At 44.4% G+C, this 64764-nt stretch overlaps 3 protein-coding genes across 7 annotated transcripts; 1 reads left to right on the top strand and 2 right to left on the bottom strand.

Annotated features, from left to right (window-relative positions):
* Positions 1-16717: 16717 nt before the first annotated feature.
* Positions 16718-31531, top strand: LOC129161917 (uncharacterized). Of its 5 annotated transcripts, XM_070550086.1 has the most exons (9): positions 21185-21202; positions 21275-21327; positions 21495-21647; positions 26821-26872; positions 27209-27282; positions 27453-27664; positions 27736-27883; positions 29818-29927; positions 30888-31531. In XM_070550086.1, exons 5-9 carry the CDS (start codon positions 27243-27245, stop codon positions 31191-31193), a joined length of 816 nt encoding a protein of 271 aa, XP_070406187.1. In that variant the 5' UTR covers positions 21185-21202; positions 21275-21327; positions 21495-21647; positions 26821-26872; positions 27209-27242; the 3' UTR covers positions 31194-31531. The 5 variants fall into 5 exon arrangements, with proteins under 5 accessions (XP_070406188.1, XP_070406189.1, XP_070406186.1 ...); XM_070550087.1 differs by lacking the exons at positions 21185-21202; positions 21275-21327; positions 21495-21647 and adding an exon at positions 16718-16790; XM_070550088.1 differs by lacking the exons at positions 21185-21202; positions 21275-21327; positions 21495-21647 and adding an exon at positions 16718-16790 and having other exon boundaries at positions 26821-26877.
* Positions 31532-36938: 5407 nt separating this feature from the next.
* Positions 36939-40073, bottom strand: LOC129161918 (uncharacterized). The gene is made up of 3 exons (XM_054738446.2): positions 39843-40073; positions 37992-38518; positions 36939-37309 (listed from the first exon to the last, which is right to left on the bottom strand). The coding sequence occupies exons 1-2, from the start codon at positions 39892-39894 to the stop codon at positions 37992-37994; spliced, it is 579 nt and encodes a 192-aa protein (XP_054594421.1). The 5' UTR covers positions 39895-40073; the 3' UTR covers positions 36939-37309.
* Positions 40074-45577: 5504 nt separating this feature from the next.
* LOC129161931 (uncharacterized) lies at positions 45578-55682 on the bottom strand. The gene is made up of 5 exons (XM_054738450.2): positions 55584-55682; positions 50785-51620; positions 48895-49062; positions 47977-48072; positions 45578-46384 (listed from the first exon to the last, which is right to left on the bottom strand). The coding sequence occupies exons 2-5, from the start codon at positions 51244-51246 to the stop codon at positions 46052-46054; spliced, it is 1059 nt and encodes a 352-aa protein (XP_054594425.2). The 5' UTR covers positions 51247-51620; positions 55584-55682; the 3' UTR covers positions 45578-46051.
* Positions 55683-64764: the final 9082 nt, after the last annotated feature.

The following is a 64764-nucleotide window of genomic DNA, read 5'->3' as shown; positions in this document are numbered from 1 at the left end:
AGCGACGATGATGATATTTACAGGCAGTGCTGCAAACTATATGTGCAAGCAAACACCATTGCACGGACATTCAGCTGTTGTTCCAAACCTGTTAAAGTGGCATTATTTAAAGCATACTGCACACCACTCTATACTGCATATCTGTGGTCATTCTATAAAAAGTCTAGCTTGCACAGGTTACAAGTGGCATACAATGATGCAACGAGAATCCTCCTCAAAATTCCCAGGGGAGGCAATGCTAGTCAAACGTGTGTTTCTGTGAGCGTGCGCACATTTAAGGCACTTCTAAGAAATTTAATGTTCAAGTTTATGAGACGGCTGCAAGAGTCTTCCAATAGTATTATAGTCGCACTCTCAAATCCCACTGTGAGCTGCTCTCGTTATATGTCTAGGCTGAGAATGCACTGGTTAAAATGTTTGGGTGGATTTATCTCAACTAGTTAGTTTTGTTGTCCCTTACCTCCACTGCAGTTATATCCTGTGATTTTATATAGGCTTTTATTGGTATCAATGTTAATTGGTATCCTTTCTTTTCTTGTGTTTTTCTTGTATCTTTTTCTTTTATCTGTATGTTTCTTTTAAAATGGACTTTAAGTCTGGCAATAAACATATTATAAATCAGCTGCGTTCATGATTTAAAACATGCAGGAGATGTGCTGGAAGCAGACTGCAGCTCCAGGTATGTCAGCTCAATATTTGTTTAAGTCCCAACAGAGCCAACTGCCAGTCTGGAGTTGAAAGTAGAACATTCTGGCCAAAGGGGTGCGATGTGTGCTGGGTGGCTGTTCATTAACCCTCTAAAATAGGAGTATTCGATTCCGGTCCTGGAGGGCCGGTATCCAGCAGGTTTTAGTGGTTTCTCTGCTCCAATATGTTTGATTCAGTGGTTTAATCACCTGTGCAGCAGTTCAGGCTCTGCAGAAACTTAACCCCGTAAATTTCCAGCGCAATGGGGTTTTGTCCCTCGGGCGGGACGCTGGAATGCTAAGGAGTTAATCGCCTGCTGGTTGAAATCAGGTGTGTCGAAACGGAGTTAAAACTAAAACGTGCTTGATACCGGCCCTCCAGGCTGGGAACTTCATACCACTGCTGTTAACGGCCATTTTAGCACACACTGGCTCAAGAAAATTTTAAAATATAAAAATTTCATATCATGGCTTTAAAATGTGTGTAGGACTCCGACATAGGGTTCAGACGTTTTGCTGCAACTGTAAACACAATTTTCTGTAATTATTGAATATGAAGTTGATTAAAATACAGCTAATCACGACGTACTAGCGGCATGAGCTGCCCTGTAAGACATCTTTTTAGTGACGTATGACAAACAGCTCTTCACTGTTTAGAGGAATTTAGATTTTTATGATGATTTATGACAAAATTCCTTAAAATGAATAACTGAACCTAGTTTATCTTTATGTAGATGGTAAAGTGTAGTGAAACAGCGTTAGTCTCAGTCGGCATAAGCAGCAGGGCCCTGCAGGGAATCGAACCCCGTCTCATTACTGAGAGTTCCGTTACCAGAGCCTTTTGCTTTGGGCGACCGGAGACGGTAAAGCAAAACCTGCATCAACAAAGCATTTAATGTTGGAACATAAATTCTGTCTTGAAGCAGGAAAAAAGAAACCGTCAGACTAAAAAATTATTTCTAATTAAATTCATTTTAGTATTTTATAAACGTTTTACAGATTTAGAGCCTCCTTTGACTTTTATGCTTTTCGTTTACTTCTCGTTCTTTGACGTTTATCCGTTTTTTAGCCGCGGTCAAAAGCATCGTATTTTTGTTCTGCGGTGAATCTTAAAGTTATGTTGAATGTAAATAATCTGAGTCTTCATTGCTTTAATTCATTCACTGCCAATGACGACTAAAGTTGTCATTGGCATTTTTTTTTACTGTTTGAGCATCGGAACGAGTCGCCGCGCTGAGAGAACAAACATCTCAGCCCTGAAGTCGATCTTCATCCGCATATGTCACAGATCACATGATCAGGAAGCAACACATCCATGTGTTTGGAGATGGTTTTGGGCCGTTCCTGTAAAAAAAAGTGAGGCACGAACCGGAAAAGCGTCTGCCGATCACAATTCGACAACGGATTATGAAAGAACGGATAACGCTCGAAACACGCAGCTTCTTCCTGATGTAAGAGGTGAGTCTCCTCTTTGTTTTGGTGTTTTTGGCGTCGACATCATGCTAGCGCGCAACGTTCTGTGACTCTTAAAAAAAACAGTAAAAACGGTGAGAAACGCTGGCAGCGAAGGCCGTTAGTGATCAGGAAACGGCTGGCAGTGAATGAGTTAATCATTTACATGTTTAGACTATATTTTATTAGCCTTTAATATTTTAGTATTTATTGATTAACTTTTGTAAAGAGCTATTTTTAAACGCGTGCACATTTAAACACTAAAACCTTTGTTTGCTCCGTCTGTGTCAGAGCTCTGCTGTTCAGCTCCTTCCTGGTTCCTGCAGGACCACAAAGCCCAGAGAAGCTCAGTCCAGCAGGACGTGAGGACACAAACAGACACGGAGAGCTCCTCCTAAACCTGGAATCAAACTTTTCTACAGATTATTTAGAACAGTTTCTTGTGACAGAACAGTTAGTGAAACAGAAAGGACATGATGAAGATGATGTTATCGTCCTTGTCTTTCATACGGATCAAAGATCACCCCAGCTTATGCTCATGTCACCAAGTAGACGTCCCATTTCTCACTAAGACCTGCTCTATCTGCTCTACCAGATTATCAGGAGCATCACTGTAGTTGTAGTTTTGCCTCCATCTTCCTGCCCTCCTTGGTCTCTTGTTTATCTTCTACCACCTCTCACCATCCATCTCAGGTGGGATCTTGGTTGCTCCAATGGCCTCTTGTGTTCCAGGCTTACATCTTTTAGTGAACGTTAGAATATCATGTACTAATATATATGCATGTGTGTGTGTGTGTATGATGCTAAACCAGACTGCCTGCTCCATCAGATGAAAAGGAAATCCCCTCAGGACCCAAATAAAATAGAAGATTTAGCAACCAGACACAGAAGCCCAGGTGAAACCGTCCACATCAGCATCTCCAGTTCTACCAGCTCTAAAAACACACTTCTTAAATAATAAAACACTAAACTCAGCCAACGGATGAAGACGTCCTGGTGCCAGATGCTACCTAAGACATCACCAGTTCAGCTGACTTGATAAAACACTTGGTGACTAAAACAAACATCTGGTGACCTGGTAAAAAACAGTCCTGGTGCAACAAGCTACCTGAGACAAACCTTTCCAGTCGACCAGCTCAAGAAAGAAAGAAAGAAATAAATGATCTTCAGTGGTGCTGCACTGGAACAAAAAAATATCTCTAGTCCGAGTCGGAGTCGTCCCATCTTGGTCTCTTCGGTGGGATGTACGGGAAGCGCTCTCCAGTCCTCTTCTGGATGGATCCAAGGACCGAGGTAGAAGGAGTGGGTTCTTCTACATCCTGGACCTCTTCAGCGCTCCCGTGGGCAGGCCTGGGATCTTCTGGAAGCTCTTCCGGCGGGGCCGGAGGAGCTACCGCCAGCCAGAAGTCTTCTGGTGGTGGAAACTGCTGGTCTTCATCGCTATCCAGAACTGAGCTACCATAACCAGAGTCCACACTAGAAGCCATAAAATCTTCTAAAGCTGACCAATCTGAGCTACTGTCAGTCTCCTCCGACTCCTCATCTCTACGCAGACCCTCAAAAAAAGCAAACTCTACCTCCAACTCCTCATCACTACTCAGACCCTCAATAACAAACTCTACCACTTGTGCAGGAGCCTGTCTAAGATCCACAAACACCACATCATCATCAGGAATGTGAAGGGCTGGGTACCTACCTTCATCTTCATCGAGAATCCGGATGACGTCCTCAGGGACCCCTGCAGTCACGGGACGCTCCACGATGAAGATGCCTGTGAGGACATAACAAGACACATTAAATCCACTTGTGTCATAAAACAGTTATGAAAAAGCTACAATGACTTGTTTACAATACAAGAGATGTGTGTCTGCATCTGCATGTGTGCACAAGACACACTTTACTAATCTGGTTGTTTTTGGGGTTTAACAGGTTAAAACCGAGTTCTGCTTTTACTCAAAAAGTTTCCATTTTTAATTTATGTGATTGTTTATTATTTATGTTTCATGTTTATAGCTGATGTATTTCTAAAAGGATGTAATGTTTTACAGCTTGTAGACACAACACTGCTCAAATAAAGTTGTTTTAAAATGGGCTCTATAAAAATAAACAGAAGACTCATTAAACTGGTGAAAACTGTTTAAAATAGATTCAAACGGACAGAAATGCATTTATAAACCTGAGAACCAACTCAGAGAACACATCAAACTTTCTACTTGGATAAAACAGATGAAGTCCTTAAAGATCAAAGGTCTCTAGTTCACTCAGATTAATGGAAACAACTCATGTTCACCGATGCTAACAGGCCGAAGCTAAAGCTAGCTGTATGTTCTAGCATGTTCTACGTCATGACGTTTCATACCTGGTTCGTCCGTTGCTATGGTCACGAAAAAAATTTTCAATGTAAAATTGAACTAAATGGATTTGCTGAAACCAAATTGGTGGTTTTCTTTTAACGGTCCTCTCTAGTATGATATAGTCATCCCACCGACCTGCTGGGACTCTCAAGATGCTGAGGCTGTGTGATGAGGTTGAGTCACAGGTCGGTGCTAATGTGAGAAACCTTTTGTCTCTATGCTGCTAAAAGAACCACATATTCAGCTTTTATTTTGCTTGCCCAGCTGACAAAAACCAACAAGCGCTCCTCGCGCTCACTCACCTCGCGGCTGTCCATCCTCTTTTATATCAATAATACAAAAGAAACCGACATGCCAGAACAAAACTAGTAAAAATATTTGATGTGTTCAAACTGTTCCAGGGGAATTTGAGCGTCACTTGTCCACAGAAAACATGTTTCACCTCCATAAAACACCAAATCTCCTCTCGTCTTCTTCCGCTATCCGTGTCCGGGTCGCGAGGGCAGCATCCCAACTAGGGAGCTCCACACCGTCCTCTCTCCGGCCACCTCCACCAGCTCCTCCGGCAGGACCCCAAGGCGTTCCTGGGCCAGTTCGGATATGTACTTTCTCCATCGTGTCCTGGGCCGTCCAGGGGGCCTCCTGCCAGCAGGACATGCCCAAAACACCTCACCAGGGAGGCGTTCAGGAGGCCTTCTAACAAGATGCCCAAACCACCTCAACTGACTCCTCGATATGGAGGAGCAGCGGCTCTATTCCGAGTCTCTACCGAATGTCCGAGCTCCGCACCCTATCCCTAAGGCTGACCCAGCCACCCCGCGGAGAAAACTCATTTCAGACGCTTGTATCCGCGATCGTGTCCTTTCGGTCATTACACAAAGCTCATGACCACAGGGGAGGACTGGGCGGTAGATTGACTGGTAAACCGAGAGCCTTGCTTTCCGGCTCAGCTCCTTCTTCCCCACAACTGACCGGTTCAGCGGCCGCATCACTGCAGACGCTGCCCCAATCCGCCTGTCGATCTCGCACCCTCATCTCTGCTTTATGCGGACGATGTGGTCCTCCCAGCTTCATCAGGCTCCGACCTACAGCTCTTGCTGGGGAGGTTGCAGCCGAGTGTGAAGAGGCTGGGATGAGGATCAGCACCTCCAAGTCTGAGACCACGGTTCTCAATCGGAAAAGAGCGTTTGTCAACTCCAGGTCGGTGGAGAGGTCCTGCCTCAAGTGGAGGAGATCTCGGGGTCTTGTTCACGAGTAAAACACCAAATGTGATTTTAAAACACACATTCGGTCTCTCAAATACACAAATTTAACATTATAATAATGTTTCAGTAGTTTGTCCTTTAGGAAACATGAAATAAGTCAGATGGAGAATTTAACGGATGTTAGCTTACCGTGCTCCTCCCTGAAGACCAACATCGCTCTGGTAGGTTGGTTCTCGGGTCTTCTTCAGCTAGCCACAAACTTCTTCAGCGATTTCTGCTCTGCAGAGGTTCTCCAAGCTCGTCCAAGGGCTACTTTTGAAGCAAATCTCCAGAGACTCTCTCGACCAAGTGCTGCCTGCTCTAGCGCAAGTTCGAAAGAAAGACTTTTAAAAATTCGATGAGCTTTTATAGTCGAGCAACGTTCTAATTCTATGACGTATACACGCACATGCGTGCAACAGATTCCTAACCCGTCTCTTTGCAGCAGGTGCACCCGAGAGGTCTCTCAGCCCTCTGGTGGACAGAAGCTATTACTGAAGCAGTTTTCGAACTGTCACTTAGCTAATTATGTAATAGCAGTGAGGACTTTTAGTGCCGTTGTGCTTTTGTAATCTCCAGTTTGAATACATCAGATGTTTTGTATTCAAACAAAAACATGTTGTTTTCGTGACCATAGCAACGGACGAACCAGGTATGAAACATCATGACGTAGAACATGCTAGAACGTACAGCTAGCTTTAGCTTCAGCCTGTTAGCATCGGTGAACATGAGTTGTTTCCATTAATCTGAGTGAACTAGAGACCTTTGATCTTTAAGGACTTCATCTGTTTTATCCAAGTAGAAAGTTTGATGTGTTCTCTGAGTTGGTTCTCAGGTTTATAAATGCATTTCTGTCCGTTTGAATCTATTTTAAACACTTTTCACCAGTTTAATGAGTCTTCTGTTTATTTTTATAGAGCCCATTTTAAAACAACTTTATTTGAGCAGTGTTGTGTCTACAAGCTGTAAAACATTACATCTTTTTAGAAATACATCAGCTATAAACATGAAACATAAATAATAAACAATCACATAAATTAAAAATGGAAACTTTTTGAGTAAAAGCAGAACTCGGTTTTAACCTGTTAAACCCCAAAAACAACCAGATTAGTAAAGTGAGTCTTGTGCACACATGCAGATGAAGACACACATCTCTTGTATTGTAAACAAGTCATTGTAGCTTTTTCATAACTGTTTTATGACACAAGTGGATTTAATGTGTCTTGTTTTGTCCTCACCGGCATCTTCATCGTGGAGCATCCCGTGACTGCAGCGGCCCCTGAGGTCATCCGGATTCTCGATGAAGATGAAGGTAGGTACCCAGCCCTTCACATTCCTGATGATGATGTGGTGTTTGTAGGTCATGGTCAGGCTCCTCCAGTAGAGGCAGAGTTTGCTATTGAGGGTCTGAGTAGTGATGAGGAGTTGGAGGAGACTGACAGTAGCTCAGATTGGTCAGCTTTAGAAGGTTTTATGGCTTCTAGTGTGGACTCTGGTTATGGTAGCTCAGTTCTGGATAGCGATGAAGACCAGCAGTTTCCACCACCAGAAGACTTCTGGCTGGCGGTAGCTCCTCCGGCCCCACCGGAAGAGCTTCCAGAAGATCCCAGGCCTGCCCACGGGAGCGCTGAAGAGGTCCAGGATGTAGAAGAACCCAGTCCTTCTACCTCAGTCCTTGGATCCAGCCAGAAGAGGACTGGAGAGCGCTTCCCGTACATCCCACCGAAGAGACCAAGATGGGACGACTCGGAGGACTCTGACTCGGACTAGACATATCTTTTTCTTCCAGTGCAGCGCCACTGAAGATCATTTCTTTCTTTCTTGAACTGGTCGACTGGAAAGGTTTGTCTCAGGTAGCTTGTTGCACCAGGACTGTTTTTTACCAGGTCACCAGATGTTTGTTTTAGTCACCAAGTGTTTTATCAAGTCAGCTGAACTGGTGATGTCTTAGGTAGCATCTGGCACCAGGACGTCTTCATCCCTTGGCTGAGTTTAGTGTTTTATTATTTAAGAAGTGTGTTTTTAGAGCTGGTAGAACTGGAGATGCTGATGTGGACGGTTTCACCTGGGCTTCTGTGTCTGGTTGCTAAATCTTCTATTTTATTTGGGTTCTGAGAGGATTTCCTTTTCATCTGATGGAGCAGGCAGTCTAGTTTAGCATCATACACACACACACACACACACACACACACACATGCATATATATTAGTACATGATATTCTAACGTTCACTAAAAGATGTAAGCCTGGAACACAAGAGGCCATCGGAGCAAACAAGATCCCACCTGAGATGGATGGTGAGAGGTGGTAGAAGATAAACAAGAGACCAAGGAGGGCAGGAAGATGGAGGCAAAACTACAACTACAGTGATGCTCCTGATAATCTGGTAGAGCAGATAGAGCAGGTCTTAGTGAGAAATGGGACGTTTACTTGGTGACATGAGCATAAGCTGGGGTGATCTTTGATCCGTATGAAAGACAAGGACGATAACATCATCTTCATCAGGTCCTTTCTGTTTCACTAACTGTTCTGTCACAAGAAACTGTTCTAAATAATCTGTAGAAAAGTTTGATTCCAGGTTTAGGAGGAGCTCTCCGTGTCTGTTTGTGTCCTCACGTCCTGCTGGACTTAGCTTCTCTGGGCTTTGTGGTCCTGCAGGAACCAGGAAGGAGCTGAACAGCAGAGCTCTGACACAGACGGAGCAAACAAAGGTTTTAGTGTTTAAATGTGCACGCGTTTAAAAATAGCTCTTTACAAAAGTTAAACAATAAATACTAAAATATTAAAGGCTAATAAAATATAGTCTAAACATGTAAATGATTAAAGCAATAAAGACTCAGATTATTTACATTCAACATAACTTTAAGATTCACCGCAGAACAAAAATACGATGCTTTTGACCGCGACTAAAGAACGGATAAACATCGTAAAAGAACGAGAAGTTAACTAAAAGCATAAAAGTCAAAGGAGGCTCTAAATCTGTAAAACGTTTATAAAATACTAAAATGAATTTAATTAGAAATAATTTTTTAGTCTGACGGTTTCTTTTTTCCTGCTTCAAGACAGAATTTATGTTCCAACATTAAATGCTTTGTTGATGCAGGTTTTGCTTTACCGTCTCCGGTCGCCCAAAGCAAAAGGCTCTGGTAACGGAACTCTCAGTAATGAGACGGGGTTCGATTCCCTGCAGGGCCCTGCTGCTTATGCCGACTGAGACTAACGCTGTTTCACTACACTTTACCATCTACATAAAGATAAACTAGGTTCAGTTATTCATTTTAAGGAATTTTGTCATAAATCATCATAAAAATCTAAATTCTTCTAAACAGTGAAGAGCTGTTTGTCATACGTCACTAAAAAGATGTCTTACAGGGCAGCTCATGCCGCTAGTACGTCGTGATTAGCTGTATTTTAATCAACTTCAAATTCAATAATTACAGAAAATTGTGTTTACAGTTGCAGCAAAACGTCTGAACCCTATGTCGGAGTCCTACACACATTTTAAAGCCATGATATGAAATTTTTATATTTTAAAATTTTCTTGAGCCAGTGTGTGCTAAAATGGCCGTTAACAGCAGTGGTATGAAGTTCCCAGCCTGGAGGGCCGGTATCAAGCACGTTTTAGTTTTAACTCCGTTTTGACACACCTGATTTCAACCAGCAGGCGATTAACTCCTTAGCATTCCAGCGTCCCGCCCGAGGGACAAAACCCCATTGCGCTGGAAATTTATGGGGTTAAGCTTCTGCAGAGCCTGAACTGCTGCACAGGTGATTAAACCACTGAATCAAACATATTGGACCAGAGAAACCACTAAAACCTGCTGGATAGCGGCCCTCCAGGACCGGAATCAAATACTCCTGTTTTAGAGGGTTAATGAACAGCCACCCAGCACACATCGCACCCCTTTGGCCAGAATGTTCTACTTTCAACTCCAGACTGGCAGTTGGCTCTGTTGGGACTTAAACAAATATTGAGCTGACATACCTGGAGCTGCAGTCTGCTTCCAGCACATCTCCTGCATGTTTTAAATCATGAACGCAGCTGATTTATAATATGTTTATTGCCAGACTTAAAGTCCATTTTAAAAGAAACATACAGATAAAAGAAAAAGATACAAGAAAAACACAAGAAAAGAAAGGATACCAATTAACATTGATACCAATAAAAGCCTATATAAAATCACAGGATATAACTGCAGTGGAGGTAAGGGACAACAAAACTAACTAGTTGAGATAAATCCACCCAAACATTTTAACCAGTGCATTCTCAGCCTAGACATATAACGAGAGCAGCTCACAGTGGGATTTGAGAGTGCGACTATAATACTATTGGAAGACTCTTGCAGCCGTCTCATAAACTTGAACATTAAATTTCTTAGAAGTGCCTTAAATGAGACAAAGAACGGTTCGAAGGATCTTTCATGGCGGTGAAAACGAAGAGTCGGAGTACCCGGCCCGGAGGGTTACCGGGGTCCCACCCTGGAGCCAGGCCTGGGGTTGGGGCCCGTGAGCGAGCGCCTGGTGGCCGGGCTTTCGCCCATGGGGCCCGGCCGGGCCCAGCCCGAACCGGATACATGGGCTCGTCCAACTGTGGACCCACCACCCGCAGGAGGAACATGAAGGGTCCGGTGCAATGTGAATCGGGTGGCAGACCAAGGCGGGAGCCTTGGCGGTCCAATCCCCGGACAAGGAAACTAGTTTTTGGGACATGGAACGTCACCTCGCTGGCGGGGAGGGAGCCGGAGCTTGTGGCAGAGGTTGAGCGGTACCGGCTAGATATAGTCGGACTCACCTCGACACATTGCATTGGCTCTGGAACCCGAGACCTGGAGAGGGGTTGGACACTCTACTTTGCTGGAGTTGCTCCGGGTGAGAGGCGGAGGGCTGGGGTTGGCTTTTTGTTAGCCCCGAGACTCTCTGCCTGTGTGTTGGGGTTTACCCCGGGGGACAAGAGGGTAGCTTCCTTGCGCCTTCGGGTCGGGGAACGGGTCCTGACTGTTGTTTGTGCGTATGGGCCAAATATCAGTTCAGAGTACCCACCCTTTTTGGAGTCCCTGGGACGAGTGCTAGATAGTTCTCCATCAGGGGACTCCATTGTCCTGCTGGGGGACTTCAATGCTCACGTGGGCAATGACAGCTTGACCTGGAGGGGTGTGATTGGGAGGAACGGCCCACCTGATCAGAATTCGAGCGGTGTTTTGTTATTGGACTTCTGTGCAAGCCGCAGTTTGGCCATAACGAACACCATGTTCGAACATAAGGATGCCCACCGGTACACTTGGTACCAGGGCAGCCTAGGTCACAGGTCGATGATAGATTTTGTAGTCGTATCATCTGACCTGCGACCGTATGTTTTGGACACCCGAGTGAAGAGAGGGGCGGAGCTGTCAACTGATCACCACCTGGTGGTGAGTTGGATCAGATGGCAAGGGAACATGCCGCGTAGACCTGGCAGACCCAAACGCATAGTGAGGGTCTGCTGGGAACGCCTGGCAGAAGAACCTGTCAAGACGGTCTTCAACTCCCACCTCCGGCAGAGCTTTGACCACGTCCCGAGAGCAGTGGGGGACATTGAGTCCGAGTGGGCCTTGTTCCACTCTGCGATTGTCGAGGCGGCTGTTGCTAGCTGTGGTCGTAAGGTGGCCGGTGCCAGTCGTGGTGGCAACCCCCGTACCCGCTGGTGGACACCAGAGGTTCGGGGAGCCGTCAGGCTGAAGAAGGAGGCCTACAGGGCGTGGCTGGTCTGTGGGTCTCCGGAGGCAGCAGACAGGTACCGGATAGCCAAGCGGGGTGCAGCAGTGGCAGTTGCCGAGGCAAAATCTCGGGCGTGGGAGGAGTTTGGTGAGGCCATGGAGAAAGACTATCGATCGGCTCCAAAGAGGTTCTGGCAAACTGTCCGGCGCCTCAGGAGAGGAAGGCAGCAACTCGCTCACACTGTTTACAGTGGGGATGGGGAGCTGCTGACGTCAACTGAGGCTATAGTCGGACGGTGGAAGGAATACTTTGAGGAGCTCCTCAATCCCACCAATGCGCATTCCGAGGAGGAACCAGAGCTGGGAGGCCTGGGGATGGACTGTCCGATCTCGGGGGCAGAAGTTGCTGAGGTAGTCAAACAACTACACAGCGGCGGAGCCCCGGGGGCGGATGAGGTTCGTCCTGGGTATCTCAAGGCTATGGATGTTGTAGGGCTGTCATGGTTGACACGTCTCTACAACATTGCGTGGTAATCGGGGGCAGTTCCTAGGGAGTGGCAGACCGGGGTGGTGGTCCCCATCTTTAAGAAGGGTGACCTGAGGGTGTGTTCCAACTATAGGGGGATCACACTCCTCAGCCTCCCTGGAAAGGTCTACTCCAAGGTACTGGAGAGGAGGGTCCGATCGATAGTTGAATCTCAGATAGAGGAGGAGCAATGTGGTTTTCGTCCTGGCCGTGGAACTGTGGACCAGCTCTATACCCTTGCAAGGGTGATGGAGGGGGCATGGGAGTTTGCCCAACCAATCCACATGTGCTTTGTGGATTTGGAGAAGGCTTATGACCGTGTCCCCAGGGGCACCCTGTGGGGGACGCTCCAGGAGTATGGGGTGGGTGGCTTTCTGTTAAGGGCCATTCAGTCCCTTTACCAGAGGAGCGTGAGTTTGGTCCGCATAGCCGGTAGTAAGTCGGACCTGTTCCCAGTGAGGGTTGGACTCCGCCAGGGCTGCCCTTTGTCACCGGTTCTGTTCATCATATTTATGGACAGAATTTCTAGGCGCAGCCGTGGTGTGGAGTGTGTCGAGTTTGGTGGCAGGAGAATCTCGTCTCTGCTTTTTGCGGATGATGTGGTCCTCCTAGCTTCATCCAGCTCTGACCTTCAGCTCTTGCTGGGTAGGTTCGCGGCCGAATGTGAAGCGGCTGGGATGAGGATCAGCACCTCCAAATCTGAGACCATGGTTCTCGACCGGAAAAGGGTGGCTTGCCACCTCCGGGTCGGGGGAGAGGTCCTACCTCAAGTGGAGGAGTTTAAGTATCTCGGGGTCTTGTTCACGAGTGAGGGTAGGAGGGATCGGGAGATCGACAGGCGGATTGGTTCGGCGTCTGCAGTGATGCGGACGCTGAGCCGATCTGTCGTGGGGAAGAGGGAGCTGAGCCAGAAAGCCAGGCTCTCGATTTACCGGTCGATCTACGTCCCAATCCTCACCTATGGTCATGAGCTTTGGGTAATGACCGAAAGAACGAGATCGCGGATACAAGCGGCCGAAATGAGTTTCCTCCGTAGGGTGGCCGGGCTCAGCCTTAGAGATAGGGTGAGGAGCTCGGACATTCGGGAGGGACTCGGAGTAGAACCGCTGCTCCTCCGGATCGAAAGGAGCCAGTTGAGGTGGTTTGGGCATCTGGTCAGGATGCCTCCTGGACGCCTCCCTGGGGAGGTGTTTCGGGCATGTCCTGCCGGCAGAAGGCCCCCGGGTCGACCCAGGACACGTTGGAGAAGTTACATCTCCAATCTGGTCCGGGAACGCCTTGGGGTCCTGCCGGAGGAGCTGGTGGACAAGGCCGGGGAGAGGACGGCCTGGAGCTCCCTAGTTGGGATGCTGCCCCCGCGACCCGGACCCGGATAAGCGGAGGAAGACGAGACGAGACGAGAGACGTGCCTTAAATGTGCACACGCTCACAGAAACACACGTTTGACTAGCACTGCCTCCCCTGGGAATTTTGAGGAGGATTCTCGTTGCATCATTGTATGCCACTTGTAACCTGTGCAAGCTAGACTTTTTATAGAATGACCACAGATATGCAGTATAGAGTGGTGTGCAGTATGCTTTAAATAATGCCACTTTAACAGGTGTGGAACAACAGCTGAATGTGCGTGCAATGGTGTTTGCTTGCACATATAGCTTGCAGCACTGCCTGTAAATATCATCATCGTCGCTCATATTGGCTGTGATAAAGTGTCCAAGATATTTTATCTGTTCACAGACTGCAAGACTGTTGCTGGACAACTTAAACAAAGGAAAATTATGCCTTTTATCCTGGGTGGTTCTGTAGATTAGAACAACACTTTTGCTCGAGTTATATTTTAAATCATATTCCATTCCATACCCAGTAGTAACATCTAGGAGCTGCTGCTGCTGATTTGTTCAATTTAGTGATGAATCACTCATGTAGACACTGAGGGTGGTTTCCCAGGAGCACTACTCAGCCTAAAACAGCTCTGTACAGCGTGGTTTGAGTCAGCCCATCTGAAAGCAGTTTTGTTCCCACGCCAGCTCCATGAAGCCCCTAGCCAATCAGCGGCCAGAATCACGATACCGGCCCAACTCAGCCTTGCCAGGTACCTCAATTGAGCAGGGACTAAAAATAGGGGAGAAAATACTAGGGTTGTCACGGTAACCGGTATAGCGGTAAAACCCGGTAAAAAAGTTGACAATAAAAATAACCGTCCAGTTTTAAAAAAACTAAATTATCTCGGTGGGTTTACCGTGGCCGCGGTTTCAGCGCGGTGACCCTTACCAGCCACCGTCGCTTCAGCTGAAGTTTCCGCGGCGCGCACACGCACTGTTTAGTTTGCAACGGCACCAAAACTTTGAAGCTGAAATAATGGCCGAAGGAGGAGACGGCAGCGCCCAGGACATCCATCAGCCCTCAAAGAAGACTAAATCGGAAGTATGGGCATATTTTGGATTTCTGAAAAACGCTGAGGGACAGTTAATAGAAGACTGCTATCCCGTTTGCAGAACGTGCAGGAAACAAGTGTCTGCAAAAGGCAGCAACACTTCGAATCTAAAGGCACATCTGCGTGACCATCACCCACGTCTCTACAGCCAGTGCAAGGTAAGTTAACATTAGCATTTTAGCTTAAATGCATGACGTGAGGACTTTTGGTTGAGGGAGAATGCAACGAGTCACTAAATACTGCAGCCGCAGCGTCCTCTGCCAGCATTTAAACCGTGTCACGGACACCCTGTTGCTGGATGAAGCATCTTATTTGTTGATGATGAAGAGAAATATACAATTAGTTCCTTGTCATTGATTTGTTTACTTATTCAATGCCATTTATACTTGAACATTTGGATTTGATTACATAGTGTAGTAGTTATTTTAGTAATTTGTTTAAAGTGGCTATTTATTTTAAATACATATTTTTTTAAGGTTGACTTGTACAGTGCTCAAGTCAAGTGTGGACTGGAGTTTTAGATTTTCATTTTGATAATGAAGAAAACAAGTATATGAGAAAACAAGTGGTGTTTCTTTGATTTGTTTACATATTGTTTATGTTTTGAATGTTTGGATTTGTATAATTTAAACCTGCACTGACTACTGTAACATGTTCCAGAAAAATAAGCTATTTGTTCCTTTACTTGTGAAAAGTTGCACTTTTGCTAAGGCTTTGTGTTATTTTAGGTTTAATAAACACTGTTAAACCTTTTCAGAACTATTTCAGTTTGTGTAGAACAGGACTATCAATGCTTTCTGAACATATGCAACACCATTTAAAAAATACCGCGATAATACCGAAAACCGTGATAATTTTGGTCACAATAACCGTGAGGTTAAATTTTCATACCGTGACAACCCTAGAAAATACCAAAGCGTGCCCTTGGAAACCGTGGTCGGGCTGAACTGCATCGGTCCGAGTTGCCCTGAGTAGTGTTCCTGGAAAAGCACCTTAACCCCGGCTTTCCACAGGAGCCGTCAGCAGCACGTTACTGCAGCAGCACGTCATAGCTGCTGATAGGAGCCGCTGTGGTCAACAGAACCTTTTCCACTGGAGCCGTCAGCAGCCGTCAGCAGTGCGAGTCAGCCGCGTCTCAGGAGCAGCATGTCGCAGCCTTTACGCACCGGTTCTATTTTCTACGTGCGATGCCTCTGAAACGGGTCAAGTTCAACATTTTTGGGGAAGGAAAGACAGGAAATCGGACGCGGAAATGGAGCGAAGCTCCCGAGATTTTCAGAATAAAGAAACGTACTGCCTTCCGGTTCCTTTACTTTTAAAAATAGTTACTAACTGTGCGGCCCCGTGAGAAGTTATCACCTAGCTAGCGGTCTCCTTTGTTTTTCAGGTCCATATTGGCAATTATAAAACGGACAGAACATAAAACACAAACCTTTTGGAGCCATGTTGTAGTTTTCTCCTGCTTGTTGTTGTGTTTACTGACGAAGTCACTCGTGTGACTTCGCGCTCTGTCGGTGACAGCTGCTCCCCTGCTGCTTAGCGTCTCGTGGGAAGGGCCAGGCAGCAGTTTACGTGAGCAAGACGTGCTGCTGCAGTAACGTGTTGCTGATGGCTCCTGTGGAAACCCGGGGGTTAGGCTGCAGAACCAGGCATATCAGCTTTACTAACTCCAACAGACCTGACCGGCAATCTGAAGTTGCAAGTGTGGTATTCTGGCCACAGAGCGGTGAGGGTCTGAGTGACATTTCATTCACCATGTAAAGGGTCATTTTGGCACATGCTGGCTCAAGAAAATGAGTTCAAAATACGAAAAAGTTTTAAAGTATCACTTTAAGTTATCTTGGTGTCATGGTCTGGGGTGAGTCCTCCTCTCTCTGCTAAACCTTCTCTGAGCTTCTCCTGCAGGTGGGCGTGTCAAGGAGTGGACCAGCTGCAGCCCATCTGCTCATCAGTTGGCCAGGGACATATAAGCTGCTGGGAGACATCTTTATTCGCTGGATGATTAACTCAACTTCGGTATCTACGACTCCCGAGCCTGATTACTGAGTAATCCGAATAGATATCGTCCAAGTCGTACTTCTAGCCAGATTGCTGGTTCCTGTGTGTTTTTCCAAGCTTGCCTGATTTTTGTAAGCTGCCTCTTCTCCAGATTTCCACCACCACCTTTCACACCGTCCTGCAACCTACCGGACCAGTCCCGCTGTCTCCCAGCCGCTCCCTGGCTGTCCGCTCCATACTGACCTTACCTTACCGGATCCTGCTCCCTATTCCGTGCTCAGCTCCTCCAGTCCTCCAGCAACCTGGAAACCCAGTCTCCTATGATCCAGCGTGTGTCTCTGTCTCCCACTCCTCACGGACTACCCCCCCAGAACAACTCTTCTCTGGTTTCCCCTGGATCACAAACTGTAAGTCTCGACCTGTACCTCATTTGTCCGGATCCTCAACATCCACTAACTCTTCCCCCGTCTCTAGATAACCCCCCGGAGCCCCAGCTGGATTTTCCTGCTGCGCTTTTAGTTCACGTTTTATAAACTTTCTTTTTTATACCATACTCAGACTCTGTGAATGATTCTGCATGTGGTGGGTCAGACACCTTCCCCCCTAACATGACACTTGGTTGGACAAGTTTTTGTTTATATTTATACATTGTTTTCATTTTGTTCTCAATTCTCTCAACTACTTAGCTTTAGTAGGAGGATGTTTTATCTCAACAAGCTTTATTCTGTAAGTGAATAAATATATGGGTGCATATAGGACACACCCAAAGTCTTTTCTGGATTTGAATCATTTGGATGTGATACACTGATTTAACTATAACGCTGTTGGCAGACAAAGCAGAAATGTGATCAGTAATTCTCAGTTTTTACTGTGATAAAAGCTGAGCCAATCAGGGGATGGGTGGGCGTGTCTAGCAGCAACTTTAACGAGCCCCCAATGAAACGACTCATTCTGAAAGGTACTGAAAATGTCAAAGAGCTGGTGAGATTGCATTTTCCTGTTTTGTATAGACCACAAAATTGTTCTAACTTTAAAAATATAGTCGCAACACGTCCCCTTTAACATGTGCTTTTGTAGCAGGAAGTCCTTTACAGTTCTCCAATCAGCCCCAAGACAAAATGCACATTGCCGTACATGAAGCATTAAAAAGGCAAAGCGAGGTATAATTTATACATTTATTCTAATCACAACTGTACAGGAATGTATCGTCACAGCAGAAACGCAACCTAAACCTGACCGTGGAACAACAGCCGTCACAACACATCCAGAACTCCAACAGAAATGTACAGGCTCAGATCATTTCAACTCAACATTTAGATTCCTCTTGATTATCATCATAGTTATTATTATTCACATAGAACTATCTGTCTTTCAAATAGATCTTTGTTTTAAAGAGCATAAAAATACAAGTGGACTTTTCACTAGGATGAAAACTGGTGGCTGATCCACCGCCTTGGCTTATATGAAGGGAAAACACTGAAAAATGGGGGCGTCGGGAGGAGTGAAGCCAACTTATTACAGCTTACCAGATTTTTTTGTTATTTTATGTATTTATATTAGCTCATACAAGGCTTTGCAGTAGTTACAGAAGGTTGCAGACATTTGGGGGTTAACTTTTAGGGTTAAATCACTCGGACATCACTGACACAAAGGGGCGTTGACAAAGAAATCATGAAGCTGTTAAACAACAGGAATAGATAAATACGAAGGCACGGAGATTTGCAGAATAAACACCAAATTTAGAAATAATGGTGATAAAAGAGGAAGACGAGAAGGAGGTTAAGTTGATTAAAGGCAATTTTACTAACCAAACACTAGAGGGCGCTTTAGGAGCGCCTGTTTTAATGTTGATTGGATGGGCTATATAAAGCCTTGAAATGTGAAGAAATATATTTTTGAAATCACTGTTGTGCCCAGTAGCGGTTTTAGGCACGGGCAGACAGGACAGTTGCCCGGGGCGGCATTTTTTCATGACACAAAAGGGGCGCACAAGCGCTGAGTAAAAAATAAAAAAAGAAATCTGCGCCGCACCGAGGTGTTCTATTATCTGTCATATCACAGTGTCTGGATTGGAAACGGCAAGTTGGCGCCCCCTGCAGCTGCAGGCGCTCCTGCTGACTGAGAATGTTCACGTGTACCGTGCGTGTATGAAGAAGAGGAAGGGGAGGGGTGCGGCGGGGGAATTCACCTCTGGGTCTTTCCCAAATGAAATGAGCAGGTAGAGGCTGAATCAACTGTAACATGGCTATAGTCAATCACATCTTGATGTTCTTCTATTTAACGCACATTTCATTCATAATATCATAAACACAGGCCTATCATTCTTTCAGGTTTTTCTGAATTGTGTGAAATGACCAAATAAAAAAGGAAAAACAATGATTTTGTGGTCACATAAAGTGATAAAGATAAAGGTATGTACGCTCTCATGATGCATGTTTTCAATTTTTTTGAACCAGTTAACTGGGGTTTTAACGGTTAAATTCGGTCAACTATTTGCTAACAGAGCTAATAGGGCTGAAATATTGAAACGAATATTCAAATGGTTTGAAAAAATTCCTTGAATCGTTTTTTACTGATTCAAACTAGGATTTGTTAAATGCTTGCTGTGGCCTGTGGCCTGCCTGAACAACAACAAACACATGTTGATCATGTTCACATAATAATAAATAAAACAACTCTACAAGCAAACAAAGCTACTTCTGTCTCTGCTTCTCCGTCTCCTATCTCTTCCTCTCTGTGTCAGATTTTTAGTTACTCCTCTGCCTCCTTTAGCGATAATGGTACGTGTAATAAATGTAGCATTTTTGTAGCTTTGGAGGCGAGGGTGTCGGAATTGGAGTCCCGGCTCTGCGCTGTTGAAAAGCCCGTAAACAGCCGTAGCTACTTAGCTAGCGCGGGGCTAACTAGCTCAGAACTATCCCGTAGCGACCCTCCAGCAGAACCCAAGCAGCCGGGACCTCAGGCCGGCTGGGTGACGGTACGCAGGAAGCATAGAACTCAGCCTGTGGGCCACCACCAACCCGTCCACGTTTCTAATAGATTTTCCCCGCTCAGTGACGCACCCACTGACAAGCCGACTCTGATCATTGGCAGCTCCATAGTCAGAAACGTGGCATTAGAGACTCCAGCAACCATAGTTAAATGTTTACCTGGGGCCAGAGCGGGCGACATTAAATCTTATCTGAAACTGCTGACTAAGGATATGCGTAAATACAGTAAGATTGTTATCCACGCTGGCGGTAACGACACCCGGCTACGCCAATCGGAGGTCAGTAAAATTAATGTTGCTTCGGTGTGCAAGTTTGCCAAAGCAATGTCGGACTTCGTAATTTTCTCCGGCCCCCTGCCTGATCGGACCAGTGACGTCATGTTTAGCCGCACGCTGTCCTTCAACCGCTGGCTGTCTAGGTGGTGTCCTGAAAACAACGTGGGCTACATTGATAATTGGAAAACTTTTTGGGGAAAACCTGGTCTGATGCGGGGAGACGGCATCCATCCCTCTTTCGATGGAGCAGCTCTTCTTTCTAGGAACATGGCCAGTTTTATTAGTCCTCCATGACTACCCAGGGTCCAGACCAGGAAGCAGAGTCGTAGTTTAACCCACCCCTCTGCAGCTTCTGTACTGTTACCCACCCACTACCCCATAGAGACAGTGTCCTGCCCACGGCCAAAATCACACAGATTGAATATCAGGCTTAATAAAGCAAATCATGGAAATCTCATAAATATTAGAACAAATTCAACCGAGCAGAAAACTAGAAAAATTAAATGTGGGTTGTTGAACATTAGATCCATTTTTTCTAAGACTTTGTTAGTTAATGACTTGATTTGTGATAATCAGATCTCTTTGCTCTCTCTCACAGAATCCTGGCTGCAGCAAGAGGACTATGTTAGCTTAAACGAGTTGACTCCTTCAAATTATTTAAATCATCATATTGCTCGAAGTACAGGGCGAGGAGGAGGGGTAGCAACCAGTTTTCATTCGGACTTATTAATCAGTCCCTTACCAATTAATAGCTACAGTTCGTTCGAACATCTTATTCTTAGTTTTCCTAATCCAGATTGCAAAACTGTAAAACCACTCTTGTTTGTAGTTTTATATCGTCCACCAGGCCCTTACTCTGAGTTTTTGGATCAGATCTCTGATTTTTTATCTGATTTGGTGCTACATACTGATAAGGTCATTGTAGTGGGGTGTAACAGACGCTGTCTATTTTGGTGGCCACAAGGTGGCCTCATCGCTACATCTTGCTCTCCTGGCTCTAACGGAGCCAGGTGCAGCTCATTTCAATCAGTGCGCTCCCTGTTAAAAGGCAGCTCCTTCTGACATTCGAGGAGGGAAGCTTAGAAGAGGCCTGGTGTTAGAGCGAGTGTTCCTCTTTTTCCTTCCTAGAAAACCTGACGTTAAAGTCTCGTTTGATACCTATGTGGTTAGATTATCCTTCCTCGAAATATCAAGCTTGGTTGTGTTTCACTAGCATACTCGTAAAAGAGTTCAGCTCACCCTTTTGGTGGAGTTTTTGGTGTTCCTCCAAATTCCTTCCTTTTACCCGGTTTAGTCCCGGCGCTTTGTGTTTAGTTGTTTATTGTTATTTACCCACGTGTTGGATGACCTCTTTGTTTATTAATCTTAGTGTTGTTTGCCCAGTGTAACCGGGTCACCTTAGTTCCCGGAAGTAATTCTGGTTGTACGTGTCATGCCGCTGACACAGGAGAGGACAGGTGTGTAGTTAGAGGGCTGCTATAATTAGGGCAGCTGGGGTCTAGCCGCAAAAGTCGAAAGCCTCGCTTTGGGTGCAGACGTGGGTGTAGCTAAGTGGTGAGTGATCTGGCTTTGCTTTAGTTTAAAGGTTTTTTCCTTAATCGGTTTCTCTTTATGAAATGTGAGCAGGACTGAGGGGTGAACAACCGGGAATTTACATTGGCAAGCGGTCGGCCGATGAGGTACTGGTTTACAACATTCATAGCATTTTTTGTGCTTCGTTAGAATAGGACTAACAATGCGTGTTTTGTTCACAGATCTTAGCCTGCTACTGTTTTTCCAGTTCTTTTTATTAAACCTTTTCCAGCTCTTTTATTAAACCCTTTTTCCGGTTCTATTTTATCAATAGTCGTCTTCTCTAGAGGGGAAAGGAAGGAACACTTTTATGAGACTGGTGGTTAACATTGAGGACAGTGCTGTCTCTGGGAGGGTGTCACGACGTGCTGCGGAGTGGAGCGGAGATAAGGCGAGGATCCAGACCGGGGAGGAAGCAGGCAGACAGGTAGAAAAAAACTTCACAGGTTTATTAGGACGCACGCTGACAATGAAACAATGACTCCGCACAGGACACAAAACAGACAGGGTTTAAATACAGGAGGACCGGGAGCTAAGGTGATTGGGAAACAAGAGGCAGGTGGGGGTAATTAACGAGACGGAGCTGAACTAAACAGGGAGACAGGACAGGGTGTGACAGTACCCCCCCACCCCCCCACCCCCCCCACCCCACCCCCCCTCAAAGGGCGGATCCCAGACACCCACAGGAACAAGGAGCAGGGCGGGAGGAGGGGGACCCGGAGGGAGGGCCCAGAGGAACCGAGGGACCGATGGAGAGGCGGCAGGGAACAGCAGAGTCCGGGGGCCTGCGGCAAATGAGGAGGCGACGGGCGCTTGGAGGCCGGCGCCTGCGGCAGAAGAGGAGGCGACGGGCCCATGGAGGCCGGTGCCTGCGGCAGATGAGGAGGCAACGGGCCCCTGGAGGCCGGCGCCTGCGGCAGAAGAGGAGGCGACGGGCCCTTGGAGGCTGGTGCCTGCGGCAGAAGAGGAGGCGATGGGCCCTTGGAGGCCGGCGCCAGCGGCAGAGGAGGAGACGAGGACGGACCCTTGAGGGTCTGCGTCCATGATAGAGGAGCTCTGCAGGCTGGGCCGGTGACAAAGTCTCTGCAGGCTGGGCCGGTGACAAAGTCTCTGCAGGCTGGGCCGGAGCGGCCCTCAAAACCACCATCGGAACCGGAAACCGTGGAGACGCCCGGCTGGACGGAGTGTCGACCTCTTGAGTGCAGAGAGCATCCCCAGATGAGGCGACTTCAGACGAGGCGACATCGTCAGACAAGGCGACTTCAGACGAGGCGACGTCGTCAGACGAGCCGACTTCAGACGAGGCGACGTCGTCAGACGAGCCGACTTCAGAGACGGCGACGTCATCAGACGAGCCGACTTCAGAGGCGACGACGTCATCAGACGAGCCGACTTCAGAAGAGGAGGCGATGTCATCAGAGGAGGAGGCCACGTCATCAGACGGGCCGACTTCGGAGGAGGAGGCCACATCAGACGAGCCGACTTCAGAGGCGACGTCATCAGACGAGCCGACTTCAGAGGCGACGTCATCAGACGAGCCGACTTCAGAGGAGGAGGCAACGTCATCAGACGAGCCGACTTCAGAGGAGGAGGCGACATCATCAGAGGAGCCGACTTCAGAGGAGGAGGCGACGTCATCAGAGGAGGAGGCCACGTCATCAGACGAGCCGACTTCAGAGGAGGAGGCGACGTCATCAGAGGAGGAGGCCACGTCATCAGACGAGCCGACTTCAGAGGCGACGTCATCAGACGAGCCGACTTCAGAGGAGGAGGCAACGTCATCAGACGAGCCAACTTCAGAGGAGGAGGCGACGTCATCAGAGGAGCCGACTTCAGAGGAGGAGGCGACGTCATCAGAGGAGGAGGCCACGTCATCAGACGAGCCGACTTCAGAGGAGGAGGCCACGTCATCAGAGGAGGAGGCCACGTCATCAGAGGAGGAGGCCACGTCATCAGACAGGCCGACTTCGGAGGACACGCCTTCGGACACGTCGACTTCAGAGGAGGCGCCTTCGGACACGTCGACTTCAGAACAGGCGCCTTCGGACACGTCGACTTCAGAACAGGAACGGGCGTCGACTTCAGAACAGGAACGGGCGTCGACTTCCCTTGACTTCTTGTCCGAGGGCGTCGGCTTCGGGTCCGGGGGCGTCGACTTCTGGTCCTTCGGTTTTCGGACGGTCGACCTCTGGACCGGAACCGGAACCGTCTACTTCGGGCCCGGAGGAGTCAGCTTCTGGTCCCTCGACTTCTGAACCGCCGAGTTTTGGTCCGGATCCGGTACCGTCTGCTTTTGGGTCGGTAGCAGGGCCGCTGCTAGGAGAGCTTGGAGCGATGAGGAGAGGCGGGAGGTCAGCTTGTCCAACTCTAGCTCCCTGAGGCTGAGCGCCCAACGGAGCTGGGCCAGCTCAGTCCGCTGACCAGCGAGATCTGCTGGGTGAATCCCGCGCTCGCTCCTCTGGCCCAGAGACGAGGAGGATAGAGCATCCAGGTGAGACTCCTGGCGGCTGAGGAGCTCGCGGAACCGGTCGAGCTCCGCCCGTTGTTCTATCAGCCGGGCTGCGATTGCTGCTCCTTCCTCTGCAACCGACGGAGGCTCCGGTTCGGCAGGAGACGGGACTGGTGGTCTGGCCGGGGGCGTGTCCGAACTGCCACGCCGGGCTCGGCCAGCGGCGGGCTCGAAGCTCCGTCCAGAAGCGCAGGGCTGCGGTGGATTCCAGGGCGTCTCTCCCCACGCCGTGGACCGACTCCGGGGGTACAGATCGCCAGCCTCGTGCCCCCATAGCTGGAGCGATCTGGCAGCGGCTCCCAGTCCAAACATGCCTCCGGTTCCGGGAGGACAGGGAGGAACGCCGCGGCCGAAGGTCGGCGATGCCGGCGGCGGCAACGAGGCGGAGCTGGGCCTGGAGACGGAGAAGCCGGCTGGTGGGTCGGGGTAAGCCACTGGAGCAGATTCTCCCAAGGCAGAATCTCCCGGCTGGATCCATCAACGGGTTCGGGTGGAGTCATTCTGTCACGACGTACTGCGGAGTGGAGCGGAGATAAGGCGAGGATCCAGACCGGGGAGGAAGCAGGCCGGCAGACGGGTAGAATTAACTTCACAGGTTTATTAGGACGCACGCTGACAATGAAACAATGACTCCACACAGGACACAAAACAGACAGGTATGGCGTCAGAGGCGTGCCACAACACGTGCACGCGGATTGGGTCCACATCGCGCGTGTGAACGGGACTCGCGAGTGAAAATATACATAGCGAGAGGTCATTTGTGCACTGAGAGGGAGCAAACTGTGTCTGTGAGCGCACAAGGATGTGCACAAGTGACAAACCTGCGTGCGCGCGTTGCCAACGAGCACACGGCAGAGGAAAACGTGCGCGCGCGGCAGCCTCTCTGCGCGCTCGGCAGCCTCTCTGCGTGCTCGGTTTCTGACTCTGCTCGCTCGGCTGTAAGGGGTTTTGGCACTCTGGAGGCGTGGCCTGTGGCAGATCTTCTCTGTCCTCTGATTGGTTAGTTTACCCCGCACTTTACCCTCTACCTATCTATATAAAGAAATCTGATATTCAGTAGTTGTTGTCATAGCTCAGCTGGTAGAGCTGGTGACTCTCCCCCCAGAGGATCCAGGTTCGAGTATGGGCAAGGCAAATAGAGTAGATGTTGTGTAATTTTTTCCTAATTCCTGTGATATTATTTTACAGTTGTGACCGTTCAACTGTCATTAAACGTCCGAATGTTTGCTGGGCAGTGTTTTAAAAAGTGCACATAAGCTAGATGATTTTAACCATATAAAATTAATATTTTTTGTGATACTGGAAAAATACATACTGAAATAAAACTACTGATTGAAAACTTTATGACTGTGGTTGTATAATATATGACTCACTAATACACTGCAAAGGCCCTTAGAGTGGGGCTTCCAGAGAGAAAGAGAGAGAATTTGTATTCTGTCAAAGTAGTAATATTACTTCAGCCACTCTTGAGAGGAGACTCCAGGTAAAAATAGACTTGTGGGTGTAGGTATGTTCAAGTTTAAAAAGTTCTTGCCTCATTAATGTATTGTTTATTTTTTTCAGCATTTAATTGACAAATTATCCTTTCAAATAATTAATTGATGAGTTACATAATTGTCCATTTAGAATTGTTGAATGGACTGAGTCAAGTTTGGTGCACTTTATATATTTCAAAACATGTTTTTTTATTTATTTTAATGATTCATATAAATAATTTAAATGTTAATTTAATGAAATATTTCTATTTTTTCATTACCTCACCCTTGTTTTGACAAAAACGGGACCTTGCTGGATAATATCATGGAGAAACTATTTGTTCACAGTACTTGGCTCAGTGAGGATCTGTATAGCAAAGGAGGAGATACTCCGAAATCTGTCTGCAGATTGTTACAACCCAGACTGGAAGTGGTGGGCTGTAATAAGAAAGGAGACCAAACAGAGGAGTGGGGGGTTCAACAACTGATTTATTTAACCAAAGTAAGGATTTACTAAAGCAAGTTAGTGAACAGAAAATGGCCATCTCAAGGTTTTACTCGGATGTCCCTCAGCAGGGTGCAGCACTGTTGAAGGTCATCTGAATGAAAGCTTGATATGCAGCTTCTTTATGAAAGTGTGTAAATATACAGTGTGGTTGCCGTACATATGTTGAGGTTCTCAGACATCAGGCGTCTTTGCCCAGGCCTTCACTAGTGGGCTATTTTAAAAGTTGGTAAGGAGAAAAACCACAGCATATAGCTGATTGTTTACAAATGCAAGGAGGGGAATAACAATCAAAAAGCTTGTGTTCTTGGACCAGATGAATGGAGTGCTCCACATGCACTCTCAGACATGTTATGGCTTCTGTTTCTATAACTTCACATGCAGACATTTGAGTTTTGCCAGAAAGGAAAGGACTAACCTGGGAATCTGGTGTGTTGAAAATGCTACAACTAGAGATGGTCATCATGGTAGACAGGGGTTTCTTCATTGATGACATTGTGCCCTGCAAAGTGTACAGGCCAGCTTTCCTTTCTGGCAAACCTCAAATGTCTGCATGTGAAGTTATAGAAACAGAAGCCATAACATGTCTGAGAGTGCATGTGGAGCGCTCCATTCATCTAGAACAGCTGAAAAAGAAAAAGAGATATTATGGGTGGTGTGTGTCAGCCTTCAGAAAGATGCTGATCAACTAGCTGAACAGGCAGAAAACAAACCGAGCACGCTCATGGCTCAAATGATAACAAAATCTAAAACTCTAAGGAAGAGATACAGGGACAAATGCAATGAACTGACAGATGTTGAGTCAGAGCTGGAATCAAAAACTAGTGAGCTAAGGCACATGCATTAATCCTGTTGTGTGTGAAAAAAATGCTGTAGCATGTTCAATAACATGTAACTTTCCATGCAACTATGTATTTGCTATGTTCCAGGCATACATTTTTTTGTTGTTTATCTCAGGGTACATTATAATACATTGAATTCTCAGAGGATTTTTTTATGTACATATATATCCGTGGATTCTCATGTGTGTTTGTTTATGGCATTAAAAAGGTTAAAAATGGCATTAAAATGGCATTAAAAAGCATTAAATTTGTTTTGCTGATTTCTGCAGAAACCCTGGATAAAGAAAGTCACTCATCCTGCCGGAAAGATTACACACGAGTGTAAGGTGTATGGAGCTTTCAGTGAACTATTTTCAGTTGGTGAAAAAAAAATCATGAATGAAAGAATTTGGAAAATCAACAGTTCATAATTGTTTTTAAGAATAAAAACAACAGGTTTTTTTTCAGTCATTCTTGTGAAATTGATATTACTAATATTATTTGAAACACATGATCAAAATACAGTTCAACCCCAATAAAAAACATAAGAGATGTTTGATGCTTTTGGTGCTAAACTTTGGATCCATGACAGGTGGTCACTAGACTTTTAAAACCAGTCTAGAGCAGTTTCCGTTTTTATCTGCATGGCACAGCATGATGGTTGTTTCTGTCCTCCAGGTAAAGGCACAGTTGAAAGGAACACAAGGAAATCATGGATGGATTGGATGATTTTACAGTATCGATTCTAAATGGTATGTCAACCTTGTGTTTCAAAATATATTCATCTGTGTAAACTGCTGAGTAACTGGATTGTTTATGCTCACAGTTGTTTAATTTAACTATGTTCTGTAATCCTTATTCACATAGATTCTGAGATTGGAGATTCTCCTATGTTTTTTAAATGTTTGTTATGTTTTTTTAGCTGACAAGGATAGTCGAGTAACGCAGGCCAGGCATTACAAGACTCTGCAGGCAATGTATAAGAAGCCAAAGCCCAACCAAGACGCTGTCCGACAAATCCTTGACCTTGAGTTTCAATCAAGACGAGCCTTCATTGACAGTGATGTTCTGAAAGAAGAGGAAAGAGCCGGAAAGATTCTCGAGGCATACCCATGTTTCAAGGAGCTTCACAATGTAAGTGGCTTATTTTTTATTGTTTCTTCCCCATAAAGCAAGCATATACTTTTTTGTTTCTTTCACTATAGGTGATGGACGAGCTGAGGCGCATCCTGGATAAAGGCAACTGCACATTCCTGACAGAATTAAAGAAGCGATGGGATGACTTCTGCTCCACGGTTCAGTTTTACGGTGTTTGGAAGAAGGTGTTGAAGCCACCCATGAACCTGGATGAAGGTTAGTCATTGTGCTGTCATCCACACACCATGTAACTGTTGCTACAGATATAAGTATGATTATCGTTATGTATATTGTTAACACTGATGAAACTGGAATAATTGTACCATATTGGTTAGAATGTCAGATGACCCCTCTTTAATAAAGTATATAGTTAAATATTTCTTAAGCTGAGGAGACCAAACTTTCTCAGAGAAAAAGATGATAGCTGGGGTGCAATGTCACATCCACTCCTGCCGGAACCAACCGGACTCCACCTCCCATCAGGCCAGGAGTCGAACCTACTGCTCCCGTCAGAAGCCAAATTTCCCGCTCCTCTCGGAAGCACACACCTGGAGCAGCTGGCTTTTTCCTGCCTCCCGCTCCAACTCCAGCCGTGGGGTAATTCACCGTCTGTGACAGCATGACTGAGCCCTGTCACGGATGGTGACTTACCCCACGGCTGGAGTCGATGGAGCGGGAGGCAGGAAGAAGCTGGCTGCTCCAGGTGTGGGTGGAGTGTGCTCCAGAGAGGAGCAGGAGATTCGGCTCCGGATCGGAGCAAGGAGTTTAGAGTCTGTTAAGGTAAAAGAGGCTCTAGTCTTGAGCTTGAAGAACCCTCGATGACTGACGGCGTCTGGAAGAATGCTTCCGGCTTTTATGAGTGGCGTAGGGAACGTTGGCGAGTGCCGGAGGCACGAGGCCTGATAGGAGGTGGAGTCCGGTTGGTTCTGCTGGGAGTGGATCCGGCAAGAGTGGATGTGACAGTGCACTGTGTGTCCTTGAACATTGATAAGTTCGAGGGGCAACAAGGACAAGAAGCTTGACCTTTCTGTACATTACATCAACTACATTTAAAATTAAACACAACAAACCATAAAAATAGTCTACAGTGTTTAAATTTATTTATAATTTTATTTATATTGCTCTTTGTGACTGCTAGGATTCTGGGGCCTCATTCACCAAAACTTTGTAGAAATATTCCTAAATTCGTTCCTATGAAAGAAATTTAGATTGTTCGTACAAACAGTCAAAATCCTGATTTATGAAACATGCGGTGGCCTCTCGTACGCACGTTCCTCTATACTCGTCTGATTAAAAATCACACATGCATACCCAGGTGCTCATGTCTGTTCAGTCATTTATATACAGAAACACCCTCAATTAACCATATTTGGTCACGCTACGTCCTCAGCACATTAAGGGATTCCTGTGTTCTACCCAGAAAAAAGAAAACTTGCGAGATCGAGACACTGGCTGCCAAAGTGCAAAAGAACCAAGCTAGTTGCAGAGGTTATAAACACAGTCGGGACAGATGAGAGGTTCCTGTCGGGAATAAATTAAAAATAGAATTGAATACATCGTAGAGTAACGAGTTGTTATTTACATTTAAGAAGTCGATCTGCCTGGTGTTTGTTTTATTTGGAAATGTCTGAGAGTGCAGCCTCTTCTGAGCTGTCATTCAGTCTGGTTACCTTGAAGCGTGTGATTGGGGAGCAGAGGAGGTTCTGGAGGGTTCTAGTTGTAAAATAGAATATGGACTGGATTCGGATTTGTGCGGTTCATCTGTCGCTCCACAATGGATCCCAAATCACAGCATAGCTCCAGATGGATCTCCTGCCAGTGCATTCAAGGACACGAGAGCATGCTCAAATCCTTAATAATAACATAGAAACAATCTTTTATTTAATTCAGGCAGTAAGCAAGTGCCGACTGGCTTGAGATCCAGTCAGCTGCGGAGTCGATGCTCTTGTGATTGACTCTTGAATGTCTAGACCTATAATATAAGATGAACAATTTTTGTCAAATGAGTGTACAAAATAATGCTTTCTGGTATTTAGAAAAATACAGGACTGTTAATGGTGGCACGGGATTATTTGTGAACTCAAGATGAAGCTGTCAATCAGATTTAGGCAGAGTAATGTTGAACTAAAAGTTGATTTACTGTGTTCCAGTGAAACACAACATAGCCCTGTTCAGGGCACTCCCCATGCTCTTCCCATCACCAGCTGTACCCCCCAAGAAGCTGGGACATGCCAGTGAGGCATTAATTCATGTCCTTCAGGTTAGTTTTCTCATTGAATGTCTGCAAGTGGTTTTATTTTGTACATGCAGGGTTTTTCCTGACTCAAATTGAGGCAGAGGTGGTACCATCCTGACCATGCCCCACCACATATTCTGTGCATTCAACTGCCTCAATTTTTTAAAAGCCAAATATGTTATCGTTAAGTGTTTGAATCTAAGCTTCTGTGGATTAATTGAATATTTCATTTGACAACGTTTCAAGTGAAACAAAACTGGTTTGCTGCTAAAAAATATGAAATAAAACATCAAAATGATCAGGCTGAAATAGACTCTTATTATGAAAGGCTCAATAATATGCATTTGATTAGTGTTTATTTCCTTTTTACCATCTGATATTTATAGTTAAAATATTTTTATATATTTGACCCACATTTCAGTAACGTTTTAGGTTTGTATTAATAACACTCATCTTAGTCTAAATGACACATAAATATATGCAGTAAAATATAATGTATTTCATTAACATGCATTTGTATTGGAAATGGTAACAACATTTAATTTCTGCTGCTAACAATGCAATGATGGCATGTCTATTATGTACGGGTTGGCAATAATACAGTTTAAATTATGTTCACTACAACGGCTTGCTGTACTTCCTGCTCCTGTGTGTGGAGCAGACTTGTAGCAGTAATGTGACTCGTATCTGCAGCGGTTCTGATCCGTAGTGCTGCAGGATGCAGAATAAACAGGATGGTGGGGACTTTTCATCTCTCTCTCTCTCTCTCTCTCTCTCTCTCTCTCTCTCTCTCTCTCTCTCTCTCTCTCTCTCTCTCATAATGTAATGTAATTAAAATTAGTATTAGACAGAGTCTCAAAGTAATTAAAATTAAATGGTCAGTCATGTGGGGACAGCAATTGTGTCTCAAGTAGTTGGACTGCACCAGTAACATTTCAGATTCTCTGTTCTACCATGAAGAAATAATTTGTCCTTTTTCTTTAGCCAACAGAAGATCCAGCCATGTACCTCCAGAAGAGATCCCTCTTGGGCCCGGTTTTGCTGTTTGATGGGTCATCCTGTCTTGTGGCACTGGAAACCACTTCCATCACCACATTTGCAAAAGAAGACCTCGGTCAAGGTTTGCTGTATCTAATGGCATACTGCTACACCCTGCATCTCACTTATCCAAAGTGTGTGGCAACCCTTCTGTCTGTCATTCAGACTGAAGTTTTAAAGGACAATATCCATGAGCAAGACACCACAGGCTCATACAAAAAAGCCATGGCAGAGTGGAAAAGTTTTTGTTAGAAGTAGCACTGTCCAAGCTAGACTGTCATGTTTGTTCAGAAAAGTTCTTACCCAACATTTAGAGGTTGTGATGTAGACATTTACAACTACATTCTTAATTTTTTTTTTGTTAGATTCTTCCTGACACTGTATACGTAACCTAAAAAAAAATCTGTGTCTAAAATGTTCATCTTAAAACAAAGTTTTAGTATATGAAATGTTGAGGTTCTTCATGTGTTAGAGGAATACAAAACAATACGCTTAAAATTAAGATTTGTTAAGAAAGTCGTTGATCTGTGCGATGTTTGGAAAAATTTTTGACATTTGAAAAGAAATATCAAATAAAGGTGTTTTTTACACCCTGTGCCTAATTTTTTTTATTATAAATTCTTTGTCTTGATTTAAAACAAAACCTATTAATGATTCTTGATTGCAGAAGATTAATCTTGTACAGTTGCTTGTTCCAAGATTGTTCATCTCAACATGAGAGGGATAAAAAACTGAAAAAAGCACCAACAGGCTAGTTTTGAGTTAATTTTATTTAATTTTGCACTTGAAATTAGTGTTTCACTACTTGTATTAAGAAATCTGTCACTTGTCTAAAGTGTAGATATTTTTTCTTATTTCAAGAAGTCTTACCAAGTGCAATTATCTTGCTGCACTGGCAGATTATTTCACTTAATTTAAGGTCATTTAGACTAAATTCAACTATTTTTTAGCTTATTTTAAGATGGCTAATTTTTGCAGTGTAAACCTTCAACTTGCGTTTTGGATCCAATCCCAACCAAATTATTTAAAGAAGCATTTCCTTTGGTTACTGCCCCCATTCTACATATAATAAATCTATCCTTAGTAAATGGATATGTACCACAAGATTTTAAGGTTGCTGTAATCAAACCTTCACTTAAGAAGCCTTCTCTGGATCCAGATGACCCAATGAATTATAGACCAATATCTAACCTTCCATTTTTATCCATAGTCCTGGACAAAATAGTGGCCATCCAAGTATGTGAGCATTTAAACACTAATGCTCTTTTTGAGGAATTTCAGTCTGGTTTTAGAGAGTATCACAGCACTGAAACTGCGTTAGTGAGAGTTACAAATGATATTCTCATGGCCTCGGATAAGAATCTTGTGTCTGTTCTAGTCTTGTTAGATCTCAGTGCTACCTTTGACACAGTTGATCACAATGTTCTTTTAGAAAGACTTGAACATGTTGTAGGGATCAAAGGAACAGCGCTAGGCTGGTTTAAATCCTACCTGTCTGACAGATTTCATTTTGTAAATGTACATGACAAATCGTCTTCATACTCCAGGGTTACTTGTGGAGTACCACAGGGTTCAGTGCTTGGACAAATTCTTTTTACTATATATATGCTCCCAATTGGTAAAATCATTAGACAGCATGGGATAAACGTCCACTGTTATGCTGACGATACTCAGTTATATTTATCCATTAACCCTGATGAACCTAATCGGTTGGGTAGATTACAGGCTTGTCTTGAGGACATAAAAAATTGGATGACTCTAAACTTTTTGCTTTTAAATCAAGACAAGACGGAAGTTCTCATCTTTGGACCATAAATCCAGAAAAGGAAATTGCTTAGCCAATCACCTGACCTGAATGGCATTACATTAATCTCCGAGAACAAAGTAAGGAACCTTGGTGTTATCTTTGACCATGACATTCAAATCCCAGGTTAAACAGGTTTGTAGGATTTCCTTTTTCCATGCACCTTCGGAATATTGCTAAGATTAGAAGCATCCTTTCCAGGAGTGATGCTGAAAAACTAGTTCATGCATTTATTACATCAAGACTGGATTACTGTAATTCATTACTCTCAGGAAGTCCACAGAATGTAGTTAAAAGTCTTCAGCTTGTCCAAAATGCTGCAGCTAGAGTTCTGATGAGAATTAAAAAGAGAGATTATATCTCTCCTGTCTTAGCTTCCCTACATTGGCTACCTGTTAAATTCAGAATAGATTTTAAGATCATCCTTCTCACATAAAAAGCTCTTAATAATAAAGCTCCATCATACATCAGTGATCTGATTGTTCCATACGTTCCTAACCGAGCATTTCGCTCTCAGACTGCAGGTCTACTGGTGGTTCCCAGAATATCTAAAATTAGGATGGGAGGCAGATCTTTTAGTTATCAGGCTCCTCTCCTGTGGAGCCAGCTCCCAGCCTTAGTCCATGAGGCAGACACTTTGTCTACTTTTAAGAATAGGCTTAAAACATTTTTATTTGATAGGGCCTATGGTTAAAATCTGATGTTAGCCTAAATCTGGACAAGTGGGGGAGTAGAGGGAGGTGGAGTGTACAGTCGGTAAAGACAGCTCTCCCTTGTCCTGACTCCAACATGCCTCCATCTAAATAGGATAGATTATTGTAAGGTTATGAAGTTCATTATTTTCAACTCCATACAGCTGCCCCCTGTGCACAATAACACCATGTAGAAAAACCAAGGTCGGGTGTTCCTCAGACTGTTTACATTCCAGGAGAAGAGCCCGAAGGAGGAGAAGAAACTTTACTTAATCAAAGTACTTTATTTGTGATTAAAATTATTAAGCAAAACAGTTGTTGATCAACAATAATCAAGTGAATTATCTGTGAAATAAATATGTCATGAATTATGTTTAATGAAACAGGACTACGGCACAGACATACTGATCCTCATCTCCATAGAAACGCATGACACATTGTTCCAACCAATCAGAGCTTTCGGGTGCCGCAGGAGAATCTGGTGTTGACTTCAAGTGTCCAATCCACTTTACTACAACTTATCAACAATTCAGAGATATAAAACAAGGCAACGCCATTTTTAAGTCAGTTCCATTTTGACTTCAGTTCTAGCCACCGTCATCCTAAAGAAAAGCACAGCCTGGCCAGATGTGTTTTCTTCTTTAAACTAAGAACTGTGAAGCGGGAGATTTTCGTCGTTTTAACAACCAGACGACGTCCTTTCAAAATAAGAGCACCTGCTGACGCCGCCGAACGGTACCGGGGTCGACCCTCCAGACGGGCTTTGAAACGTTGTGATCGCTGCACCGACAGCTCCAGCGTACATCCGAGGTCTCCAGACCTGGCATTTCCTGATCTACCTGAGAGACCCCCACTGGGTACGTACACGGCAAAATAGCGGCTCATGTCATCACTTTATAAGCCTCGTGATATCTAGTCATAACAAAGACGACCAGATTCATTGACGTCAGCCTAGAGAGTCTGAACCAGACACACCCACACACACACACATGCACCAACACAACATCCGAATCCATTTTCATCCATCACAGAGTTAGTCCTGGTAGATTGTTTAGAATTTATAATTCAGAAATTAAAGATTCTCAAACGATCCCATCTCTCTCTCTTTTCTTGTCTCAAAGTCAATACAGAGTGTTTAATTAAACTCCCTGATGATAAAAACAGCCTATTCTTCTGTTTATAAAAAGTGAACTACTTACAGTGTATTAAAATACAACTTTAGATAGTTACATCACTTCAATTCCGTTACATTATCATGAGTTATCTCTGTAGTTATGCTGCTATAGGCTTAAGCCTGATTTATGCTTCTCCGTCTGCGTCAGTGCGGAGACACGCAACGCCATTATCTGTCCTTGCGTAGGGCTTCGGCAGGCACGCAAGTATGTACGGAGTCGAGCCCACTTTTTTAAACATCCGTCGAACGAGACGGATTACGCAAGCTTGTGATTGGTCAGGACGCAGCTGTTGTTTACAGCGCCGCCATTGCAAAGAGAGCCGAGTTTAACTAGCGGCAGACATGGAGAAGCTTGAAGAATACCTCGCGAAAAAACTAAAAATATGAACGTTTAAATCCCGTGACTGGAGGAGTGAAAAGATGCGCAGCAAGCTTTTTATTTGTGGACGGAAATGACAGGAAACGTGGGTTTAGAGGTGGGGAGCGCATGAAGAGGTGGGAGAATGAGAGACAAATATGTCCGTGTTAAAAGTCTCATATACCCCAAAACACAATATAAACACACGATCTTGGACCGATACATGACAGGATACCACAGAACAGCGCTGCACCCTCTGTTGTCCTGCCCGGCAATTGCTTTGCAACACTCTCCAGGAGACGGAGAAGCACGAGAGCAAAACGCTTCCGTCAATCCGTGCGTATCCGTCCCTTGCGGAGCTGACGGAGAAGCATAAACCAGGCTTTAGACTGCTGGAAGATACACTGACCACTTTTCACATTCTACTGCTTTCTTCCACAAACTGCTCTTTAACTGTATTATTTTCTGCAATTTCAGCTGTTAACTTTATTTTCTCTCTGTTTTTCTCCCCAGAAGAAGCTACAACAATGTTCTGCTGAGCTGTGGTGGCCTCATGGAGGGGGCTATTGTCTAGCACACTGCTGCTAACCACTTAAACTTTCTCCCTCTCCTGATAATAACTTTTTGCTTTCCTTGACAGTGTATGTGCTACTACTAGTTTATCTGTTTAATTATAGATCCACTAGGATAAATATAATAAAGTTTCTCTCTCACCAAATAGAATATTTACTAAGAAATCACAATATAACTATAGACACATTACTGTGTGTGTGTGTGTGTGTGTGTGTGTGTGTGTGTGTGTGTGTGTGCGTGTGTGTGTGTGTGTGTGTGTGTGTGTGTGTGTGTGTGTGTGTGTGTGTTCGATCCCCAGTGAGTCGTGGAGGATGGCTGCTTATACTGAGCCACGATTCTCTGGAGGTTTCTTCCTGTTAAAAGGGAGTTTTCCTCTCCACTGTCGCTTTATGCTTGCTTAGTATGAGGATTGCTGTAAAGTCATTGACACTAGTCAGTGACTTGATGCAATTTGCTGGGTTCCTTATATAGGAAACATTTTTTCTGATTGGCTCAATGAACTGACCTGAATTGGAATGTTTATTATGTGAAATGCCTTGAGACGACTCTTGTCGTGATTTGGCGCTATATAAATAAACTTGAATTGAATAGAAGAAAACTCCCCAGTCACCACTAACTATCCTGTTTATTTATTGCAGATGGCTGCACTGGTTATTTTTACATGATTTGTTCTGTAAAAGTTGGCATTTTTGGTAGTCTACAGTTTTTTTTTGTCAGTTTAAATTACAATTACAGAGGTAATTCTAAAATATTATGGATCATGATAAAGATCTATTGGAGAGGGGGGGGGGGGGGGGGGTTCAAAGGGGGCCTCGCCCGGGGAGTAATTCCATGTAGAACCGCCACTGGTTGTACCTCACGTGTGTTGGTCTCTTATTATTATCATCAAGCATAAAACCTTCATGTGTAGAGATGAACACCGGCGATCTGATTTATGTGCAAGTGTCTTAAGAATTCATAGCTGGTCTGATCCTTAGCGTAACTACGTACTGTACGAGCAGGAGGACACTGACATGAGCAAAAAGCAGGGACTACGCACACGCTCGAAACAACAACACCAACAATAACAGCAAGAGCACCAACAACAACGTGAGAAGAGACGACACGCGGGTCAGGAAGTCCAGCGAACCACTGGCATCCACTCGTACAGAGGAGAAACGGAGGCTACGACGCATCTGGAAAAATGAATCCTTTTGATATTTTAGAGGAGAGACGGACGCAAAGAGAGCGGTCTGTGTTTCAGTGTGCTTTTAAAAATCCTCATCAGAGCGTAACGTGTTTGTTCATCTCTCCGTCTACTTGCCTTTGAGACAATTAGTGTGCTTAGTTTCTTCGTAAGACTGCACCCGAAAGTTTGTCTAAGCCAGCCTTTTTTGTGTAGAGATGAATTATTGTGCTTCTCGGTCAACGCAGCAGTCTGAGGCTGGGTGGAGGTAACGCGCTGGGCTGCAGAGGTCAGAGGTTGTGTGGGAGCAGCTTCCTCGCATCAGGAGAAGGAGCCAGAGCTACTGCACCAGATAAAGAGGACTCCCTCTTCAAGGCTACTCAGGAAGCACTTAACATGGGAGGGCCAGACGCTCAAACACGAGCTCCCCAAAGCGCCAGCATTTAGTCTTGGGAGCGCCGTCTTCTCACACACCTACATGTCATGAGGGATGGGTCAGGGGGAGGGGGGCTGGAGATCAGCCGAGCATTGCATCCAGTTGGTCTGCCAAGTCGTCAAACATGCTGCCGATGTCATCCAGGATAGAGACGGTTCCTTTTTGGCTGGAAAATTTTGAAAAAGAAAAATGGAATAATTAGCTTTTATTGAGGCTTCGATAAACATGCTGACAGAATCAATGAGTCAAGTGTGGAGGTGAGTTCCTCCACTGATGGAAAGCAGCTTTAAGATTCAGTTTATGGGTGACATTCACTATTTTCACACACACACACACACACACACACCTGACAAACTCAGAAACATACAATACAGTCGACTAATTGTAAAGATCAACAAAAAGTAATGATAAATCCCAAAATAATAATATAAATCATGATTTTTGTTTATTGTTTATACTTAAAAAAACTCATGTTTTACAATTGTTTTCATTTTATAGGAGAATGACGTTTTACAAAGACCAGTAAAGTACATGAGAAATCATGTTTTTATTAGGTGTCATGGCTGCCATGGAGCTTCATAAAGAAAGTAAAAATTGATTAGACTATCTGGACAATGACTGTTTTCTTCATTTGAGTTTTTTAGTTTTAGGTAATGTAAAGGGGGAAATCTGGAAGTAAAGATGATTTTCTAGATTTTTGCCCCTCATCCAGACCTAATTTCTGAAATTTCATATTAGACTTGTTTATTTCAGAAAACAAAAAGATAATGTGATGTGTTTTATTTACCCGGACATCCTATGTAGAGGATTCTATTTGATTCTACTCTCTAGCATGACTTCATACTCACTCATTTGGCTTGTCCTCCTCCTTTATTTTGTGCTCTACAGCCTGCAGAGCTGCAGCCAAGGAGGCGCTGGTCTCCTCCAAACGATTCTGAATCTCTCCCTCTTTCTCCCCTTCCTCCACGTGACCCACCATCTCCTCCTTCGCTCCATCCCTCCTTAAAGGCTTCCTCGGGTTCTGCCTCCTTCTCTCTCCTCCCCTCCTCCTCTTCCTCCTCCACCTCCCTTCCTCCCAGGAGGTCAATAGTGAGGCCAGCGATGGAGGAGCGAGGAGGTTTGACGGGGTGAGGCGACGAAATGGAGGGACTCTGAGCTGGAGACGGGGAAGTAGGAGGGAGTCCCGGAGACAGACAGGGGCCGGAGGGGGTGTCAAGAGCTGGAAGAGGGGCTACAGAGGAAGGCTTAGGGGCCGAGGTGGGACTGGCTGCAGCCGGGCTCATGGTAACTGGAGACGCTACAGCTTTGCCGGGTTTGGGAGCTGTCGGAGGCCCGCGAGGCTTCGGTGATACTGGAGGAGGAACGCGCTTTGGCTCTAGACAGAGAAAATGGCAGAAAATATTTTGAATTGAATTAAAACAAAACCAACTGGGTTATAGGTAGGGCCAGATTAACACTTTGTTGTACCCTGGGCAACAATATTAAAGGGCCCCATCATCACGACCCAAGGATCACCATAATATGGTCACATACAGAATATTTTACTGTAATATGCAGTAAATATACTCAATACTTGAATGCCTGACATCACGTAACCCGCTCAGGGTATGTTTATGTTTATGCTTATTTACTTAGCAGATGCTTTTATCCAAAGCGACTTACAATTTATAACCTATAGGGCATGTTGTGATCTGTGGGAGAAACCGGAGTACCCGGAGGAAACCCACGCATGCATGGGGAGAACACGCAACTCCACGCAGAAAGGCCACAGCCGAGTTTCGAACCTGCGACCTCCGTGCTGCAAGGCAACAGTGCTAACAACTGCGCCACCATGCAGCCCAACCTTTGACCCACCTCGTGTGGATTGACCAATGAGGAGAGGTTCTTAACTTGAGGCCCTCTCTTCATTGGTCAGTCTGCATGAGATTGACTCTCAACCGCTCTCAACTGACGTTCAAAGTCGTAGGCAGCGAAGCGTCTCTGTGCAGTGCAAAAGCTCGGGTGGACAGTTTGTTTATTATAGGGTGACCATATTTCCATTTCCAAAGAAGAGGACAGGGGATCTGTGCCTATGACGTCACACTATGGCAACGCCACACAAACCATGTTGGGACCCATTTTTTGTAAGAACTAAATTAATATCAGATTCTGCCAATAAAAGGGCTCTAAAACAATTCATGTGTAAATATTTAGCATATTTATTACAAAATGTCATTTTCTGCTTTAGTGCTGCAAAAAGGTTTTATTAATAAGAAATTATTATACCTTTTGTTTTACTACAGCATCGGTAAGCTTCCTGTGCACAGATTATTAAGGATGCTTGTTTCAGCTGTGAGATTAGACGATAGGATCAATGAAAAAATAAGTTGTCACACACTCCATGGAAACTTTCAGAGAATCCACAAATAGTGGCTTTCAAATGGTTTTGTTACTTTTTGCAAGTTTAGAAAAGCAGCAGATGAGACATCATGTCTGATAATTTAGTTCTATTTCGTCTAGTCTTAGCCCTTAAGCGAGCTGCTATTGGAAGGGTGATCTCAGCATCAGCCAATCATGAAGAGCTTAAATGTACGCCCACCACGTGGGCATCCCTTGTGGGTTTTATAAGTGGAACGACCCCACTGTTCGCCTCCGTTTTCTCTTCACGCCAAGCTTAAGAGCTTCCTTTAAGAGCAATTATACAAGAAAAATCTACTCACCGACCATGTCCAGCGACGCCAGGATCTGCCCGGCCTGCCAGACGGGCTCCATCTCCAGCTGCGACCTGCACGCCAAGTGTAAGGTCTGTCTCGGGGCTCACCACGCTGGCCTGGCCTTGACCCCCAGGCCTCGTGCCCGTTTTGTACCGCTCTGCCCGTGGCTGAAAAGGTCCGCCGGGTCGAGTACTTCACCCCCACCACCGACGAGGAAATTCCGGTGGCTGGCATGTACTCGCTGGACAAAGCGTTACAGTTCTTCAACGTCAGCCAGGAGCCGGCTGGCTCCTACCGACTGGACGATGTCATCGACAGCAAGGAGTACGACGAAGCTGGCTGCCATAGCCCTTTTTCCCTCCGGTACAACATGGAGGTCGACCGCAAGGCTGGCTGCCATAGCTCTTCTTCCCTCCTGTACAACACGGAGGTCGACCGCGAGGCTGGCTGCCATAGCCCTTCTTCCCTCCTGTACAACACGGAGGTCGACCACGAGGTTGGCTGCCATAGCCCTTCTTCCTTCCTGTACAACACGGAGGTCGACGAGCCTCGTGAGGAGTACGACGAGGCTGGCTGCCGCAGCCATTATTCCCTCCTGTACAACAAGGAGGTCGACGAGCCTCGTGAGGAGCACGACGAGCTTGGCTGCCGTAGCCCCTTTTCCCTCCTGTACAACACGGAGGTCGACAAGCCTCGCTCAGCGGGTCCTTCTGCCCCAGTGTCTTCTCGCTCCTCCCTGCCAGCAGTTAGAGCACTGCTCCAGGAGCTGCCCACCATCATCTCCGCGGCTGCGGCCCGCAAGGGGCTAGCCGTTCCAGAACCGGCTCCGCCTGAGGCAGATGAATTGACGGGAATTTTTGGGGCGACGCAGACGCACTGTCCAGACCCCGTCTGGCCACGCTTCCCCGCTGCCATGAGCTGCTGGTCCGCCGCCTTCTCCGAGCCTGCCGGGTTCAAGGCGCCAATTTCCACATATGTGCCCATTACCAAGGTCGAGGGCTTCTCCGACCTGGGCTGGCCATCCGTTCCCTCACTGGAGCCGGACTTGGCTTCGCTGTGTGGCGTCGAGGCCAAGAACCACCTTGTTGGACCGCGAGCAGTTCCCTCTTCTAAGCATGACCAGCTGCTGAGGCAGCTCGCCGATCGCGCACACCAGTGCGCCTTCCAGACCGGCGCTACAGGAAATAACATCGCCTTCTCGCCTTTGGCGTTCAGACGGCGGCTGAACTTTCAGCCACGGTGCGAGACCTGGTCCACTCTCGGTCAGCCTCGCACTCCGGCCGTTCCCCCAGAGGATGGGACGAACGGCGAGGAAACTCCAGGCGCCCAGCTGCATGGCCAGCCCCGCAGAGCCGGCCTCCCACTGAGGCGGGACCAGGGAGTTGGCGGCCAATGGTTCCGAATGAGTCAGCAGACACAGCCTTGGCAGTCTCAGTCACAGGAATCTCGCCGAAAACAACCACGAAAACGACTCGTTGGGGGAATGTGTGTGCTTATGACTAATGTTAACTCTGTGAATGATTTTGGTTTTGAAATAAAACCCAAAAAACGTCACATCGAGAGCACAGTCCTACAGTCCTCTGCAGAACCCTCTGCCGAATCCTCACACATGATGTTCCCCGCACCAAGCACTGCAGCACATCTGCATGTTCACACAGTCTGACTCGGTCATGTTACACGGCTTGCTGTAAGGGTGCGCTCCATTTGCGCAACGGCCCCAGTCTACGGCCAGGCCCGACTCATCCCGCTTCCCCCACAGCGTTGGGTGGGACGGGATGTCATGGTGCTGTCGCGACCACGCGCAAAGCGCGCACGTTGCGCGGCTCCATCCGCTGGCACTTTGTCGTTCCCATGCACGGGCCCGGCTCCCACTCGTCCTTCATCCTTGGACTCCACGCTCTGCGGTGCGGATCAGCCTCTTCCAGCTGTTTCACACTCGCCCTTTCGAGCACAGCCCTCCATGGGTCGCTCCCAGTTCTCTGGTACAAGCGACGGCGGTAAGGGCGCGAACCCAATCCTCACGTGACCTCGAGCACACGTCCGCTGTCGAAACGCGCGCACGAATGCCTCCCTTTCGGCTACTCGCTAGCGCAGCGCACTTTCTCCAAATGTCTGGAGACCGCGCTGCAGCCACTGCGCACGGCGGGAACGAGGGTTTTATTTTACCGGGACGATCTGCTCCGATGCGCCTGGTCCGAGGACGAGGCGTCAGAGCAAACCAGGAAATTAACAGAGCATCTGTCAACCCTGAGGTTTTCTAGAAACTGGGGGAAGAACTCCATCCTTCCATCCCAGTCGATTGTGTTTCTCGGGGTGGAGCTGAACGCCTCCCTAATGAGAGCACGTTTGTCGCCCGTGAGAGCGGCAGATCTCACCACGGTGATCTCCCGCGTGCAACCCCGCAAGATCGTGAGAGCCCTGTTAGTCATGAGACTTCTGGACATGATGGCTGCAGCCCACTCGGCGGTGCTACTAGGGTTGTTGCGCTCGAGGCGCCTGCAACGCTCATCCGCCTCCGGGTACACCCGATACGTCAGAAGAGACGTATGTTGAGGGTTCCCCCCTCAGTGGGCGGGGGCCTCGCTCACTGGGGGAACCCCTGCATCCTCTCACACGGGGTCCCCATCGGAAGTCCTACGTCACACGTATCTGTGTTTACGGATGCATCACTGTCTGGGGTGGGGGGCACGTGCTTGTCCCATACGGCAGCAGATCGCTGGCCCTCCCACACGCACGAGCACATAAATGTGTTGGAGCTTATGACAGTGAGGAATGCGCTCAGACACTTTGCTGCCCTTCTCGATGGCCGTCATGCCGAAGTTCACACAGACAGCCAGGTGGCGACAGCCTACATAAATCGCCAAAGGGGAGTTCGATCCCTCCCACTATTGCGCGTAGCCACAGGTTTACTGTGTTGGGCACATGTCCACCTGCTGTGCCACCTACATTCTGGGGATCCTGAATGTAGCGGCAGACATCCTGTCGAGAGGGGTCCCCGCGACTCCGACTGGCGTCTGCATTCTGCACATCTGGATAAAGTTCGGGGAACTGTCTGTGGAGCTGTTCACGGCTCGCGAAAACGCTCAGTGTCGCCTGTGGTTTTCCCTGAGTCCCCGGGACCAACCCCGTTTGGGGCGGACGCCTTCTCACACCAGCCCTGGCCTCGAACGCTCCTGTATGCGTTTCCACCAGTCCCTCTGATTCCCCGTCTCCTGGACCGAGTTTGGTCAGAACAGCTCTCGGTAATTCTGGTGGCTCCCAGACGCCTGTCCGCGTCATGGTTTCCGGACCTGCAAGCGCTACTGTCCGGCTCCCCGTGGAGACTCCCACGAAGGGAGGACGCCCCTCCCCAGGCGGATGGGAAAATCAAACATCCTCCAGAAATAGGCCAACGGCTGTAAGTCTGGCCACTGAGCGGTCACGCTTAGGGGTTTGTTTCTGGGCTGCCGCATGATGTGGTCACCACGATTCAGAGTGCGCGGGTGCACCATCACATCTTATGCTGCTAAATGGGCAGCTTTCCAGAAATGGTGCACAGAGCGGAATTTTCAAGCGCTCTCCTGCCAGCTGGCGGATGTCCTATCGTTTCTACAGATACTGATGGACAGGGGCCTCGCATTCAGCACTATTAAAACATGCTGCAGCTATCTCATCCTGTCACCAGGATTTTGGTGATGGGTCTGTTTTCAGTCATCCCCTCACAAAACGTTTTCTAAAAGGTGTCAGAAGGAACAGGCCTGTGTCCCGCCCGCTAGTTCCCCAGTGGGATCTAACGGTGGTTCTGCGTGGCTTATTTGAAGCCCCATTTGAACCCTTGGACCAGGTCTCACTCAAGTTCCTGTCACAACTGCCTTGCTGCTGGCACTGGCATCAGTCAAGAGAGCGAGCGACCTAACTCGCCCTCTCAGTGGCTCCCGCATGCCTCAGGATCCGGGAAGATGGAGGGTCTGCTGTTTTATGCCCCAGCCTTTGTGCCCAAAAACATTAATACTTCCTTCAAATCCAGGTCAATTTTCATTGGCTGAACTTTTTCCTCCTCCCCATAATTCTGATGAGGAGGCGACTTCCCATCTTCTCTGCCCGGTGCGCGCGCTCGCACGATATGTGTCACGCACTTCAGGGATTCGCCGCTCACAAAGCATGTTTGTGCACTACAGGGAGTCTTCCCTTGGGCACGCGCTGTTGGCCCAGCGCCTTTGACTCTGGCTATGTGACGCCATTTCACGCTTACACATCAGCAGGGCAGGATCCCCCTGAGACACTCAGGGCTCACTCAGCCAGAGGGATTTCCTCTTCTATGGCGCCCCACAGTGGTGTGTCAATGGAAGTCATTTGTCAGGCTGCTTCATGGGCTTCACCCTGTTCCTTTACTCATTATTATTTACGAGATGTGTCTTCAGGATCCATCACTCGTTCAGTGCTTGGACCTCAGCAGGCTGAGTGAATGCATTATGGCACCACATCAGCCTTACTTGAATGAATTTCATCCTCTTGTGGATGATATTTTTTAGTGGGGGCCTCACTCTTATCTCTGGCTGCGTCAGCCTTTTAAGCCCTGGGCTGAGGCTGAGCGACCCTCACTAAAAGGAGACTTGTTGGGTGTGTCCATTGGTTGAGCTAACCAGTGTGGCGTAAACCCATCCAGCTGCGCATTATTCCAATAGCAGCTCGCTTAAGGGCTAAGACTAGACGAAATAGAACATTGGTTACGTATTGTAACCCCAGATTCTATGAGTCTAGTTGCAGCCCTTAAGCCACTGGCCCCACTGGTTCTGTTAGGACTAAGAGCCATCGGAGGCAAACAGTGGGGTCGTTCCACTTATATAACCCACAAGGGGTGCCCACGTGGTGGGCGTACATTTAAGCTCTTCATGATTGGCTGATGCTGAGATCACCCTTCCAATAGCAGCTCGCTTAAGGGCTGCGACTAGACTCATAGAATCTGGGGTTACAATACGTAACCAACGTTTTTCATCTGATGATATTAGAACATGTCAGTGATGTCTGAGGAGCTTTTACAAACACTGTATAACTAATACTCCTGGAGAGGGTATGAATTACAGAGGCTTCTGGGGAGCCCAGTTATTGGGGTGGGGGGGTGGGGGGTGGGGGTTGGGGTCATTTTGCCTTGGCCCCCAAAATGTCTTGAAACAGCCCTGGGTGTGTGACTGAGTTTTGAAGGTGATCTCAGCTGTATCAGATGTATAAATATGACATGTGTATAACTTATTGCTTTATACAGGTAAAAACGTGTAGTGGAGATAAATCTACCTACATTTTACTTTTTGTTTTGTTTTCTTGTTTTTAATGAACTATTTTCCTGTCCTGTCTGTCTCTCATCTTCCTGCATCTCCTCTAAACTCTCCAGAAAAACTGCTGCCTGGATTCTTACTTTTACTGTAAACCCGAATAAGTTGACTGAACTTAAAATTTTTGAGGTAATCAGTTTCCACAAAAGTTTTAAGTAGACAAACCATATGTTTTAAGTATGGTTGTACTCAAAATTTGTATTTATTGTTAACTTAAAATTTTCAGATAATATTCTATATTTAAATAATTAAGATAAACTTAAAACTTATATATTTTAATTTTAACATTTTTGTGTTACTTGTAGTTAAATTATTTGATGCAACAGAATGTAATTATATTACAACCTAAACTCAAGTAATATGATTATAAACTAATTAAATTACCTTTCTTTTTTAATTGTGTGTGGACCACTCAAAAAAAGTATATGGCGATTCACTTAACATTTTGTTTATTAACATTTTTATGGACTTGTGAAAAACATCACATAAATGTTTTTTTTATAAAACCATCAACATGGAACCACTGACATGGACTGGAGCACAAGTGAGCGTACAAAATGCTGCTAATAACATTTAATAACATTTTTATAAAATCATAAAAGAACATCAGTCCTAAAAGTCATCTTTCTTCTAATATATAAAAATGAAAAACAAAAGGTCAAACACAAAAGAGATTTTTTTAAATAAACAAAAATTAAATAAAATAAATATTTTTTAACAGGTTCAAATAATGTTTATCGGCACCCAAATAACCTTGTATAAAAAAAATGAGGTAAACTGATGGGAATTACATCCACCCAAAGCCTGTAGAAAACTTAAAAGTGCTTTAAATAAAATACTTCAAAGAAGGTGCTCAGTAACAGTGTGCCTGTCCTAACAACCAGTTGCCTTGCATATCTTTCATAACTACTCACTCTGTAACAAATCATTTCTAAGAGCATGAAGGCTGGGTTTCAGTGGTTTGCCATCATCAAGCCCCATGAAGACTTTCTGGACAAAGGTGAATGTGTGAACTAGTTTCCTGGGGTAGTCCAAATGCAGAGCATAGATCAAGCCAAACAATAAGGCATATGCATCAGCAAATCTGGCAATATCACGGATCACCAAGTCGCCTTCCACCACAACAGCCATGCTTGAAGGACTGAAATGGAATGGACTGGTCTCAGCAGAGCCGTCAGCAACCACTGTGAGAAGGGCAACTGGAGTGTCAGTCAGGTTCGTCTCATCCAGCGTGCCCGCCTGGAATAAACACAGTGTCAATAAGTAAGGTTGACTTGAAGGGCCGTGACAAGCATTATTTGTAATCTAGCAAAATATTCTGCAGTCTTGTGGGTAACACGTTAGTGACACATCAAGAGTCCTCTATTTACTATTCTTTTAGAAAATGTGTAAATTAATTAATTAGATTTGTGTGTTTATAGCAACTAGGGTTGGGTATCGAGCGGGAGACGAAGGCGGGCAAAACAGGAAAGGAATCTAGTAGCGGACGGACATTGTTCCGGGTCTTCGGTAATTGGCGGAGATGTTAGTGAAGGCGGAGAAGAGGGCGAACTAGAGGAAAAACAGGCAGATTCCTCCTCTATTTACAAACTCCTGGGGATGCAACAAGTGGGCATGGTGCGTCGACTACTGGATCTGACGTCAACGAATTTTTACAATCAAGCCGTCGACGTCATCAACGCTTTGCTACAAATCTACCAACAGGTATGGTTTTGTTGGTGCGTTAACGCAAAACTGCAGTAAAACATAAGTCGGAGAAACAGGATGCCAACTCATCACATGAAAAAGAGAACATCAAAAAGAATGTGAGAAAGAAACAAAACGAAGACACAGGAGAGCAACAAAACAGGAAGCAGAAAGTTTGTGCCCCTGCCCCGCGAAATAGGAAAATGAGCGCCGACCAGAATTAACGAGTAGCGTTTAGACTACCGCGTTCTTGCTTCAAATTTAAGGAAGTACCTGGCTGATGCAGAGTTGATGAACTTTTCATGGACAAGTGTTTAAAATATAAATATATGAAAACACATCATGACATGAGAATAATACCTGTAAAACAACGTGTTTTAGCTCTGCTTGTCAGCTACAGAAGAACATTTATAAACATAAGACGTACAGTCGCCATCTTAAAAAAACGGGGCGACGGAATTCTGGTGTAATATGCATGTTCACTACAGTGGACGGTACCGCGGTATGCGTGCGTCTTCCATGGTGAAATATCCATCAGAAGAACGCATCACATTTGTCCCTGTCCTCGTCATGAATTAAATAAACGTTAATTTTACCAGGTAAAAACACATTAGCTGTAAACCTGAGGGTTGCTAGTCCGTTTGATTGATAGCTGTAGTTCATCTCCGTCCTCAGTCTCAATCAACGTTATTTGAAAAAAAAAAATAAAGAAATGAGTTGACTTTACATCCTTCTGTTAGTGCAGCTGGCCACGTAGCAAGTTGTTACCATTTTACTGTGAAACCAAGTAAATAAAAGCGATAAAGGGCTACAACGGGCTTGTTTTGACTAGCTTCACCGGAATTTTGACGTGTGTAAACGGTCTTTTTGCCGACCATCATGGAGAACGGGGCAGTCTCGTGCAAAGGGTCAATGGCGAAATCAGGGTTTCTGTGTGTGCACAATCTATTTGGGTTTGCCTCCTCCCACCCCCACTTGTGACACACACACCCTAATTTGAGCCCAGGTTTGATCCCCCCCAACACACAAGTCTAATGCAATGTTTGTTAAAGCAATTGTGAAGCTGCTTTGTAATAAAACCATATAAAATAATCCATGGTATGTTATCTCACTGGTAGAATTTAAGTAATGCAAGAGACACTTACATCACATGTCTTAAAGAATTCTGGGTCTTCCTCCCGCAGGTATACTGGAAGGGCACGTAGCACTGCAGTCCGTTTCACATCGACATCAGGTGCTTCCTATAAAGGGAAAAGAAAATAAGAGTTAATTTAACACTAAGTTTACAGGTGTCATTGCCTGGGGATAATACATGTTTATGACACATTAGGCTCTGCATAATTTTGGAGACATTTCTTTTGAGACACAACCTGTCTCTCATGACAAAGAGCTTGTTTCTTACTCATTTGACAAAAACCCTAAACATTTTTTTTCAGGGTTATCTAGACTAACACTTTTGTTTTTGCTCCCATTTTTTAGGCCTGTTGGATATACTGCCAAGTTCTCTGAAACGCCTTTAAAGACGGCTTATGGTAGAGAGATGAACATTCCTTTCATGGGCAACAGCTCTGGTAGACATTCCTGCAGTCAGCATGCCAATTGCACGCTCCCTCAAAGGTTGCAACATCTGTGGCATTGTGCTGTTTGATCAAACTGCACATTTTAGGGTGGCCTTTTATTGTGGGCAGTCTAAGGCACACCTGTACATTATTCATGCTGTCTAATCAGCCCCCTGATATGCCACACCTGTGAGGTGGGATGGTTTATCTTGGTAAAGGATAAGTGCTCACTAACACACATGTAGACAGATTTCAGAACAGTATTTGAAAGTCATGGGTGTTTTGTGAATGTGGACCAAGTTTCAGATGTTTGAGTTCAGCTCATGAATAATGGGAGCAAAAACAAAAGTGTTGCATTTATATTTGTCTTTGGTGTATATAGAAAACAGATGTTCCCAGCAATTAACAGTAGCCCATAGGCAGTCTAAAAACAAGCAAAATTGAGTGATTAACATAGAAACTTTTTAAATTTGTGGTAGCAATTTTATCTTTATCAATATTCACCTGATGATCATAATGATTCAGAAAGTTTCGCAGAGCCTCCGATATCTTGCCAGTGCATGTGGCCTTCTGTCTGTATAGAGCCATAAGTCGTGGTGTGTGTCTGTCAAGTTCAGCATAGAACTGTTTCTGCAGGTTGATGTTTGTGACTCGGTGGAACTCCGCACAAACCTAAAAATACAGGAACATGAAAACATCCAATATAAAGCAAAATTACTGGCCAAATTGAGAAATCTTATATTTAAAGAGGGATTTCCAAATTTGTGCCCAGTTTTATCTTAATGCTGTCATTTTAACATTTGTTTTTCAATTTGAACTTAACCTTTCCAACACAACTGTATCACAAATCTGAAATAAATTTTTTGGCATCATGAGCCTAATGAATGTAAGAAAACTTCTCTTTAATTCAAGAGAACATCAGTTCCTACATTATAGACTCAGCAAGTTTTATCTGTGGTTGCCTGTCTACTTAAAGCCGGGCGTACACTGTGCAACTTTTTCACTTTTTTGAGCTGATTTTCCACTCGTGCGACAATCCACAAGATCGGGGCGAGTTTTGCGCCGAGTGTCGTGTAGTATACAGGGGGTTACGAGAGGCAATTAACACCACATGACCAGCTATCGAGAGCTCGCACAAACTTCTGGCGTGTTTAATATTTTGCTCGTCCCTCGTGAGGGTATCGCACTTTTGAAGCGGCGCTGCGAGCAGCTGCGACGCAAAAAGTATCAGAACCGCTCACGGCGCATACGCAATCCTGCATCAACACCGCTCACCCGCTATTTCCCTAATAACACACTTTGTTCGTTTTAATTTCTACACGTTTTTTACTCACAAAGATTGTCAAGAAAGAGTGTTTGTCGTGTTCATGTCAAATTAAACTGATCACAAAACACAGATTTACTTTCTTTATTTCATTTTACTCATCCAGCCCCCATAAATCCCTGTGTGTCCTGCAGCACTCCCGAAGGACAACAGGCAAAACAAGACAAAAAAGTCTCACGTGTTGAGTAAAAACTGCTATTTTTAGCATATTTTAGGGCCGACGTGTTGCTACCAGGCGTGCAGTGTGAGCAGTCAGATCGCATCCAAGAACTGGGTCGTGCAGTGTGAGCACATGACTCATGAGATCTACCCTGCGAGGAAGTCGTACAGTTTGAGCTGAAGCTGAGTGCTACGAGTGAAAAAGTGGCACAGTGTACGCCCGGCTTAACTCATTCACTGTCATTGATGACTAAAGTCGTCATTTTAGATCCCACCGTTCACTGCAAATGAAGACTTAAGTCGCCATTTGAATGTTTTTACTGTGTGGGCATTGGAATGAGCCCCCGCATCGTGACTGAACCTCTCACCTCTAAAGCCGATCTTCATCCGCATATATCACACATGACGTGATCAGGAAGTAGAAAATCCATGTGTTAGATCGTTTTGGGTGGCTGCTGTAAAAAAAAAGTGAGGTGCGAACCGGAAAAGCTTCTGCCGATCACAATTCAACAACGGATTATGAAAGAACGGATAATGCTCGAAATGCGCAGATTCTTCATGATTTAAGGTGAGTCTCCACTTTGTTTTGGTTGTTTTGGCGTCAACATCCTAGCACACAACGTTCTGTGACTCTTAAAAAAAACTATAAAATTGGTGAGAAACATTGGCAGCGAAAGGGATTTACCGATCAGGAAACGGCTGGCAGCGAATGAGTTAATGTTGAAGCACCACAACTAATAGGGTGCTTAGTTGTAGCGCTTTAAGATATTTTTTCTACCTATTTGAACAATGTTTATAAGAAGTACTTTGTTTAACATGTTAAATAAATAAATCTGAATCTGAAGATCTGCTGAACTTGCATTGTTTCAAGTTAAATTGAATAAGAAAAAAAAAATCAGTGCAACACCAACCTGTGAGTGAAATCGCAGAGCTGGCCATTTCTCTAAGAAGTCCTTCACCATTGGGTTTTCTTGAACGATCTCATGGCGACGCAGTGCAAAGGTTGTTTGCATCAGTTTTTCAATCATTACTTTGTTGGGCTCGGTCTTCTCAACCTCATTTTTTATCTGGACTCTCAATTCCTCCAGACTGGCCTTATCTTCTCCTCTTGGAAAGTTTGGGAGGTAGTTTACCTCAGCTTTTCGTGCTCTTTTTATGTTGGAGTGGGGATACTCTCCTTCTGGGTTGTTGATACTCCTTCTACCAGCATTCACGGACACCTCCGCGCATCCGGCTCTGGCTAGCTTGGTGCGGTAACTTCCCATCTTAAATTTTAAACTGGTCTTCCAACCATAACTTCCAGGCTCATTAAGACATGGATGAGTGGTAACAAGAGCTTCTCTCGTAGGCTTTATTTCCCTTCTCAAGGACATGTTCGACTTCGTAAGAAAAGGTAGGTACTGGGAAAGTGTCAGGCCAACACTTCAGATGCTGAGCTAAAGGCACATGAGGAAGGATGTCTGTGTCAGAACTTGCACAAGAACTGGCATCACTTTCGGATCGCACTATTTTTAATGTGCTCTTCTCTAGTAGCTCTTGAATATCATGTAGACAGGTAAGTTGCCCATCAAAGTCAGGGTCTTCGTATTGTAAGGTAAACTCAAAGTCCAGCCTTGGGTTGAGCTTCTCCCGGAGTATGGTGATTAGTTCTTCCACTGACTCAGGCCGCTTAGTTAGAGAAACCTTCACAACAACATCTGTAGTGCTGTAAACTCTCAGCAGGAATTTCTGAGATGCTGCCATCATCCTGTGTATAAAGCAAGGAATGGAGATGATTAAAAAATACTACAATGGTCTCAACACATATAAAAACAATGAACATCATACCATTGACCTTTTTTTATGTGTCCTTTTATGGCAGAGTGGTACTCAGAATTGGCATCTGAGTACCAAGCAATAGCCCAAAAGATTTACTGTCACAAGTGGAGCAGTACCTCTTGTGGTAATGCATACACATAGCCTTTACAAGGTCTGATAATTGTATACTCAGCAATCATTACAGCTGTCAAAAATGGGGGGTCAAATATACTATAGTCTTGTTTTCCAATTTTAATTTAAAAAGTACACTGTAAATTTCATAACAAAATAAACTTACTATTTATGCTGGTTACTTTGGGTGCATTCTAGCATTTTATGGCCAATCTTTCAACAGTCCAGAACAAAGGTAAGTATTTTACATGTTACATAGTCACAGGCCATCATTTCATTTAGTCACGGTAAAAACTAACCCTATTTCAACATCATAATCTACATTTTCTCACCAGGCATACAAACAATACATAAGAATTTACACAGCAATTATTTTACAAAACAGAGACAAACTGCTGGAGAAATATTTGGAAAAACACATCATGTGATATTAAATCAGTGAGATACATCTAAAAGGAAACAGAACTTCTAGTAGCAAACTACTTTTTACAGACTACTGTCTAATGTTGCTCTCTTAACACCCCCCCCCCCCCCCCCCCCCCCCCCCCCACGCACACACACATAGCATCTGCATTTTGAAACTTTGGGGTGGAACAAATCTTAAAATATATGTAAATCACATAATGCAAATTCACTTTCAGTGTAGAAGTATAAAACGTTTTGGTGTCAAAAGAAGTTTCCCTTCCACGTAGTATGCAGAAAGGGGTAAGCGGTCATTAAACTCTGACATGCAGTGGATAGCCATACAACTTGGGTAGAGTTCATATGACCTCATATGTTCAGTGTAGTTTGACCTGTGTTCTTTGCAAAGAAATGCAGCATCATTGTTAACAAGGAGGATTTTTTTGATCTCGCTAAACTGTGGCAGTCCCCCATCCTCCCCCACAGACACAAACATTCCAGGGCTGTAAGTTGTGCCATCAACAATGATCTTTGATGTGCTGTAAATAATTCTGCTGTCAGTTTTATCCTTTATGTATTCTTGTGCAACTTCAGGAAGATCTGAAACCATGACAGAAGTAACGTGTGTCGTCTGCTGATGCGGCTGAAAAAATGAAGGTGCACTGAGGTAGTAGGCCACCATGTGTTGGTGCCGTGTTGCTAATGTTTTTAACACATTCTTAAAGTTTTGTGTGTCATGTATTACCCTCTTGAAAAAGCGATGCTTACCCTCGAACCTCATTGTCCATAAGTGAACAAGTGGCCCAAAAGCACGTATAAGAGCTGGGTAGTGCTCTATATAATGATGTTTTGGAAGCAGTCTTAACTCAGGAAACATGTCCTGCAGCACTTTTCTGTGGTCATCTATCTTTGATTGCAAATACTGTATGGACTCTTCATCAAATCTTGGGCACAGCATAAGCTCAACAACCTCTTTCAAATCCATTAACACTGTCCAAGCAGCATCTTCCTCAGGGACTACATTACCGTTCATGAATGGCAGTACTCTCAGCAATGTGATATTCTCATGACCATTGCCACCAATGGTCCTCCTTGTAGAGAAGTTCTTTGAGATGGGCTTTGGTTTGTCAACTTTATCGGAGTGTTGGTAAGGAAAGGACAAGATTTTTCTATTCAACTGCTCCAGAGTAAAGTATTTCTGCCGGATCATCTCCTGAATACACATGGCCAACTCCACTGGTACAATTCCCTCAAAAAGGTCATGGAGGACATCAGGAGGGAAGCCTGTGGTTGTATGAAAATACTGCAAACTTTCAGTCAGGATGCAGTTCCGTTGCACACCTGCCTGACTATGACCATCCCCATGTAGAACTTCCTGCACATTTTGGTCATAACTGGCTTTTGTTCTGAGGCTAAACTTGCCATCTCCAACATCATGAGACTGAATTAGGTCTCGTGTTGCATTGCAAAACCTACAAATAAATCCAGTTCTGAAACACTGACTAAACCCAGCCAATGAGTGGGCTGCCAGGTTGTCAGCTACAACGCACATGATAGTCCCTTTAACAGATTTACCGAGGCACTCAGTAAATACACCATCTTGCTCAAGAGTTTTTAGATCTTGTAGCAAAGGACCAAATGCTTTTTCATAGCCACACCTGTGGAGATCAGGTACCTTACATAATGCTGCTAGCTGAATGACATGCAGACCTGAACGATATTTACTTGGCAAATCAGCAAACATCCAGCATACTGCACACAGTTTGTGTATTTTCCTTGAAGTGCCCAATGGATTGGCAATTTCAAGGTCATCAATGTACAGTATCAGTGGCAGTGAAAGCTCTGATGAAGAAAACAACTCATTTCCTTGGAAATATGACCCATCTCTGTGGCTTGTGTAAAGACCCTCATAAGAGATATGTGTTTCCATAATTCTGTTAAGAATGTCTGTATGTTGGAACATTTTTTGGATCATCTCAAATATAGGGACATGAATTGCTGTACAACCAGGCTCCAATACATACTGAACAGGCATTACCACAGGGTAGTTCTTTTCAATAAACGTTTTTCTATGTTTATTTGAACAAAAGTCCTCCCCTTTAGCTGTGGCACAAGCAAAAATATTTGCATTATTTACAGCATTCAGCAAATCATTAAGGATAGCCTTGGAAGGAGTAACCTGATGCCTTTGTAATACATCATGCAGAGTCTTTGTAATGAGAGGCTTTGACAATGAAATGATTTGTGCCAGAGTATCAACTATTTCCTGAGATGCCATTTGAGAAACATGAAGAATACTTTCCATCTTCAGGAACAATGAAGACAAGTTCTTGTGTAACTGCTCTCTTAACTGCCTGGTATCACAAACACTGTCTACCTCAGGAAAAGCCAAGTCATCCAAATGCTCATCATTAACATCCTCAATGGCAAAGTCACTAGTGCTTTCCACTGGCCTGCTGTTTTCGTTTGACACAAGGACATCACAAATATGGGGTGCCATTTGTAAAGTCAAACAGTCATAATCTAACAGCAATATTTTTGGTTATTTAGCATATCATTAATTCACTAACTAAATATTTAATTTACTAATTAAATATTTATTTTGGAACTAAATATTTAATTTGTAAATTAAATATTTATTTTCCGAAATAAATATTTAGATCCCAGCTAAATATTTATTTTGGAGCTAAACATTTAGTTTGCAAAATCAGTATTTGGGAAATAAATATTTAAGTCTGACCCAAAAATATAAACTATAGTGTGGAGCTAAATAACATCATGGAAAATAAATATTTAGCTGGGATCTAAATATTTCTTTGGAAAATATTTAATTTACAAATTAAATATTTAATTTAAATTTTAAATATTTATTTCCAAAATAAATATTTAATTAGTAAATTAAATATTTAGTTAGTGAATTAAATATTTATTTTACAAACTAAGTATTTAGATCAGACCTAAATATTTAGTTTGCAACATAAATATTTAACTATAAATTAAATATTTAGCGTGCTAACTAAATATTTATTTGGAAACTTTAACATTTATAAATGTATGAATAACATGGTGAAAATATGACTTTGAAAAAGTGAACTCTCAATTTTTTCTCTTATGATATGCTAAATAACCAAAAATATTGCTGTTAGATTATGACTGTTTGACTTTACAAATGGCACCCCATAGAAAAACACTATAGTTTGAAATGAAGTAAGAATGTAAAAACAAAAATAACATTTCTTCCCGCTTTGCTGATTTATTGAATCCTTTTTGTGGGTTTTTTTGCTCATGAAAGTTAAGTTATGCTTCACTAGTGACTAACTGCAGTAAATGATGCTTTGCTGCAATTATTGTTAACAATATTAAAGTTAGACGTAATTACCACTTTTATCTGAAGAAGCGCGTCTTTATCCCCGCTCCAGCTGCTGAGATCAAAGTTGACAGAAACGGGGATCCGTGCCTGCAACCCGAGCAATTAATCAGTATGGCAAGCCAAATGAGCATTTATTCTGATATCAGGATATCAGCCAGAATTGTCATGAACATGTAAGCCATTTCTGTCCACTAGTTAACTAGTTAGCCATGTTTGTGTCAACTAGTTAAATAGTGACAGCCTAAATGTCAACTAGTTAACTAGTAAGGCCTAAATTCTCTCTAGTTAACTAGTTAAAATGTTTCATATCTTACTAGTTAACTAGTATTGCTCAGTGTGTTCACTAGTTAACTAGTGGACAGATCAATGTCCACTAGTTAACTAGTTAAAACACATTTACTTTTTACTAGTCAACTAGTAAGGTACAAAAACTCGTACTAGCTGACTACTGAATGTAAAAATCCCACTTGTTAACTTTGCCCAATTTGGCCAGCCGCTTGAGCATTAATTCTGATATCTTGTCAACAGGTCAACTAGTTAACTAGTGAGGGTCAAACTGTACACGCTAGTTAACTAGTGAACACATTTTGACCTTCACTAGTTAACTAGTTGACACAAAAATGGCTCATTAGTTAACTAGTAAAGGCCAAAATGCATACCAGTCAGCTAGTTGAAGGTATTTGTGTCTCACTAGTTAACTAGTCAGGGTCAAAATGAGCCCACCAGTTAACTAGTGGGAGACGGAAATGTTCACTAGTTAACTAGTGAACACATTTTGGCTTCACTAGTTAACTAGGTGACACAAAATGGCTCACTAGTTAACTAGTAAAGGCCAAAATGCATACCAGTCAGCTAGTTGAAGGTTTTTGTGTCTCACTAGTTAACTAGTGATGGCCAAAATGTGCACACCAGTTAACTAGTGACAGAAGAAATGCCCACTAGTTGACTAGTGAACACATTTTGGCTTCCTAGTTAACTAGGTGACACAAAAATGGCTCACTAGTTAATTAGTAAGGGCTAAAATGCATACCAGTCAGCTAGTTGAAGGTTTTTGTGTCTCACTAGTTAACTAGTGACAGTTCAAAGTGTCCACATGTTCACTAGTGAAGGCAAAACTCCTAACTAGTTAAGTAGTTGGAGTAGGGCAGTGCCACTAGTTAACTAGTGAACCATTAATGACTCACTAGCTAGCTAGTTGATTGTAGCAGGCTCACTAGTTACCTAGTTGATGCATCCATTGTCCAAACTAGTTAACTAGTGAGGACATAAATGTATACAAGTAAACTAGTTCAAGCCTACATTCACACTAGCTAGCTAGTTGCACAGAATTCTAATTAGGAGGCAGAGAATTTCTCAAATTGAGGCTTTCTATTGGCTCACTATGTTAAAATAAAATATGACAATCAATCACAGTGCGGAATTTTGCAAAATCCCACCCCAAACATTTGCATGCGGCACACAAGTTAACATGCTGGCCAGAGGAACCTCAGCTAGTAAACTAGTAGTGGCTTCAGTGTGACACTTACATGTAAACTTGTGAAGGCGGAACTGCTCACTAGTTAACTAGAGAGGGTACAAATGTCCACTAGTTAACTAGTGAGGTGCAAAATAAGTGTCACTAGTTCACTAGTGGGCCCCAAAACGCCCACAAGTTAACTAGTAAGGTGTGGATATGCTCACTAGTTAACTAGTGAGGTGCAGATTTGCTCACTAGTTAACTAGTGCACCCTTAAGCGCCCACTAGTTAACTAGTAAGGTGCAAAAAAGCATCACTAGTTAACTAGTAAGGTGCAGATATGCTCACTAGTTAACTAGTGGGCCCCAAAACGCCAACTAGTTAACTAGTAGGGTGCGGATTTGCTCACTAGTTAACTAGTGAGGCGCAGATATGCTCACTAGTTAACTAGTGACGTGCGGATTTGCTTACTAGTTAACTAGTGAGGCGCAGATATGCTCACTAGTTAACTAGTGAGGTGCGGATTTGCTCACTAGTTAACTAGTGAGGTGCGGATTTGCTCACTAGTTAACTAGTGAGGTGCAGATTTGCTCACTAGTTAACTAGTGAGGTGCGGATTTGCTCACTAGTTAACTAGTGAGCATATCTGCACCTCACTAGTACCTCACTAGTTAACTAGTGAGCATATCTTCACCTCACTAGTTAACTAGTGAGGTGCGGATTTGCTCACTAGTTAACTAGTTGCATCTAAAAACACATACAAGCTGACCATTTTTGTCCACTAGTTAACTAGTGGAACAATTGAAATTTCACCAGTTTACATGTGTGGCAGTGCAGCAGCTCACTAGTTAACTAGTGCCTGAAACACAAATTATGCATATTCTAATGAGAAGGCGGGCAGAAGACTCCTGTTGGGTATAAGAATCCCACCCAGTCTAAAACGTATGTGCTGTGGCCTCACAATCTGATGGGTGTCCCTGAGCGCCAAGGCTTGCACTAATTAGTCATGGTTTGACACCTACTGGTTGGTCGTTGCGGCGGGTTCGAATCCCGCAGATGGCATTCCGCAATTGCTGTAACATTATTTATTTTCTCTTTGTGTTGTAATGTTCAAAGTTTTATTGTTTTACTGCTTTTATTCCCCCCTCCCAAATCAAGTAAAGCACCTCGTTTGGTGTCGTGTAAGGGAGATCAGTTGGCGAGTTCAAGTCCCATTGAGGAGAATTGGAATTTAGTGTGCCAGTAATTTTATTGTAGTTCATTTTTGTTTGGTATTGAAAGTTTGGTATTGAAAAAGGCTATATTAAAAATAATTATTGATCTCCATCCATCCATCCATCTTCCCAAGAAATAGATCAAATGACACTGAGGGGAAAAAACTGTGGTTATTTTGGAGAGGGTGCTGGCTGCAAAACCACAAAGGCGGAGCTGCACCCCGCCCATTCACGCAAACTCAGCCTAGCCCACTGACTTCCGTTTTTGTTTTCAACTTTATCGCAAACTGACCTGACCCACATGAATTACGGCTGTTACTAGTTTACAGTCATTAATGCTATGTTCTATACTCCAATTAAACAAGATAAATATAACTTGCTACATGACAAAGACTGAATATATCTCGAAATGAAAAGGTTTCTTTTAGCGAATATCTGCCTACAGCTGGTCTAATAAAAGTGGTGTACAACAGCACTTCAGTCTATTGAATGGCCTCTGGTAGTCTAGTGGTAAAATCGTCTGAGTTGGTTTTTGCTTTCCCCTCAGCTGATGCTGGTTCGATTCTCCGTGGGGTCATCAGCAGTCTATTTAGCCACATTCAATTTGTTTATATTTTAGTTGTAATGTTTCTTTTCAGCAAAATATTTATGTCGCTAAAAGTTCTTTGAATTTGGTCGTTCCTAAACAGCATTTTAGTTGAAACTCTGCTCACAAATGGACTCACACTGGCTAAATAAACGAATAAATAAATAAATAAACACATTATATGTTAAACGGTATACCAGTAAATTGTTGTAAACATAGTACTGGCAAGTGTAGCTAGAAATGAAGAAAAGAGGTTGTAAACTACCTAAAACTTACACTACTGGGAGGCGAAACAGCATGTCAACCTGACTCCATAACCACTACACCACCACATCTGTTATAAATCAAGTGGCGTTACATGTAATTGTGCTTCCCAGTGTGTCTCTGAGATGGGAAGTATGGTTTATTGGCGGTGTCTCAGTAGAAGTCATTTCAGAAATAATTTGTCAGAAAATTCACAGAATATCCAGATTTGAGAACCAAGATCAGACCCGCTTCGGGGGAGGAGACCAAATTGAAGCTGAGATGGGAGGAAAATGCATGAATGAGGCTAAAAATGGCTTTGGCGTGTTTCTTATGAGGAAATGACAATATAACATGATTAAAAGTTCCAAAAGTTAGATTTTTAATTATATGGAACCTTTACAAAAACTGTTCAATTAACTTCTCAACTCCGTCCTCAATCTCGCATTTTTTAGCTACAACACCCTCTTTGGTTCCAGAATGCTATCAAGTCTGACAACTGGAAGGAATTAGACTGACTCTAATGGAATGGGCGGGGCTGATTCTGGAATGGGCGGGGCTGACTCTGGTGCAGCTCCACCTTCTGGTGCAGCTCCGCCTTTGTGGTTCTGCAGCAAGCACCACTTGTTATTTTGAGCTAGTACCAGAAGACAGTGTAACCTTTTTTAGTTCTCTCCAGTCAAAACAAAACTTTAGACTTTTTTCTTTTTTAAATTTAACAGGGAACAGCAATCAATTGAACAGGGAACTGCAACCAGTAGTCACACAAAAAAATAAAATCACACAAACAAAATAAAGTTACTCTCCTTTTTTCTTGGTGTCTGAAAAGGGCAGGGAAAACCATCAGACTCCAGTCACCCATCGAATGGACTCTTCACCCTCCTGCCCTCTGGGAAGCGCTACAGGAGCCTATGGACTAAGACTACCAGGTCCCGAAACAGTTTCTTCCCCACAGCTGTCAGACTCCTAAACTCTGCCTGCTGACATAACACCCCAAACCAGCAGCACCCTACATAAACTCTGTAGAAACAAGAAAGCCCTGGAAATCGATGCAGAGCGTCGCGGGATATGCCTGACTGGTCATATATATTACCTCTCATGACACTGACCTCTGACCCTATGAACTTGTGTATGTGATGAGTTTATTTACCTTTGATAGGGAGTTATCACCTCTGATTTTGTCAAAATCCTTCAACCCGTTCAGGAGATATTGCACACAAAAGCCAAATTTTCATATATACGGCCTCACACAACCTTGACCTTTGACCCTATGAGGTTTTGTACCTCATGAGTTTATTTACCTTAGATAGGGAGTTCTCACCTGCGATTTGGTCAAAGTATTTCAACCTGTTCAGAAGATATTGCACACAAAAACCAATTTTTCATATATACGGCCTCACACGACCTTTACCTTTGACCCTATGAGGTTGTGACCTGATCAGTTTATCTACCTTTGATAGGGAGCTATCACCTCTGATTTGGTCAAAATCATTCAACCCGTTCAGGCAATTTTTGATATATATATGACCTCACACAACCTTGACCTTTGACCCTATGACATTGTGTTCCTAATCAGTTCATGTACCCTTCATAGTAATAAAATACACAGGCGAGGGTCCGACTCTCTGGAGGACGCCATGTTGGATTTTATGTTTATTTAGCTGTATTTATGGTTTTGCTGGTGGTTTTTGACTCCTTTGAAAACTGTGCAACAACACTCTTCTTCTTCCTTTTCTCGTGTGTTATTTGGCGGATGGCACTCAACATAAAAAGATGCATTTCTCAAACAATTAATGTATTGGAGCGTGAACCTGAGTCATTAATCTCATATCCTAATTTGAGAGTTACAGCTAGAGTCCAGAGAGTTTTGTTGGCTTTATGAGCATTAGTTAGTAAGGTCCTCACTTGAACAAAAAATACAGCTTGTTTGCAGTGACTTTGGTATTTACTACCCCCTACTGCCAGAAATCTACACACTTTCCCTTTAAGCACGTTGTCTCTTTAAGACTGGTCCTGGGTGACATTGGAGTTTACAGCGAGGCCGTAGAAATTCTCTGTCTGGATATTTATTGTGGAGATTAATGGACTAAAATGGGTTGCTGCACCGTGACTGTCTTCTCCTTTTTTTGGAGAGTAAAAACTATATTTTGGTTTTTAAATGCTGCCGCTGCACCGTATTAAGAAATCATATTACTGGTTGGTTCGAAATGGGTTGAAATGTTCACATTTCTTCTTTGCTTTACATGCTGATCACTAAAGCGTGCTTTAATTAATATTGCGTTTTCGTAAAACGTAAGAGCAAACAAGGGGGATTTTAATTGACAAAAATAATAAAATCAGCACATTTCCAAGCCAACTGCGGTTAACATTGGCACGTCGGCTTGAAAAATATCTCCTTTTTGCCGTAAATAACACACATTTCATAGCTGTTGTGGGTTATGTATGTGTTCATCAGTGCTTGAGAACTGTAACTTTGGGGAGCGGGTCGTAATTGTGGGCTTTTAATGCGGTGCTGTCTGTGGCGAGGTGTTGGTAGGGTCTGATCGGAGCTGCAGCCAGAGCGTTTCTCCCGACCAGCGGCTGCTGGGAGCTGGTCCACGGTGAAGCAGCCCACGCAGCCGAACGAGGGCTTCCCGGCTCTACCTAAGAGCTGACCGCAGCGGCCCCGACGACCGCGGGCCAGCGACCCGAGAAATAACATGGGGAGTCCTGCTGCTGCCTGCTGTTGTTTGTTTTCCGTAGTAAATACCTGAATATGCAGAGACTCAACAGGTCATTCAGTTGTGTGGTATCATTCAGATGATCAAATGAAATGTTGCAACATTAATATCAGTTTACCTGATCTTGATCAATAATCACATTAATGAATTGGTGCATGAATAACTACAGACCCTGCTTCCTGCAGCAGCTTTTTCTGCTCTAGATTTATGATCTGCTATTTGTATATTTCAACGAAAAAGACGGAAATGGCATTAATTATTTAGATTTATTTGCGGATTTTTTTGTCGATGTTAACCCTGTTGTGTCTCAGTTCATGAAGCTGTTTTCAATGTTTCCCGCGATGCGAGCAGCTGATTGTGCAGCAGATGGCCGCGGACATGATCAATTTCGAAGTGCTAGTTCTGGATCAAGAGAAAGCCTGCTGTGCTGTGCCGATGATTTTATTTTGCGAGGATGGATTGAGGAAGGGGGACACACATGCTTAAATATCGACTGTCGGCAATAATCAGATTCATACTCATAAAATACTTGTTTACATGTTTTGTGTGTGTGTGTGTGTGTGTGTGTGTGTGTGTGTGTGTGTGTGTAACTCTGCCCACTAATCCGTTACGTATTTTGTTTCTTGTTGACATAAATACAAAAATTATGCAAAAGAAAAGAAGTGAAATAATGTACAAAACTAAAGTGTATGATCCAGTATCGAACCCACGACCTTCATCATTGCAGGCGAACACATTAGTCACTAGACCACCAGCACTATGTGCTACAACTCTTTGCAAATTTATACCTTTAAGACACTATGAGTGCTGGCAGGCTTTACAGCAACGTATGTAAAATAGAGCCTTTTTTATTATTATAAACTTGTCGCTTCCGTACAAATGTGAAACAATATATCTGACGGAGATTTCTGCGGAGTTTCTGCACTTTCCTGTCAACAGAAACAGACATGCTGTCTGCCGCTGCCTTCCGCCTCCAGGCTTTTTCAGACTAATAACTGAAAACTAAAGACTGCACACGTTAACTGAACAAAGATTACAGCAATACACCACAACTTTCTCGCTACAAATATCGTCAAAACATATTTATGTGCTCAAACGATCTTAGTTTATCAAATTTTCTCTTAGAACAGCCTGAACAGAGTCCGCCATACTTTCTCTGTTTCTCAGTCCTACATGGACCAATCACATAGCTGTTCTGCATTTCTTCATTTGCATGTAAAGGCCGGATTTGCTCACTAGCTAACTAGTGAGCAGTACAGCGGTCGAACTAGTTAACATGTTACACAGAATGCCAGCCAAGTGTGTATTTATTCAAATTCCACAAATTTACTAGTTTTAGGGGCATTTTTCTGCAGCTAGTTAACTAGTGACAGTGTTTTGTGTTCACTACTTAACATGTAAGGCTCAGTTTGCCCTCTATAAGCTAGTGAGAAAAAATTATAATGCAGATATGCTCACTAGTTAACTAGTGAGTGCTTCCTGTCCCATTACAAGTGAACTAGAAAGGCCAAATATGTCAACTAGTTAACTAGTGAAGGTAAATTTGTCACTAGTTAACTAGTAAGAACACATTTTTACATAACAAGTAAACTAGATTGCTCCAAAAACAGCAACTAGTGTGCGTCTTATGCGCACTAGTTAACTAGTGAGCATATCTGCACCTCACTAGTTAACTAGTGAGCATATCTGCACCTCACTAGTTAACTAGTGAGCAAATCCGCACCTCACTAGTTAACTAGTGAGCAAATCCGCACCTCACTAGATAACTAGTGAGCAAATCCGCACCTCACTAGTTAACTAGTGAGCAAATCCGCACTTCACTAGTTAACTAGTGAGCAAATCCGCACCTCACTAGTTAGCTAGTGAGCATATCTGTGCCTCACTAGTTAACTAGTGAGCAAATCCGCACCCTACTAGTTAACTAGTTGGCGTTTTGGGGCCCACTAGTTAACTAGTGAGCATATCTGCACTTTACAAGTTAACTAGTGATGCTTTTTTGCACCTTACTAGTTCACTAGTGGGTGCTTTAGGGCACACTAGTTAACTAGTGAGCAAATCTGCACCTCACTAGTTAACTAGTGAGCAAATCCGCACATCACTAGTTAACTAGTGAGCATATCTGTGCCTCACTAGTTAACTAGTGAGCAAATCCGCACCCTACTAGTTAACTTGTTGACATTTTGGGGCCCACTAGTTAACTAGTGAGCATATCTGCACTTTACAAGTTAACTAGTGATGCTTTTTTGCACCTTACTAGTTAACTAGTGGGCGCTTTAGGGCGCACTAGTTAACTAGAGAGCAAATCTGCACCTCACTAGTTAACTAGTGAATATATCCGCACCTTACTAGTTAACTTGTGGGCGATTTGGGGCCCACTAGTGAACTAGTGACACTTATTTTGCACCTCACTAGTTAACTAGTGGACATTTGTACCCTCTCTAGTTAACTAGTGAGCAGTTCTGCCTTCACAAGTTTACATGTAAGTGTCACACTGAAGCCACTACTAGTTCACTAGCTGAGGTTCCTCTGGCCAGCATGTTAACTTGTGTGCCGCATGCAAATGTTTGGGGTGGGATTTTACGAAATTCCGCACTGTGATTGGTTGTCATATTTTATTTTGACACAGGGAGCCAATAGAGAGTCTTAATTTGAGAAATTCTCCGCCTCCTAATTAGAATTATGCGCAACTAGCTAGCTAGTGTGAATGTAGACTTGAACTAGTTTACTAGTATACATTTATGTCCTCACTAGTTAACTAGTTTGGACAATGGATGCATCAACTAGGTAACTAGTGAGCCTGCTGCCATCAACTAGCTAGCTAGTGAGCCATTAATGGTTCACTAGTTAACTAGTGGCACTGACCTACTCCAACTAGTTAACTAGTTAGGAGTTAAGCCTTCACTAGTTAACTAGTGTGCACATTTTGGCCATCAATAGTTAACTAGTGAGACACAAAAAACCTTCAACTAGC

This window comes from Nothobranchius furzeri, chromosome 4, assembly GCF_043380555.1.
Source record: "Nothobranchius furzeri strain GRZ-AD chromosome 4, NfurGRZ-RIMD1, whole genome shotgun sequence".
NCBI classification, from domain to species: domain Eukaryota; kingdom Metazoa; phylum Chordata; class Actinopteri; order Cyprinodontiformes; family Nothobranchiidae; genus Nothobranchius; species Nothobranchius furzeri.
The sequence above is the reverse complement of the archived record's forward strand: the minus strand, read 5'-3'. Positions and strand labels throughout refer to the sequence as shown.

Coding starts and splice junctions, on each gene's coding strand:
- LOC129161917 (XM_070550087.1), top strand. CDS start 27,243: ATGGATGGATTGGATGATTTTACAGTATCGATTCTAAATG. Junction 27,283..27,452: donor TACAGTATCGATTCTAAATG/GTATGTCAACCT, acceptor ATGTTTTTTTAG/CTGACAAGGATAGTCGAGTA. Junction 27,884..29,817: donor ACCCATGAACCTGGATGAAG/GTTAGTCATTGT, acceptor ACTGTGTTCCAG/TGAAACACAACATAGCCCTG.
- LOC129161918 (XM_054738446.2), bottom strand. CDS start 39,894: ATGGAGCCCGTCTGGCAGGCCGGGCAGATCCTGGCGTCGCTGGACATG. Junction 38,519..39,842: donor GGCGTCGCTGGACATGGTCG/GTGAGTAGATTT, acceptor TTCTCTGTCTAG/AGCCAAAGCGCGTTCCTCCT.
- LOC129161931 (XM_054738450.2), bottom strand. CDS start 51,246: ATGTCCTTGAGAAGGGAAATAAAGCCTACGAGAGAAGCTCTTGTTACC. Junction 48,073..48,894: donor TGAATCATTATGATCATCAG/GTGAATATTGAT, acceptor TTCCCTTTATAG/GAAGCACCTGATGTCGATGT. Junction 46,385..47,976: donor AATTCTTTAAGACATGTGAT/GTAAGTGTCTCT, acceptor TGTTTATTCCAG/GCGGGCACGCTGGATGAGAC.